Source organism: Pan paniscus, chromosome 6, assembly GCF_029289425.2.
Source record: "Pan paniscus chromosome 6, NHGRI_mPanPan1-v2.0_pri, whole genome shotgun sequence".
Classification (NCBI taxonomy): domain Eukaryota; kingdom Metazoa; phylum Chordata; class Mammalia; order Primates; family Hominidae; genus Pan; species Pan paniscus.
Genome location: NC_073255.2, coordinates 121,001,023 through 121,073,111, shown reverse-complemented (window position 1 = coordinate 121,073,111; position 72,089 = coordinate 121,001,023).

Below are 72,089 nucleotides of genomic sequence, written 5' to 3'. Positions count from 1 at the left end.
AGCCATGCAGATATTTCCATGTTTATACAGATAGCGGTGTAGACATTTCCATGTTTATGGAGATAGCGTTGTAGATATTTCCATGTTTATACAGATAGCGGTGTAGATATTTCCATGTTTGTACAGGTAGATGTGTAGATATTTCCATGTTTATACAGATTGTCGTGTAGATATGTCCATCTTTGCACAGATGGCAGTGTAGATATTCCTATGTTTATACAGATGATGGTGTAGATATTTCGATGTTTATACTGATGGTGGTGTAGATATTTCCATGTTTATGTAGATGGCGGTGTAGATATTTCCATGTTTATAGAGATGGTGGTGTGGATATTTCTATGTTTATAGAGATAGCGGTGTAGTTAATTACAAGTTTATAGAGATGGCGGTGTAGGTATTTTCAAGTTTATAGAGATAGTGGTGTAGATATTTCTATGTATATAAAGATAGCGGGGTAGATATTTCAATGTTTTTAGTGATGGCGGTGTAGATACTGTGTGTTTATTTAGATAGCGGTGTAGATATTTCCATGTGTATAGACATGCTGGTGTAGGTATTTGCATGTTTATGGAGATAGTGGTGAGGATATTTTCATGTTTATACAGATGAATGTGTAGATATTTCCATGTTTATACAGGTAGCGGTGTAGATGTTTCCATGTTTACACAGATAGGGGTGGAGATGTTTCCATGTTTATACAGATAGCGGAGTAGATAATTCCATGTTTATACAGATAGCGGTGTAGATATTTCCATCTGTATACAGATGGCGCTGTAGATATTTCCATGTTTATACAGATAGTGGTGTAGGTATTTCTATCTTTATACAGATGGCACTGTAGATATTTCCATGTTTATACAGATAGCGGTGTAGATATTTACATTTTTACACAGATGGTGGTGTACATAGTTCCATGTTTATGGAGATGGCAGTGTAGATATTTCCCTGTTTACACAGGTAGAGGTGTAGGTATTTCCATGTGTATAGAGATAGTGGTGCAGATGTTTCCATATTTATACTGATGGCTGTGTAGTTATTTCCATGTGTATAGAGATAGTGGTGCAGATGTTTCCATATTTATACTGATGGCTGTGTAGTTATTTCCATGTGTATACAGATGGCAGTGTAGGTATTTCAATGTTTATAGAGATGGTGGTGTAGTTATTTCCATCTTTATATATATGACTGTGTAGATATTCCCATGTTTATGGAGATAGCGATGTAGATCTATCCATATTTACACAGATAGCGGTGTGGTAATTTCCATGTTTACCCAGAGAGCTGTGTAGATATTTCCATGTTTACACAGAAAACATTGTAGATATTTCCATCTTTATACAGATAGCGGTGTAGAGATTTCCATGTTTATTCAGATGGCAGTGTAGATATTTCCATGTTTATACAGATAGCGGTGTAGATATTTCCATGTTTATACAGAGAGTGGTGTTTATATTTCCATGTTGGTAGAGATAGCGGTGTAGATATTTCCATGTTTATGCAGATGGCGGTGTAGATATTTCCATATTTATACAGATAGCGGTGTAGATATTTTCATGTTTATACAGATGGCGGTGTAGATATTTCCATGTGTATACAGATGGCAGTATATATATTGCCATGTTTATAGAGATGGTGGTGTAGATATTTCCATGATTATACAGACGAATGTGTAGATATTTGCATGTTTACAGATGGCGGTGTAGATATTTCCATGTTTATATAGATAGGGGTGGAGATATTTCCATGTTTATATAGATGTCGGTGTAGATATTTGCAAATTTGTACAGATAGCGGTGTAGATATTTCCATCTTTATACAGATAGCGTTGTAGGTATTTACATGTTTATAGAGATAGCGGTGGAGATATTTCCATGTTTATACAGATAGCGATGTAGATATTTCCATGTTTATATATACAGCAGTGTAGATATTTCCATGTTGATACAGATAGTGGTGTAGATATTTCCATCTTTATACAGATGACTGTGTAAATATTTCCACATTTATACAGATGTCAGTGTAGATATTTTCAGGTTTATAGAGATAGCGGTGTAGATATTTCCATGTTTATACAGATAGCAGTGTAGACATTTCCATGTTTACAGAGATAGCGGTGTAGATATTTCCATATTTATACAGATACCGGTGTAGATATTTCCATGTTTATACAAATAGAGGTGTAGATATTTCCATGTTTATACAGATGGCGGTGTAGGTATTTCCACATTTCCACAGATGGCAGTGTAGATATTTCCATGTTTATACAGATGGCGGTGTAGATATTTCCATGTTTATACAGATAGCGGTGTAGATATTTCCATGTTCATGCAGATGGCGGTGAAGATATTTCCATGTTTGTAGAGATGGCGGTGTAGGTTTTTCTATATTTATACAGAAAGCGCTGTAGATATTTCCAAGTGTATAGAGATGGTGGTGTAGGTATTTCCACCTTTATAGCGATAGTGGTGAAGATATCTCCATGTTTATACAGACAGCGGTGTAAATATTTCCATGTTTATACAGATCACAGTGTAGATATTTCCTTGTTTATACAAATAGCGCTGTAGTTATTTCCATGTTTATACAGATAGCGTTGTAGATATTTCTTTGTATATACAGATGGCTGCGTAGATATTTCCATGTTTATACAGATGGCGGTGTAGATATTTCCATGTTTATACAGATGACTTTGTAGGTATTTCCATGTTTATACGGATGGCGGTGTAGATATTTCCATGTTTATAGAGATAGCTGTGTTGATATTTCCATGTTTATACACATCGCGGTGAAGATATTTCCATGTTTATACAGATGGCGGTGTAGATACTTCCATCTTTCTACAGATGGCATTGTAGATATTTCCATGTTTATACAGATGGTGGTGTAGATATTTCCATGTTTACACAGATGACTGTATAGGTATTTCCATGTTTATACAGATGGCGATGTAGATATTTCCATGTTTGTAGAGATAGCTGTGTAGATATTTCCATGTTTATACAGATCGCGGTGTAGATATTTCCATGTTTATACAGATAGCGGTGTAGATATTTCCATGTTTTTACAGCTATCAGTGTAGATATTTCCATGTTTACACAGATTGCGGTGTAAGTATTTCCATGTTTATACAGATCACAGTGTAGATATTTCCTTGTTTATACAAATAGCGCAGTAGATATTTCCATGTTTATACCGATAGCGTTGTAGATATTTCCATGTATATACAGATGGCTGTGTAGATATTTCCATGTTTATACAGATGACTTTGTAGGTATTTCCATGCTTATACAGATGGCGGTGTAGATATTTCCATGTTTATAGAGATATCTGTGTAGATATTTCCATGTTTATGCAGATCGCGGTGTAGATATTTCCATGTTTATACAGATAGCGGTGTAGATATTTCCATGTTTTTACAGCTATCGGTGTAGATATTTCCATGTTTACACAGATTGCGATGTAGATATTTCCATCTTTCTACAGATGGCATTGTAGATATTTCCATGTTTATACAGATGGCAGTGTAGATATTTCCATGTTTATATAGATGGCGGTGTAGATATTTCCATGTTTATACAGATAGCGGTGTAGATATTTCCATGTTTATACAGATCGCGGTGAAGATATTTCCATGTTTATACAGATCGCGGTGTAGATATTTCCATGTTTATACAGATCGCCGTGTAGATATTTCCATGGTTATACAGATCGCGGTGTAGATATTTCCATGTTTATACAGATCGCGGTGTAGATATTTCCATGTTTATACAGATAGCGGTGTAGATATTTCCATGTTTATACAGATAGCGGTGTAGATATTTCCATGTTTATAGAGATAGCGGTGTAGGTATTTCCATGTTTATAGACATAGCGGTGTAGATATTTCCATGTTTATATAGATGGCGTTGTAGATATTTCCATGTTTTTACCGATAGCGGTGTTGGTATTTCCACGATTATACAGCAAGCGATGTAGATATTTCCATGTTTATACAGCTCACGGTGCAGATATTTATATCTTTATACAGATGGCATTGTAGATATTTCCTTATTCACACTGATGGCGGTGTAGATGTTTCCATGTTTATACAGATGGCGGAGTAGTTACTTCCATGTTTATGGAGATGGCAGTGTAGATATTTTCATGTTTATAGAGATGGCGGTGTAGATATTTCCATGTTTATACAGATAGCAGTGTAGATATTTACATGTTTATACAGATGGCTGTGTAGATATTTCCATGTGTGTACAGATGGCATTGTAGATATTTCCATGTTAATACAGATGGTTGTGAAGATATTTCCATGTTTACACAAATGACTGTATAGGTATTTCCATGTTTATACAGATGGCGGTGTAGATATTTCCATGTTTATAGAGATAGCGGTGTAGATATTTCCATATTTATACAGATAACGGTGTAGAAATTTCCATGTTTATACAGGTAGCGGTGTAAATATTTCCATGTTTATACAGATCACAGTGTAGATATTTCCTTGTTTATACAAATAGCGCTGTAGTTATTTCCATGTTTATACAGATAGCGTTGTAGATATCTCCATGTATATATAGATGGCTGTGTAGATATTTCCGTGTTTATACAGATGGCGGTGTAGATATTTCCATGTTTATACAGATGACTTGTAGGTATTTCCATGTTTATACAGATGGCAGTGTAGATATTTCCATGTTTATAGAGATAGCTGTGTAGATATTTCCATGTTTATACACATCGCGGTGTAGATATTTCCATGTTTATACAGATAGCGGTGTAGATATTTCCATGTTTTTACAGCTATCGGTGTAGATATTTCCATGTTTACACAGAATGCGGTGTAGATATTTCCATCTTTCTACAGATGGCGGTGTAGATATTTCCAAGTTTAAATAGATGGTGGTGTAGATATTACCATGTTTATACTGATCGCGGTATAGATATTTCCATATTTATACTGATCGTGGTGAAGATATTTCCATGTTTATACAGATCGCGGTGTAGATATTTCCATGTTTATACAGATCGCGGTGTAGATATTTCCATGTTTATACAGATAGCGGTGTAGATATTTCCATGTTTATACAGATAGCGGTGTAGATATTTCCATGTTTATAGAGATAGCGGTGTAGGTATTTCCATGTTTATAGATATAGCGGTGTAGATATTTCCATGTTTATATAGATGGCGTTGTAGATATTTCCATGTTTATACCGATAGCGGTGTTGGTATTTCCACGTTTATACAGCAAGCGATGTAGATATTTCCATGTTTATACAGATAGCGGTGTAGATATTTCCATGTTTATAGAGATAGCGGTGTAGGTATTTCCATGTTTATAGACATAGCGGTGTAGATATTTCCATGTTACATTGATGGCGTTGTAGATATTTCCATGTTTATACCGATAGCGGTGTTGCTATTTCCACGTTTATACTTCAAGCGATGTAGATATTTCCATGTTTGTACAGCTCGCGGTGCAGATATTTATATTTTTATACAGATGGCATTGTAGATATTTCCTTATTCACACTGATGGCGGTGTAGATGTTTCCATGTTTATACAGATGGCGGAGTAGTTAGTTCCATGTTTATGGAGATGGCAGTGTAGGTATTTTCATGTTTATAGAGATGGCGGTGTAGATATGTCCATGTTTATAGAGATAGCAGTGTAGATATTTACATGTTTATACAGAGGGCTCTGTAGATATTTCCATGTGTATACAGATGGCATTGTAGATATTTCCATGTTTATACAGATGACTGTATAGGTATTTCCATGTTTTTACAGATGGCAGTGCAGATATTTCCCTGTTTATAGAGATAGCGGTGTAGATATTTCTATGTTTGTACAGATGGCGGTGTTGATATTTCCATCTATACACAGATGGCCGTGTAGATATTTCCATGTTTATACAGATGGCGGCGAAGCTATTTCCATGGACATGCAGATGGCGGTGTAGATATTTCCTTGTTTATACAGATAGCGTTGTAGATATTTCCATGTTTTCACAGATGGTGGTGTAGATATTTCCGTGTTTATACACATGGTGGAGTAGATACTTCCATCTTTATGGAGATGGCAGTGTAGATATTTTCATGTTTATAGAGATGGCGGTGTAGATATTTCCATATTTATAGAGATAGCGGTGTAGTTATTTCCATCTTTCTACAGATGGCAGTGTAGATATTTCCATGTTTATAAAGATGGAGGTGTAGATATTTCCATATTTATACAGATGTCTGTGTAGATATTTCCAGGTGTAAACAAATGATATTGTAGGTATTTCCATGTTTATACAGATGGTGGTGTATTTATTTCCATGTTTATACAGATAGCAGTGTAGATATTTCCAAGTTGGTACAGATGGCGGTGTTGATGTTTCCATCTATACACAAATTGCCGTGTAGATATTTCCATGTGTATACAGATGGCATTGGAGATATTTCCATGTTTATACAGATGGCCGTGTAGATATTTCCATATTTATACAGATGTCTGTGTAGATATTTCCATGTGTATTCAGATGGTATTGTAGGTATTTCCATGTTTATACAGATAGTGGTGTAGATATTTCCATGTTTATTCAGATGACTGTGTAGATATTTCCATGTTTTTACAGATGGCAGTGTAGATATTTCAATGTTTATAGAGATGGCGCTGTAGATATTTCCATGTTTATACAGATAACATTGGAGATATTTCCATGTTTATACAGAGAGCAGTGGAGATATTTCCATGTTTATACACATAGCGGTTTACATACTTCCATGTTTAAAGAGACAGCTGTGTAGGTATTTCCATGTTTATACAGATAGCAGTGTAGATATTTCCATGTTTATACAGATGCCTATGGAGATATTTCCATAATTATACAGAGGGTTGTGTAGATATTTCTATGTTTATACAGATGGCAGTGTAGATATTTCCATGTTCCTACACATGACTGTGTAGGTATTTCCATGTTTATACAGATGGCTTTGTAGATATATCCATGTTTACAGAGATAGCGGTGCAGATATTTCCATGTTTATACAGATAGCGGTGTATATATTTTCATGTTTATACAGATCGTGGTGTAGATATTTCCATGTTTATACAGACACCGGTGTAGATATTTCCATGTTTATACATACCGCAATGTAGATATTTCCATGTTTATAGAGATAGCAGTGTAGATACTTCCATGTTTGTACAGATGGCGGTGTAGATATTTCCATGTTCATACAGATAGCGGTGTAGATATTTCCATGTTTATACCGACCGCGGTGTAGATATTTCCATGTGTATACAGATAGCGGTGCAGATATTTCCATGTTTGTACAGATGGCGGTGTTGATATTTCCATCTATACACAGATGACCGTGTAGACATTTCCATGTTTATACAGATGGCGGCGCAGATATTTCCATGGATATGTAGATGGCGATGTAGATATTTCCATGTTTAGACAGATAGCGGTGTATTTATTTCCATCTTTATATAAATAGCGGTGTAGATATTTCCATGTATGTACACATGGCTTTGTAGATATTTCCATGTTTCTACAGATGGCGGTGTAGATATTTCCATGTTTATACAGATAACATTGTAAGTATTTCCATGTTTATACAGATGGCGGTTTAGATATTTCGATGTTTATAGAGATAGCAGTGGAGATATTTCCATGTTTATACAGAAAACGGTGTAGAAATTTCCATGTTTATACAGATAGCGGTGTAAATATTTTCATGTTCATACAGATCACAGTGTAGATATTTCCTTGTTTATACAAATAGCGCTGTAGTTATTTCCATGTTTATACTGATAGCGTTGTAGATATTTCCATATATATACAGATGACTGTGTTGATATTTCGTTGTTTATACAGATCACGGTGTACATATTTCCATGTTTATACAGATAGCGGTGTGGATATTTCCATGTTTTTACAGCTATCGGTGTAGATATTTCCATGTTTACACCGATTGCGGTGTAGATATTTCCATCTTTCTACAGATGGCATTGTAGATATTTCCATGTTTATACAGATGGCGGTGTAGATATTTCCATGTTTATATAGATGGTGGTGTAGATATTACCATGTTTATACAGATAGCGGTGCAGATATTACCATGTTTATACAGATAGCGGTGTAGATATTTCCATGTTTATACAGATAGCGGTGTAGATATTTCCATGTTTATAAAGATAGCGGTGTACGTATTTCCATGTTTATAGACATAGCGGTTTAGATATTTCCATGTTTATATAGATGACGTTGTAGATATTTCCATGTTTATACCGATAGCAGTGTTGGTTTTTCCACGTTTATACAGATTGCGATGTAGATATTTCCATGTTTATACAGCTCACGGTGCAGATATTTATATCTTTATACTTATGGCATTGTATATATTTCCTTATTCTGACTGATGGCGGTGTAGATGTTTCCATGTTTATACAGAAGGCAGAGTAGTTAGTTCCATGTTTATGGAGATGGATGTGTAGATATTTTCATGTTTATAGAGATGGCGGTGTAGATATTTCCGTGTTTATAGAGATAGCAGTGTAGATATTTACATGTTTGTACAGATGGCGGTGTTTATATTTCCATCTATACACACATGGCCGTGTAGATATTTCCATGTTTATACAGATGGCGGCGTAGATATTTCCATGTTTTCACTGATGGTGGTGTAGATATTTCCGTGTTTATTCACATGGAGGCGTAGATACTTCCATCTTTATGGAGATGGCAGTGTAGATATTTTCATGTTTATAGAGATGGCGGTGTAGATATTTCCATATTTATAGAGATAGCGGTGTAGATATTTCCATCTTTCTACAGATGGCAGTGTGGATATTTCCATGTTTATACAGCTGGCGGTGTAGATATTTCCATATTTATACAGATGTCTGTGTAGATATTTCCATGTGTATACAGATGGTATTGTAGGTATTTCCATGTTTATACAGATGGTGGTGTAGATATTTCCATGTTTATTCAGATGACTGTGTAGATATTTCCATGTTTTTACAGATGGCAGTGTAGATATTTCAATGTTTATAGAGATGGCGCTGTAGATATTTCCATGTTTATACACATACCGGTGTAGATATTTCCATGTTTATACAGACCGCAGTGTAGATATTTCCATGTTTATAGAGATAGCAGTGCAGATATTTCCAAGTTTGTACAGATGGCGGTGTTTATGTTTCCATCAATACACAGATTGCCGTGTAGGTATTTCCATGTGTATACAGATGGCATTGTAGATATTTCCATGTTTATACAGATGGTGGTGTAGATATTTCCATGTTTACACAGATGACTGTATAGGTATTTCCATGTTTATACAGATGGCGGTGTAGATATTTCCAGGTTTATAGAGATAGCGGTATAGATATTTCCATATTTATACAGATAACGGTGTAGAAATTTCCATGTTTAAACAGATAGCGGTGTAAATATTTCCATGTTTATACAGATCACGGTGTATACATTTCCTATTTTATAGAAATAGCGGTGTAGGTATTTCCATGTTTATACAGATAGCGGTGTAGATATTTCCATGTATATACAGATGGATGTGTAGATATTTCCATGTTTATACAGATGGCTTTGTAGATATTTCCATGTTTATACAGATGACTGTATAGGTATTTCCATGTTTTTACAGATGGCAGTGCTGATATTTCCATGTTTATAGAGATAGCGGTGTAGGTATTTCCATGTTTGTACAGATGGCGGTGTTGATATTTCCATCTATACACAGATGGCCGTGCAGATATTTCCATGTTTATACAGATGGTGGCGTAGATATTTCCATGGACATGCAGATGGCCGTGTAGATGTTTCCATGTTTATACAGATAGCGGTGTAGATATTTCCATGTTTACACAGTTGGTGGTGTAGATATTTCCGTGTTTTTACACATGGCGGAGTAGATACTTCCATCTTTATGGAGATGGCAGTGTAGTTATTTTCATGTTTATAGAGATGGCGGTGTAGAAATTTCCATTTTTATAGAGATTGCGGTGTAGATATTTCCATCTTTCTACAGATGGCAGTGTAGATATTTCCATGTTTATACAGATGGCGGTGTAGATATTTCCATATATATACAGATGTCTGCGTAGATATTTCCATGTGTATACAGATGGTATTGTAGGTATTTCCATGTTTATACAGATGGTGGTGTAGATATTTCCATGTTTATTCAGATGACTGTGTAGATATTTCCATGTATTTACAGATGGCAGTGTAGATATTTCAATGTTTATAGAGATGGCGCTGTAGATATTTCCATGTTTATACAGATAACGGTGGAGAGATTTCCATGTTTATACAGAGAGCAGTGGAGATATTTCCATGTTTATACACATAGCGGTGTACATATTTCCATGTTTATAGAGACACGGGTGTAGGTATTTCCATGTTTATACAGATAGCGGTGCAGGTATTTCCATGTTTATACAGATGCCTATGCAGATATTTCCATTTTTATACAGAGGGCTGTGTAGATATTTCTATGTTTATACAGATGGCAGTGTAGATATTTCCATGTTCCTACACATGACTGTGTAGGTATTTCCGTGTTTATACAGATGGCTTTGTAGATATTTCCATGTCTATAGAGATAGCGGTGCAGATATTTCCAAGTTTATACAGATAGCCGTGTATATATTTCCATGTTTATACAGATCATGGTGTAGATATTTCCATGTTTATACAGATACCGGTGTAGATATTTCCATATTTATACAGACCGCATTGTAGTTATTTCCATGTTTATAGAGATAGCAGTGCAGATATTTCCAAGTTTGTACAGATGGTGGTGTTGATGTTTCCATCTATACCCAGATTGCCGTGTAGGTATTTCAATGTGTATACAGATGGCATTGTAAATATTTCCATGTTTATACAGATGGTGGTGTAGATATTTCCATGTTTACACAGATGACTGTATCAGTATTTCCATGATTATACAGATGGCAGTGTAGATATTTCCATGTTTATAGAGATAGCGGTGTAGAGATTTTCATATTTATACAGATAACGATGTATAAATTTCCATGTTTATACAGAGAGCGGTGTAAATATTTCCATGTTTATACAGATCACGGTGTAGATAATTCCATGTTTATAGAGATAGCGGTGTAGATATTTCTATGTTTATACAGATAGCGTTTTAGATATTTCCATGTTTCTAGAGATGGCGGTGTAGATATTTCCATGTTTATACGGATCACGGTGTAGATATTTCCATGTTTATACAGATCGTGGTGTAGATATTTCCATGTTTATACAGATCATGGTGTAGATATTTCCATGTTTATACAGATCCCGGTGTTGATATTACCATGTTTATAGGGATAGCGGTGCAAATATTTCCACATTTATACAGATAGCGGTGTAGTTATTAGCATGTTTATACAGATAGCGGTGTAGATATTTCCATGTTTAAACAGATGTCTGTGTATATATTTCCATGTTTAAACAGATGGCGGTGTAGATATTTCCTTGTTTATACAAATAGCGGTGTAGTTATTTCCATGTTTATACAGATCACGGTGTAGATATTTCCTTGTTAATACAAACAGCGGTGTAGTTATTTCCATGCTTATACGGATAGCGGTGTAGATATTTCCTTGTTTATACAAATAGCGGTGTAGATATTTCCATGTTTATGCAGATAGCGATGTAGTTATTTCCATGTATATACAGATGGCTGTGTAGATATTTCCATGTTTATACAGATGGCGGTGTAGATATTTCCATGTTTATAGAGATAGCGGTGTAGATATTTCCATGTTTATACAGATAGCGGGTTAGATATTTCCATGTTTATACAGACCGCGGTGTAGATATTTCCATGTTTATACAGATAGCGGTGCAGATATTTCCATGTTTGTACAGATGGCGGTGTTGATATTTCCATCTATACACAAATGTCCGTGTAGATATTTCCATGTTTATACAAATGGCGGCGCAGATATTTCCATGGATACGTAGATGGCGTTGTAGATATTTCCATGTTTACACAGATAGCGGTGTAGTGGTTTCCATGTTTATATAGATAGCGGTGTACATATTTCCATGTATATACACATGGCTGTGTAGATATTTCCATGTTTATACAGATGGCGGTGTATATATTTCCATGTTTATACCGATAACTTTGTAAGTATTTCTATGTTTATACAGATGGCGGTGTAGATATTTCCAGGTTTATAGAGATAGCAGTGGAGATATTTCCATGTTTATACAGATAGCGGTGTAGATATTTCCACGTTTATACTGATCGCGGTGTAGATATTTCCGTGTTTATAGAGATGGCAGTGTAGATATTTCCATGTTCATAGAGATAGCGGTGTTGATTTTTCCATGTTTATAGAGATAGCGGTGTGGTATTTCCATGTTTATACAGATAGGGGTGTAGATATTTCCATTTTTCTAGAGATGGCGGTGTAGATATTTCCATGTTTATATGAATCACGGTGTAGATATTTCCATGTTTATAGAGATAGCGGTGTAGATATTTCCATGTTAATACAGATGGTAACGTAGATATTTCCATGTTTATACAGATAGTTCTGTAGATATTTCCATGTTTGTAAAGATGACTTTGTACGTATTTCTATGTTTACACAGATGGCGGTTTAGATATTTCCATGTTTATAGAGATGGTATTGTAGATATTTCCATGTTTATACAGGTAGCGGTGTAGACATTTCCATGTTCATAGAGATAGCGCTGTAGATATTTCCATATTTATACAGACAAATGTATAGATATTTCCATGTTTATACAGGTAGAGGTGTAGATATTTCCATGTTTATGCAGATCTCGATGTAGATATTTCCATCTTTTAAAGATGGCAGTGTAGACTTTTCTATGTTTATAGAGATGGCGGTGTAGATAATTCCATGTTTATACACATGGCGGTGTAGTTTTTTCCAGGTTTATGCTGATGGCGGTGTATATATTTCCATGTTTATAGGGATGGCGGTGTAGTTAATTCTATGTTTAGAGATAGCGGTGTAGATAATTCCATGTTTATAGAGATAGGTATTTCCATATTTATAGAGATAGTGGTGTAGATATTTTCATGTTTATACAGATAGTGGTGCTGGTATTTCCATGTTCACAGATAGCGGTGTGATATTTCCATGTTTATTCAGCTCGCGGTGTAGATATTTCCATGTTTATACTGACGGCAGTGTAGATATTTCCATGTTTATACAGATAGCGGTGTAGATATTTCCATGTTTACACAGATGGCGGTGTAGATAGATGTATGTTTATGGAGACGGCAGTGTAGATATTTTCATGTTTATAGAGATGGCGGTGTAGATAATTCCATGTTTATAGAGATTGCGGTGTAGATATTTAAATGTTTAAAGAGACTGCAGTGTAGGTGTTTCCATGTGTATAGAGATAGCGGCGCAGATGTTTCCATGTTTATACTGATGGCTGTGTAGATATTTCCATGTATATACAGATGGCAGTGCAGATATTTCCATGTTTATAGAGATGGTGGCGAAGATATTTCCATGTATATACAGTTGACTGTGTAGATATTTACATGTTTATACAGATGGCGGTGTAGATATTTACATGTTTATATTAATAGCGGTGTAGATATTTCCATGTTTATTCAGATAGCGGTGCAGATATTTCCATGTTAATAGAGATATCGTTGTAGATATTTCCATCTTTGCACAGATTGCAGTGAAGATATTTCCATCTTTACACAGATAGCGCTGTATATATTTCCATGTTTACACAGATAGCTGTTTAGTTATTTCTATGTTTACACAGATAGCATTGTGGATATTTTCATGTTTATAGAGACAGCAGTGTAGATATTTAAGTGTTTATACTGATAGCGGTGTAGATATTTCCATCTTTATACAGATAGCGGTGTAGATATTTCCATGTTTATACAGATAGCGGTGTAGATATTTCCATGTTTACAGAGATAACGGTGTAGATATTCCCATATTTGCACAGATTGCTGTGTAGATATTTCCATATTTACCCAGAATGTGGTGTACATATTTACATGTTTACACATATAGCTGTGTATATATTTCCATGTTTACACAGATAGTGTTGTAGTTATTTCCATGTTTATACAGATATTGGTGTAGATATTTCCATGTTTATAAAGATAGCTGTGTAGATATTTCCATGTTGATTGAGATTACGGTGGAGATATTTCCATGTTTATACAGATAGCGATGTAGATATTTCCATGTTTATACAGATAGCAGTGTAGATATTTTCGTTTTTCTGCAGATAGCAGTGGAGATATTTTCATGTTTATACAGATAGCGGTGTAGATATTACCTTGTTTATAGAGATAGTGGTGTAGATAATTCCATGTTTCTACAGATTGCGGTGTAGTTATTTCCATGTTTATAGAGATAGCGCTGTAGATATTTCCATGTTTATGCAGATCTCTGTGTCGATATTTCCATCTCTCTACAGATTGCAGTGTATATATTTCTATGTTAATAGAGACGGCGGTGTAGATAATTCCATGTTTATACAGATGGTCGTGTAGTTATTTCCTTGTTTATGCTGATGGCGGTGCAGATATTTCCATGTTTATAGAGATAGTGGTGTAGATATTTACATGTTTACAGAGATAGCATTGTATATATTTTCAAATTTGCACAGATTGCGGTCTAGATATTTCCATCTTTACACAGATAGTGATGTACGTATTTCCATGTTTACACAGATATCTGTGTAGATATTTCCATGTTTACACAGATAGTGTTGTAGATATTTCCATGTTTATACAGATAGCGGTGTAGATATTTCCAAGTTTATAGAGATGGCAGTGTAGATATTTCCATGTTTATACAGATAGCGGTGTAGATATTTCCAAGTTTATACTGATAGCGGTGTTGGTATTTCCATGTTTATAGAGATAGCGGTGTAGATATTTCCATGTTTACACAGATGACAGTGTACACATTTCCATGTGTATACAGATGGCAGTTTAGATATTTCCATGTTCATACAGATGGGGATGTAGATATTTCCATATTTATACGGATGACAGTGTAGATATTTCCATGTTTTTACATAGGGCGGTGTAGGTATTTCCTTGTTTATACAGAAGGCAGTTTAGATATTTCCATGTTTATAGAGATGGCCATGTAGATATTTCCGTGTTTATACCGATAGCGGTGTAGACATTTCCACGTTTATAGAGATAGCGGTGTAGATATTTCCATATTTATACAGATAGCAGTGTAGATATTTCCATGTTAATACACATATCAGTGTAGATATTTCCATGTTTATACAGATAGCGGTGTAGATATTTCCATGTTTATAGAGATTGTTGTGTAGATATTTCCAAATTTATACCGATAGCGGTGTAGATACTTCCATGTTTATACAGATAGCGGTGTAGGTATTTCCATGTTTACAGAGATCGCAGTGTAGATATTTCCATATTTGCACAGATTGCGGTGCAGATATTTCCATCTTTACACAGATAGCGGTGTACATATTTCCATGTTTATACAGATGGCGGCATACATATTTCCATGTTTAGACGTATAGCGTTGTGGATATTTCCATATTAACACAGATAGTGTTGTAGATATTTCCATGTTTATGCAGATTGCGGTGTAGATAGTTCCATGTTTATACAGACAGCGGTGTAGATATTTCCATGTTTACAGAGATAGCGGTGTAGATATTTCCATATTAGCACAGATAGTGTTGTAGATATTTCCATGTTTATAAAGATAGCGGTGCAGATATTTCCATGTTTATACAGATGGCAGTGTAGATATTTCCATGTTTATACAGATGGCAGTGTACATATTTCCATGTTTATACAGATAGTGGTGTAGATATTTCCATGTATATGCAGATAACTGTGTATATATTTCCATGTTTATACAGATGGCAGTTTAGATACTTCCATCTGTATACAGATGGCTGTGTAGATATTTCCATGTTTATACAGATGGCAGTGTAGATATTTCCATGTTTATACAGATAGTGGTGTAGATATTTCCATGTTTGTACAGATGTCTTTGTATGTATTTCTATGTTTACACAGATGGCAGTTTAGATATTTCCATGTTTATAGAGAAGGCCATGTAGATATTTCCAGGTTTATACTGAGAGGGGTGTAGGTGTTTCCATGTTTATACAGATAGCGGTGTAGATATTTCCATGTTTATATAGACAGCGGTGAAGGTATTTCCATGTTTACAGAGATAACAGTGTAGATATTCCCATATTTTCACAGATTGCTGTGTAGATATTTCCATCTTTAACCACATAGCCGTTTACATATTTCCATGTTGACACAGATAGCTGTGTAGATATTTCCAAGCTTACAAAAATAGTGTTGTAGATATTTCCATGTTTATACAGATAGTGGTGTAGATATTTCCATGTTTATTATGATAGCGGTGTAGATATTTCCATGTTGATAGAGATTGCGATAGAGATATTTCCATGTTTATACAGATTGCCTTGTAGGTATTTCAGTGTTTATACAGACAGCGGTGTAGATATTTTCGTGTTTATGCAGATAGTGGTGGAGGTATTTCCATGTGTATACAGATGGTGGTGTAGATATATCCAAGTTTATACAGATAGCGGTGTAGATATTTCCTTGTTTATACAGATAGCAGTGTAGATATTTCCATGTTTATACAGATTACGGTGTAGGTATTTCCATATTTATAGAGATAGTGATGTAGATATTTCCATATTCATGCAGATCTCGGTGTAGATATTTCCATCTTTCTGCAGATGGTAGTGTATATATTTCTATGTTTATAGAGATGGCGGTGTAGATAATTCCATGTTCATACAGATGGCGGGGTAGTTATTTCCATGTTTATGTTGACGGCGGTGTAGATATTTCCATGTTTATACAGATAGCGGTGTAGATATTTCCATGTTTATGCACATAGTGGTGTAGATATTTCCATGTTTACACAGATAGCAGTGTAGATGTCTTCATATTTGCACAGATTGCAATCTAGATATTTCCATCTTTACTCAGATAGCGATGTACATATTTTCATGTTTACTCAGATATCTGTGTAGATATTTCCATGTTTACACAGATATTGTTGCAGATATTTCCATGTTTAGACGGCGGTGTAGATATTTCCAAGTTCATAGAGACGGCAGTGTAGATATTTCCATGTTTATACAGATAGCGGTGTAGATATTTCCATGTTTATACTGATAGCATTGTAGGTATTTCCATGTTTATAGAGATAGCGGTGTAGATATTTCCATGTTTATACAGGTAGCGTTGTAGAAATTTCCATGTTTATAGAGATAGCTGTGTAGATATTTACATGCTCATACTGATGGCAGTGTAGATATTTCCATGTTTATGCAGATGGCGGTGTAGTTATTTCTATGTTTATGCAGATGACTGTGTAGCTATTTCCATGTATATACAGATGGCAGTGTAGATATTTCCATTTTTATAGAGACGGCTGTGTAGATATTTCCCTGTTTATACAGATAGCACTGTAGACATTTCCATGAATATAGAGATGGCGGTGTAGATATTTCTATTTTTATAGAGAGGGCGTGTAGTTATTTCCACGTGTATAGAGATGGCAGTGTAGTTATTTCCATGTTTATAGAGATAGCGGTGGAGATATTTCCATGTTTATACAGATAGCGGTGTAGATATTTCCACGTTTATACTGATAGCATTGTAGGTATTTCCATGTTTATAGAGATAGCGGTGTAGATATTTCCATGTTTATGCAGATGGCAGTGTACATATTTCCATGTGTATACAAATGGCAGTTTAGATATTTCCATGTTCTTACAGATGGAGGTGTATATATTTCCATGTTTATACAGATGACAGTTTAGATATTTCCATGTTTTTACAGAGGGCGGTGTAGATATTTCCATGTTTATACAGATAGCGGTGTATGTATTTCCATGTTTATAGAGATACGGGTGTAGTTATTTCCATGTTTATACAGATGGCAGTGTAGATATTTCCACGTTGATAGAGAAGGCGGTGTAGATACTTCCATGCTAATAGAGATAGGGGTGTAGATATTTCCATATTTATACAAATAGCGGTGTACATATTTACACTTTTATAGAGATAGTGGTGTAAATATTTCCATCTTTCTGCAGATGGCATTGTAGATATTTCGATGCTTATACAGATGGCAGTGTTGATATTTCCATGTTTATACAGATGGCGGTGTACACATTTCCATATTTATACATATAGCGGTGTAGATATTTCCATGTTTACAGAGATAGCGTTGTAGATATTTCCATCTTTGCACAGATAGCGGTGTAGATATTTCCAACTTTACACAGATAGCTGTGTGGATATTTCTATGTTTACACAGATAGCGGTGTAGATATTTCCATGTTTATACAGATAGTGGTGTAGATATTTCCAACTTTGTACAGATAGCGGTGTAGATATTTCCACGTTTATACAGATAGCGGTGTAGGTATTTCCAAGTTTATGCAGATGGCGATGTAGATATTTCCATGTGTATACAGATAGCGGTGTAGATATTTCCATGTATATACAGATAGCGGTGTAGATATTTCCACGTTTATACAGATAGCGATCTAGAGCTTTCCACGTTTATACAAATAGCGTTGTAGATATTTCTACGTTTATACAGCTAGCGGTGTAGATATTTCCACGTTTATACAGATAGCGTTGTAGATATTTCCATGTTTATACAGATGGCGATGAACATATTTCCATGTTTATGCAGGTAGCGGTGTAGACATTTTCATGTTTATACAGATAGCGGTGTAAATATTTCCATGTTTATACAGATGGCGTGAAGATATTTCCATGTGTATACATATGATAATGTAGATATTTCCATGTTTATAGAGATGGTGGTGTAGATATTTCCATGTTTATACAGATGGTGGTGTAGATATTCCCATGTTTATACAGATGACTGTATAGATATTTGAATGTTCATACAGATTGCAGAGTAGATATTTCCATGTTTATAGAGATAGTGGTGTAGATATTTCCATGTATATACAGATGGCGGTGTAGTTACTTCCATGTTTATTGAGATAACAGTGTAGATTTTTCCATGTTTATACCGATAACGGTGTAGATATTTCCATGTTTACGCAGTTCGCGGTGTAGATATTTCCATGTTTATACAGATGGCGGTGTTGGTATTTCCATGTTTATACAGATTGAGGTGTAGATATTTCCATTTTTATACACATAGCAGTGTAGATAATTCCATGTTTACAGAGATAGCGGTGTAGATATTTCCATCTTTGCACAGATTGCGGTGTTGATATTTCCATCTTTACACATATAGCGGTGTAGATATTTCTTAGTTTACACAGATACCTGTGTAGATATTTCCATGTTTACACAGATCGGGTTGTAGATATTTCCGTGTTTATCCAGATAGCGGTGCAGATATTTCCATGTTTACACAGATAGCGGTGGAGATATTTCCTTGTTTATACAGATCGTGGTGGAGATATTTCCATGTTTATACAGATTGCGGTGTAGATATTTCCATGTATCTACAGGTAGCGGTGTAGATATTTCCATTTTATACAGATCGCGATGTAGATATTTCCCTCTTTCCACAGATGGCAGTGTAGAGATTTCCATGTTTATAGAGATCGCGGTGTAAATATTTCCATGTTTGTACAGATGGCGGTGTAGATATTTCCATGTTTATAGAGATAGCGGTGTAGATATTAACATGATTATACATATAGTTGTGTAGATATTTCCATGTTTATACAGATAGCGGTGTAGATATTTCCATATTTACATAGATAGTTTTGTACATATTTACATCTTTGCACTGATAGCGGTGTAGATATTTCCATGTTTACAGAGATAGCTGTGTAGATATTTCCATGGGTATACATATAGCGTTGTAGATATTTCCATGATTATGGAGACAGCCGTGTAGACATTACCATGTTTATAGAGGTAGCGGTGTAGACATTTCCATGTTTATACAGATAGCGGTGTAGATATTTCCATGTTTATACAGATAACGGTGTAGATATTTCCATGTTTATAGAGAGAGCGGTGTAGATATTTCCATGTTTATACAGGTAGCGTTGTAGAAATTTCCATGTTTATAGAGATAGCTGTGTAGATATTTACATGCTCATACTGATGGCAGTGTAGATATTTCCATGTTTATGCAGATGGCGGTGTAGTTATTTCTATGTTTATGCAGATGACTGTGTAGCTATTTCCATGAATATACAGATGGCGGTGTAGATATTTCCATTTTTATAGAGACGGCTGTGTAGATATTTCCCTGTTTATACAGATAGCACTGTAGACATTTCCATGAATATAGAGATGGCGGTGTAGATATTTCTATTATTATAGAGAGGGCGTGTAGTTATTTCCACGTGTATAGAGATGGCAGTGTAGTTATTTCCATGTTTATAGAGATAGCGGTGGAGATATTTCCATGTTTATACAGATAGCGGTATAGATATTTCCATGTTTATACAGATAGCGGTGTAGATATTTCCATGTTTAAAAAGATGGCGGTGTAAATAGTTCCATGTTTATGGAGATGGCGGTGTAGATATTTTCATGTTTATAGAGATGGCGGTGTAGATATTTCTATGTTCATAGAGATTGCGGTTTAGATATTGGCATGTTTATAGAGTTAGAGGTGTATGTATTTCTTTGTTTATAGAGATACGGGTGTAGTTATTTCCATGTTTATATAGATGGCAGTGTAGATAATTCATCGTTTATGCAGATGGCGGTGTAGATATTTCCATGTTTATAGAGATAGGGTTGTAAATATTTCCATGTTTATACAGATGGCCGTGTAGATATTTCCATGTGTATACATATGTCAGTGTATATATTTCCATGTTTATAGAAATGGCGGTGTAGATATTTCCATGGTTATAGAGATAGCGGTGTACAAATTTCCACGTTTATACAGATGGCGGTGTAGATATTTCCTTGTTTATACAGATAGTGGTGTAGATATTTCCATGTTTATATAGATAGCGGTGTAGATATTTCCATGTTTATAGAGATAACGGTGTAGATATTTCCCTCTTTGCACAGATTGCGGTGCAGATATTTCCATCTTTACACAGATAGCCCGGTAGATATTTCCAAGTTTAGACAGATAGCGGTGTATATATTTCCATGTTTAGAGAGATAGCGTTGTAGATATTTCCATGTTTATACAGACAGTGGTGTAGATATTTCCATGTTTATACAGATAGCGGTGTAAATATTTCCATGTTTATACAGATAGCGGTGCAGATATTTCCATGTTTATAGAGATCGTTGTGTAGATATTTCCATGTTTATACAGATAGCAGTGGAGATATTTCCATGTTTATAGAGACAGCGTTGTAGATATTTCCATGTTTATACAGATGGCTGTGTAGATATTTTCATGTGTATACACATGGTAGTGTATATATTTCCATGTTTATAGAGATGGTGGTGTAGATATTTCCATGTTTATACAGACAACTGTGTAGATATTTGCATGTTTATATAGATGGCGGTGTAGATATTCCCATGTTTATAGAGATAGCGGTGTAGATATTTCCATGTTTATACAGATGGCGGTGTAGATATTTCCTTGTTTATTCAGATGGCGGTGTAGATATTTTCTTGTGTATTCAGATAGTGGTGTAGGTATTTCCATGTTTATACAGATAGCGGTGTAAATATCTGCATGTTTATAGAGATAGCGGTGTAGATATTTCCATGTTTACACAGATGTCGGTGTAGATATTTCCATGATTATACAGATAGCGGTGGATATATTTCCATGTTTATACAGATCGTGGTGTGGATATTTCCATGTTTATACAGATAGCGGTGTTTGTATTTACATGTTTATTCAGATAACGGTGCAGATATTTCCATGATATAGAGATAGCGGTGTAGATATTTCCATGTTCATACAAATAGCGGTGTAGGTATTTCCATGTTTATACAGATAGCGGTGTAGTTATTTGCATGTTTATTGAGATAAAGGTGTAGATATTTCCATTTTTATACAGATAGCGGTGTAGATATTTCTATGTTTTTACAGATGGTGGTGTAGATATTTCCATGTTTATACAGATAGCGGTGTAGATATTTCCATGTTCATGCAGATGGCGATGTAGATATTTCCATGTTTATGGAGATGGCGGTGTAGATATTTCCATGTTTATACAGATAGTGGTGTAGATATTTCCATGTTTATACAGATAGTGGCGTACATATTTTTCTTCTTTACAGAGATAGCACTGTAGGTATTTTCATATTTGCACAGATTGCGTTCTAGATATTTCCATCTTTACACAGATCGTGATGTTCATATATTCATGTTTACACAGATATCTGTGTAGATATTTCCATGTTTACACAGATATTGTTGCAGATATTTTCATGTTTATAGAGATGACTGTGTAGATATTTCCATGTTTATACAGATGGCAGTGTAGATATTTCCATGTTTATACTGATAGTTTTGTAGAGATTTCCATGTTTATACAGATGACTGTGTAGCTATTTCCGTGTTTATACAGATGGCAGTGTAGATATTTCCATGTTTATACATATAGAAATGTAGATATTTCCATGTTTATAATGATAGCGGTGTAGATATTTCCTTGTTTATACAGCTAGCGGTGTACATATTTCTATGTTTATACAGATCGTGGTGTAGATATTTCCATGTTTATACATATCGTGGTGTAGATATTTCCATGTTTATTCAGATACCGGTGTAGATATTTCCATGTTTACAGAAATAGCGGTGTAGATATTTGCATATTTGCACAGATTGCGGTGTAAATATTTCCATCTTTATACAGATAGCGGTGTATATATTTCCATGTTTACACAGATAGCTGTGTAGATATTTCCATGTTTACACAGATAGTGTTGTAGTTATTTCCATGTTTATACAGGTAGCGTTGTAGATATTTCCATGTTTATAGAGATAGCGCTGGAGATATTTCCATGTTTATACAGATAGCGATGTAGATATTTGCATGCATACGCAGATAGCGGTGTAGATATTTCCATGTTCATACAAATAGCGGTGTAGGTATTTCCATGTTTATACAGATAGCGGTGTAGTTATTTGCATGTTTATAGAGATAAAGGTGTAGATATTTCCATATTTATACAGATAGCGGTGTAGATATTTCCATGTTTTTACAGATGGTGGTGTAGATATTTCCATGTTTATACAGATAGCGGTGTAGATATTACCTTGTTCATGCAGATGGCGATGTAGTTATTTCCATGTTTATAGAGATGGCGGTGTAGGTATTTCCATGTTTATAAAGATAGTGGTTAAGATATTTCAATGTTTATACATACAGCGGTGTAGATATTTCCATGTTTATAAAGATAGCTTTGTAGATATTTCCATGTTTGTACTGATGGCTGTGTAGATATTGTCCATGTGTATACAGATGGCAGTTTAGCTATTTCCATATTTATAAAGATAGTGGTGTAGATATTTCCAAGATTATACAGATGAATGTGAAGATATTTGCATGTTTATACAGATGGCGGTGTATATATTTCCATGTTTATAGAGATAGCGGTGTAGATATTTCCATGTTTATTAGAGATAGCATTGTATATATTTCCATATGTATACAGATAGCGGTGTAGATATTTCCATGTTTATACAAATGGCGGTGTAGATATTTCCTTGTTTATACAGATGGCGGTGTAGATATTTCCATGTTTATACAAATGGCGGTGTACACAGTTCCATGTTTATACATATAGCGGTGTTGATATTTCCGTGTTTACTGAGACACCGTTGTAGATATTTCAAACTTTGCACAGATAGCGGTGTAGATATTTCCAACATTACACAGATAGCTGTGTGGATATTTCTTTGTTTACACAGAGAGCGATGTAGATATTTCCATGTTTACACAGATAGCGGTGTAGATATTTCCATGTTTATACACATAGCCGTGTAGATATTTCCACCTATGTACAGATAGCGGTGTAGATATTTCCACGTCTATACAGATCGCGGTGTAGATATTTCCAAGTTTATACACATGGCGATGTAGATATTTCCATGTGTACACAGATAGCGGTGTAGATATTTCCATGTTTATACAGATAGCGGGGTAGATATTTCCACGTTTATACAGATAGCGATGTAGAGCTTTCCACTATTATACAAATAGCTTTGTAGATATTTCTACGTTTATACAGCTAGCGGTGTAGATGTTTCCACGTTTCTACAGATAGCGTTGTAGATATTTCCATGTTTATACAGATGGCGATGTAGATATTTCCATGTTTATGCAGGTAGCGGTGTAGATATTTCCATGTTTATACAGATAGCGGTGTAAATATTTCCATGTTTATACAGATGGCGTGAGGTTATTTCCATGTGTATACATATGGTAATGTAGATATTTCCATGTTTATAGAGACGGTGGTGTAGATAATTCCAAGTTTATACAGATGGTGGTGTAGATATTTCCATGTTTATACAGATGGTGGTGTAGATATTTTCATGTTTATACAGATGACTGTGTAGATATTTGAATGTTCATACAGATTGCAGTGTAGATATTTCCATGTTTATAGAGATAGTGGTGTAGATATTTCCATGTATATACAGATGGCGGTGTAGTTATTTCCATGTTTATTGAGATAAGAGTGTAGATTTTTCCATATTTATACCGATAGTGGTGTAGATATTTCCATGTTTATACAGCTGGTGGTGTAGATATTTCCATGTTTATTGAGATAACAGTGTAGATTTTTCCATATTTATACCGATATTGGTGTAGATATTTCCATGTTTATACAGCTGGCGGTGTAGATATTTCCATGTTTATACAGATGGCGGTGTAGGTATTTACATGTTTATACAGATGGAGCTGTGGATATTTCCATGTTTATACACATAGCGGTGTAGATATTTCCATGTTTACAGAGATAGCTGTGTAGATATTTCCATCTTTGCACAGATTGCGGTGTAGATATTTCCATCTTTACACAGATAGCTGTGTAGATATTTCGTAGTTTACACAGATACCTGTGTAGATATTTCCATGTTTACACAGATAGGGTTGTACATATTTCCGTATTTATACAGATAGCGGTGTAGATATTTCCATGTTTACACAGATAACGGTGGAGATATTTCCTTGTATATACAGATCATGGTGGAGATATTTCCATGTTTATAGAGATAGCGGTGTAGATATTTCCATGTTTCTACAGGTAGCGGTGTAGATATTTCCATTTTATACAGATCGCGATGTAGATATTTCCATCTTTCCACAGATGGCAGTGTAGAGATTTCCATGTTTATAGAGATCGCGGTGTAAATATTTCCATGTTTATTCAGATGGCTGTGTAGATATTTCCATGTGTATACATATGGCAGTGTAGATATTTCCATGTTTATAGAGATGTTGGTGTAGATATTTCCATGTTTATAGAGATGACTGTGTAGATATTTCCATGTGTATACAGATGGCGGTGTAGATATTTCCATGTTCATAGAGATAACGGTGTAGATATTTCCATGTTTATACAGAGAGTGGTGAAGATATGTCCATGTTTATAGAGAGAATGGTGTAGATATTTCCATATTTATACAGATAGCGGTGTAGATATTTCCATGTTTATGGAGATGGCGGTGTAGATATTTCCATGTTTACAGAGATGGCGGTTTAGTTATTTCCATGTTTATAAAGATTGCGGTGTAGATATTTCCATGTTTATAAAGACGGTGGTGTAGATATTTCCATGTTTATACAGATAGCGGTGGAGATATCTCCTTGTTTATACAAATCGTGGTGTAGATAATTCCATGTTTATACAGGTAGCGGTGTTAATATTTCTATGTTTATACAGGTAGCTGTGTAGATATATCCATGTTTATAGAGATCGCGGTGTTGATATTTCTCTCTTTCCACAGATGGTCGTGTAGATATTTCCATGTTTCTTCAGATGGCGGTGTAGGTATTTCCATGTATATAGAGATGGCGGTATAGATATTTCTATGTTTATACAGATAGCCCCGTAGATATTTCCATGTTTATAGACATGGCGGTGGAGGTATTTCCATGTTTATAGAGATAGTGGTGAAGGTATTTCCATGTTTATACAGATAGCGGTGTAGATATCTCCATGTTTACAGGGATAGCGGTGTGGAGATTTCCATCTTTGCACAGATTGCGGTGCAGATATTTCCATCTTTACACAGATAGCCGTGCAGATATTTCCAAGTTTATACAGATAGCTGTGTACATATTTACAAGTTTACACAGATAGCGTTGTAGATATTTCCATTTTTATACAATTAGCGGTGTAGGTATTTCCATGTTTATAGAGATAGCGGTGTGGATATTTCCATGTTTATACAGAGAGCGATGTAGATATTTCCATGTTTATCGAGAGAGCGGTGTAAATATTTCCATGTTTATACAGATGGCTGTGTACATATTTCCATGTGTATACATATGGCAGTGTAGATATTTCCATGTTTATAGAGATGGCGGTGTAGATATTTCCATAGTTATAGAGACAGCGGTGTAGATATTTCCATGTTTATTCTGATGGCGGTGTAGATATTTCCTTGTTTATGCAGATAGAGGTGTAGGTATTTCCATGTTTATACAGATAGCGGTGTAGATATTTCCATGTTTATAGAGATAGAGGTGTAGATATTTCCATTTAGCACAGATTGAGGTGCACATATTGCCATCGTTACACAGATAACTCTGTAGATATTTACAAGTACACAGATAGCTGTGTTGATATTTCCATGTTTACACAGAAAGCGTTGTAGATATTTCCATGTTTACACTGATAGCGGTGTAGATATTTCCATGTTTATACAGATAGCGGTGTAGATATTTCCATGTTCACAAATAGCAGTGGAGTTATTTCCATGTTTATACAGATAGCGATGTAGATATTTCCATGTTTATACAGATAGCGGTGTAGATATTAACATGTTTATAGAGATAGCGGTGTAGATATTTCCATGTTTATACAGATGGTTGTGTTGACATTTCCATGTGTATACAGAGAGCGGCGTAGTTATGTCCATGTTTATAGAGAGAATGGCGTATATATTTCCATATTTATACAGATAGCGGTGTAGATATTTCCATGTTTATGCAGATGGCGGTGTAGATATTTCCATGTTTATAGAGATGGCGGTGTAGTTATTTCCATCTTTATAAAGATTGCTGTGTAGACATTTCCATGTTTATAAAGACGGCGGTGTAGATATTTCCATGTTTATACAGATAGTGGTGGAGATATCTCCTTGTTTATACAAATCGTGGTGTAGATAATTCCATGTTTATACAGGTAGCGGTGTTAATATTTCTATGTTTATACAGGTAGCTGTGTAGATATATCCATGTTTATAGAGATCGCGGCGTTGTTATTTCTCTCTTTCGACAGATGGTCGTGTAGATATTTCCATGTTTATTCAGATGGCGGTGTAGGTGTTTCCATGTATATAGAGATGGCGGTATAGATATTTCTATGTTTATACAGATAGCCCCGTAGATATTTCCATGTGTATAGAAATGGTGGTGTAGGTATTTCCATATTTATAGAGATAGTGGTGAAGATATTTCCATGTTTATACAGATAGCGGTTTAGATATTTCCATGTTTACAGGGATAGCGGTGTGGTTATTTCCATCTTTGCACAGATTGCGGTGCAGATATTTCCATCTTTACACAGATAGCCGTGCAGATATTTCCAAGTTTACACAGATAGCTGTGTACATATTTCTAAGTTTACACAGATAGCGTTGTAGATATTTCCATTTTTATACAGATAGCGGTGTAGATATTTCCATGTTTATAGAGATAGCGGTGTGGATATTTCCATGTTTATACAGAGAGCGATGTAGATATTTCCATGTTTATCGAGAGAGCGGTGTAAATATTTCCATGTTTATACAGATGGCTGTGTACATATTTCCATGTGTATACATATGGCAGTGTAGATATTTCCATGTTTATAGAGATGGCGGTGTAGATATTTCCATAGTTATAGAGACAGCGGTGTAGATATATCCATGTTGATTCTGATGGCGGTGTAGATATTTCCTTGTTTATGCAGATAGTGGTGTAGGTATTTCCATGTTTATACAGATAGCGGTGTAGATATTTCCATGTTTATAGAGATAGCGGTGTAGATATTTCCATTTTGCACAGATTGAGGTGCAGATATTGCCTTCGTTACACAGATAACTCTGTAGATATTTACAAGTACACAGTTAGCTGTGTTGATATTTCCATGTTTACACAGAAAGCGTTGTAGATATTTCCATGTTTACACTGATAGCGGTGTAGATATTTCCATGTTTATACAGATAGCGGTGTAGATATTTCCATGTTCACAAATAGCGGTGGAGTTATTTCCATGTTTATACAGATAGCGATGTAGATATTTCCATGTTTATACAGATAGCCGTGTAGATATTAACATGTTTACAGAGATAGCGGTGTAGATATTTCCATGTTTATACAGATGGCTGTGTTGATATTTCCATGTGTGTACAGATGGCAGTGTAGCTATTTCCATGTTTATAAAGATAGTGGTATAGATATTTCCATGATTATACAGATGAAAGTGAAGATATTTGCATGTTTATACAGATGGCGGTGTAGATATTTTCATGTTTACAGAGATAGTCGTGTAGATATTTCCATGTTTATTAGAGATAGTTCTGTATATATTTCCATATTTATACAGATAGCGGTGTATATATTTACATGTTTATACAGATGGAGGTGTAGATATTTCCATGTTTATATAGATGGCGGTGTACACATTTCCATGTTTATACTGATGGCGGTGTACATATTTCCATGTTTATACAGATAGCGGTGCAGATATTTCCATGTTTACAGAGATAGCGTTGTAGATATTTCCATCTTTGCATAGATTGCGGGGTAGATATTTCCATCTTTACACATATAGCGGTGAAGATATTTCCAAGTTTACACAGACAGCTGTGTGGATATTTCTATGTTTACACAGATAGCGTTGTAGATACTTCCATGTTTCCACAGATAGCGGTGTAGATATTTCCATGTTTATACAGAGAGCGGTGTAGATATTTCCATCTTTGTACAGATAGCGTTGTAGATATATCCATGTTGATACAGATGGCGATGTAGATATTTCCATATGTATACAGTTAGCATTGTAGATATTTCCATGTTTACATAGATAGCGGTGTAGATATTTCCATGTTTACAGAGATAGCGGTGTAGATATTTCCATCATTCCACAGATTGCGGTGTAGATATTTCCATCTTTTCACAGATAGCGTTGTAGCTATTTCCATGTTTACACAGATAGCTGTGACGATATGTCCATGTTTTCACAGATAGCGTTGTAGATATTTCCATGTTTATAAAGATAGCGGTGTAGATATTTCCAAGTTTATACAGATAGTGGTGTAAATATTTCCATGTTTATTCAAATGGCGTTAAGCTATTTCCATGTGTATATATATGGCAATGTAGATATTTGCAAGTTTATAAAGATGGTGGTGTAGATATTTCCATGTTTATACAGATAGCGTTGTAGATATATCCATGTTGATACAGATGGCGATGTAGATATTTCCATATGTATACAGTTAGCAGTGTAGATATTTCCATGTTTACATAGATAGCGGTGTAGATATTTCCATGTTTACAGAGATAGCGGTGTAGATATTTCCATCATTCCACAGATTGCGGTGTAGATATTTCCATCTTTTCACAGATAGCGTTGTAGCTATTTCCATGTTTACACAGATAGCTGTGACGATATGTCCATGTTTTCACAGATAGCGTTGTAGATATTTCCATGTTTATAAAGATAGCGGTGTAGATATTTCCAAGTTTATACAGATAGTGGTGTAAATATTTCCATGTTTATTCAAATGGCGTTAAGCTATTTCCATGTGTATACATATGGCAATGTAGATATTTGCAAGTTTATAAAGATGGTGGTGTAGATATTTCCATGTTTATACAGATGGTGGTGAAGATGTTTCCATGTTTATACAGATGAGTGTGTAGATATTTCAATGTTTATACAGATTGCAGTGTAGATATTTCCATGTTTACAGAGATAGTGGTGTAGATATTTCCATGTATATACAGATGGCGGTGTAGATATTTCTATTTTCATAGAGATAACAGTGTAGATATTTCCATATTTATACAGATAGCGATGTAGATATTTCCATGTTTATACAGATGGCGATGTAGATATTTCATGTTTATACAGATGGCGGTGTAGGTATTTCCAGGTTTATACAGATGGAGGTGTAGATATTTCCATGTGTATACAGATAGCGGTGTATATATTTCCATGTTTACAGAGATAGCGGTGTAGATATTTCCATATTTGCACAGATTTCGGTGTAGATATTTCCACCTTTACACAGATAGCAGTGTAGATATTTTCATGTTTACACAGATAGCGTTGTAGATATTTCCGTGTTTATACAGATATTGGTGTAGATATTTCCATGTTTATACAAATAGTGGTGTAGATATTTCCATGCTTATACAGATAGCGGTGGAGATATTTCCTTGTTTATACAGATCGTGGTGGAGATATTTCCATGTTTATACAGATAGCGGAGTTGATATTTCGATGTTTCTACAGATGGCGGAGTAGATATTTCCATCTTTCTACAGATGGCGGTATACATATTTCCATGTTTATAGACATAGCGGTGTAGATATTTCCATGTTTATACGGATGGCTGTGTAGATATTTCCATGTGTATACAGATGTTAGTGTAGATATTTCCATATTTATACAGATGGAAGTGTAGATATTTCTATGTTTATACAGATGACTGTGCAGAAATTTCCATGTTTTTACAGATGGCGGTGTACATATTTCCACGTTTATACAGCTGTCGGTGTAGATATTTCCTTGTTTGTACAGATAGTGTGGTAGATATTTCCATGTTTATACAGATAGCAGTGCAGATATTTCCATGTTTATAGAGATAGCGGTGTAGATATTTCCATCTTTGCACAGATTTTGGTGCAGATATTTCCATCTTTACACAGATAGCTCTGTAGATATTTCCAAGTTTACACAGATAGCTGTGTTTATATTTCCTTGTTTATACAGATCGTGGTGTAGATATTTCCATGTTTATACAGATACCCGTGTAGATATTTCCATGTTTATACAGGTCGCGGTGTAGATATTTCCTAGTTTATACAGATCACGGTGTAAATATTTCCATCTTTCCAAAGATGGCAGTGTAGATATCTCCACGTTTATACAGATAGCGGTGTAGATATTTCCATGTTTATGGAGATAGCACTGTAGATATTTCCATGTTTATACAGATGGCTGTGTAGTTATTTCCATGTTTATACTGATGGCGGTGTACATATTTCCATGTTTATACAGATAGCAGTGTAGATATTTCCATGATTATAGAGATTTCGTTGTAGGTATTTCCATGAGTATAGAGATAGCGTTGCAGATGTTTCCATGTTTATACTGATGGCTGTGTAGATACTTCTATGTGTATAGAGATGGCAATTTAGATATTTCCATGTTTACAGAGATGGTGGTGTAGATATTTCCATGTATGTACAGATGACTCTGTAGATATTTCCATGTTTATATATATAGCGGTGTAGATATTTCCAAATTTATGGAGATAGCGGTGCAGATATTTCCATGTTTATAGAGATAGCGGTGCAGATGTTTCCATTTTTATAGAGATTGCGGTGTAGATATTTCCATCTTTACACAGATAGCTGTGTACATATTTCCATGTTTACGCAGATAGCTGTGTAGATATTTCCATGTTTACACAGATAGTGCTATAGGTATTTCCATGTTTATACAGATATTGGTGTAGATATTTCTATATTTATACAGATAGTGATGGAGATATTTCCATGTTTATACAGGTAGAGGTGCAGATATTTCCATGTTTATGCATATCGCGGTGCAGATATTTAAATCTTTCTACTGACGGCAGTGTAGATATTTCTATGTTTATACAGAAGGTGGTGTAGATATTTCCATGTATATACAGATGACTGTGTAGATATTTTCATGTTTATACAGATGGCTGTGTAGATATTTCCATGTTTATACAGATGGCGGTGTAGACCTTTCCATGTTTTTGGAGATAGCGATGTAGATATTTCCATGTTTGTACATATAACGGTGCAGATATTTCCAAGTTTATAGAAATAGCGGTGTAGATATTTCCATCTTGGAACAGATTGCGGTGAAGATATTTCCATCTTTACACAGATAGCGGCGTATATGTTTCCATGTTTACACTGATAGCGTTGTAGATATTTCCATGTTTATACAGATGGTGGTGGAGATGTTTCCATGTTTATACAGACAGTGGTGGAGATATTTCCATGTTTATACAGATAGCGGTGTAGATATTTCTTGTTTATACAGATAGCGGTGTAGATATTTCCATGTTTATACAGATAGCATTGTAGATATTTCCATGTTAACAGAGACAGCGGTGTAGATATTTCCATATTTGCACGGATTGAGGAGTAGATATTTCCAACTTTACACAGATAGTGGTGTACATATTTCCATGTTTACACAGATAGCTGTGTAGATATTTCCATGTTTACACAGTTTTGTAGATATTTCCATGTTTATAGAGATAGCGGTGTAGATATTTCTATGTTTATAAAGATAGCGGTGTAGTTATTTCCATTTTTATAGAGATAGCGGTGGAGGTATTTACATGTTTATTCAGATAGCTATGAAGAGATTTCCATGTTTATACAGATACCAGTGTAGATATTTCCATGTTTATACCGATAGTGGTGAAGATGTTTCTATGTTTATAGTGATATCGGTGTAGATATTCCCAATTTTATACAGAGAGCGGTGGAGATATTCCTATGGTTATACAAATTGCAGTGTAGATGTTTCCAAGTTTATAGAGATAGCGGTGTATATATTTCCATTTTATAGAGATAGATTTGTAGATACTTCCATCTTTATACAGATTGTGGTGTAGGTATTCCCATGTTTATGGAGATAGCGGTGTAGATATTTCCATGTTTATACACATGGCTGTTTAGATATTTCCCTGTTTATACAGATGGAGTTGTAGATATTTCCATGTTTATACAGATGACTATGTAGATATTCTCATGTTTTTACAGATGGCGGTGTAGATATTTCCATATTTATGCAGATAGCGGTGTAGATATTTCCATGTTTATACCGATTGCGGTGTAGATATTTCCATGTTTATACAGATAGCGGCGTAGATATTTCCACGTTTATACAGATGGCCGTGTAGATATTTCCATCTTTCTACAAATGGCAGTGTAGATATTACCTTGTTTATAGAGATTGCGGTGCAGATATTTCCATGTTTATATAGATGGCAATGTAGATATTTTCTTGTTTATGTAGATGGCGTTGTAGATATCTCCATGTTTAAAGAGATGGCGGTGTATATATTTCCATGTTGATGGAGATAGCGGTGTAGATATTTCCATGTTTATAGAGATAGCGGTGTAGATATTTCCATATTTCTACAGATGACTGTGTATATATTTCCATGTTTGTAGAGATGGAAGTGTAGATATTTCCATGTTTATAGAGAGAGCGGTGTAGATATTTTCATGTTTATACAGATTGCGGTGGAGATATGTCCATGTTTACACAGATAGCAATGGAGATATTTCCACGTTAATACACATAGCGGTGTAGATATTTCCATGTTTATACAGATAGCGGTGTAGATATTTCCATGTTTATACAGATGGCTTTGCCGATATTTCCATGTTTATACACAGTTCTCTGTAGATATTTCCATGTTTATATAGATGACAGTGTAGATATTTCCAGGTTTATACAGATGACTGTGTAGATATTTCCATGTTAATACAGATGGCGTTGTAGACATTTCCATGTTTATAGAGATAGCGGTGTAGATATTTCCATGTTTATTGAGATAGCGGTGTAAATATTTCCATATTTATACAGATAGCGGTGTAGATATTTCCATGTTTTTACAGATCACTGTGTAGATATTTCCATGTTTATACAGATAACGTTGTAGATATTTCCAGCTTTATACAAACGGTGGTGTAGATATTTCCATGTTCCTACACATGACTGTGTAGTTATTTCCATGTTTATACTGATGGCGGTGTAGATATTTCCATATTCATAGAGATAGCAGTGTTGATATTTCCAGGTTTATACAGATAGCGGTGTAAATATTTCCATGTTTATACAGATCGTGGTGTAGATATTTCCATGTTTATACAGATACCGGTGTAGATATTTCCATGTTTATACAGACTGCAGTGTAGGTATTTCTATGTTTATACAGATAGCGGTGTAGATATTTCCATGTTTGTACAGATGGCGGTGTTGATATTTCCATCTGTACACAGATTGCCCTGTAGATATTTCCATCTTTATACAGATGGCGTTGTAGATATTTCTATGGATATGCAGATGGCGGTGTGGATATTTCCATGTTTATAGAGATAGCGGTGTAGGAATTACCATGTTTATAGACATAACGGTGTAGATATTTCCATGTTTATATAGATGGCGTTGTAGATATTTCAATGTTTATACCGATAGCGGTGTTGGTATTTCCACGTTTATACAGATAGCGATGTAGATATTTCCATGTTTATACAGCTCGCTGTGCAGATATTTATATCTTTATACCGATGGCATTGTAGATATTTCATTATTCACACAGATGGCGGTGTAGATGTTTCTATGTTTATACAGATGGCGGAGTAGTTAGTTCCATGTTTATGGAGATGGCAGTGTAGATATTTTCATGTTTATAGAGATGGCGGTGTAGATATTTTCATGTTTATAGAGATAGCAGTGTAGATATTTACATGTTTATTCAGATGGCTGTGTAGATATTTCCTTGTGTAAACAGATGGCATTGTAGATATTTCCATGTTTATACAGATGACTGTCTAGGTATTTCCATGTTTTTACAGATGGCAGTGCAGATATTTCCATATTTATAGAGATAGCGGTGTAGATATTTCCATATTTCTACAGATGGCGGTGTTGATATTTCCATCTATACACAGAAGGCCGTGTAGATATTTCCATGTTTATACAGATGGCGGCGTAGATATTTCCAAGGACATGCAGATGACGGTGTAGTTATTTCCATGTTTATACAGATAGCGGTGTAGATATTTCCATGTTTACACAGACGGTGGTGGAGATATTTCCGTGTTTATACACATGGCGGAGTAGATACTTCCATCTTTATGGAGATGTCAGTGTAGATATTTTCATGTTTATAGAGATGGCGGTGTAGATATTTCCATATTTATAGAGATAGCGGTGTAGATATTTCCATCTTTCTACAGATGTCAGTGTAGATATTTCCATGTTTTTACAGATGTCGGTGTAGATATTTCCATATTTATACAGATGTCTGTGTAGATATTTCAATGGGTATACAGATGGTATTGTAGCTATTTCCATGTTTATAGAGATGGTGGTGTAGATATTTCCATGTTTATTCAGATGACTGTGTAGATATTTCCATGTTTTATAGATGGCAGAGTAGATATTTCAATGTTTATAGAGATGGTGCTGTAGATATTTCCATGTTTACCAGATAACGGTGGAGATAGTTCCATGTTTATACACATAGCGGTGTACATATTTCCATGTTTATAGAGACAGCGGTGTAGGTATTTCCATGTTTATACAGAGAGCGGTGCAGATATTTCCATGTTTATACAGATGCCTATGCAGATATATCCATATTTATACAGAGGGCTGTGTAGATATTTCTATGTTTATACAGATGGCAGTGTGGATATTTCCATGTTCCTACACATGACTGTGTAGGCATTTCCATGTTTATACAGATGGCTTTGTAGATATTTCCATGTTTATAGAGATAGCGGTGCAGATATTTCCATGTTTATACTGATAGCGGTGTATATATTTCCATGTTTATACAGATCCTGGTGTAAATATTTCCATGTTTATACAGATACCGGTGTAGATATTTCCATGTTTATACAGACCGCAGTGTAGGTATTTCCATGTTTATAGAGATAGCAGTGTAGACATTTCCATGTTTATACAGATAGCGGTGTAGTAATTTCCATGTTTATATAGATAGCGGTGTAGATATTTCCATGTATATACACATGGATGTGTAGATGTTTCCATGTATATACAGATGGCTCTTTAGATATTTCCATGTTTACACAGATGACTGTATAGGTATTTCCATGTTTATACAGATGGCGGTGCAGATATTTCCATGTTTATAGAGATAGCGGTGTAGATATTTCCATATTTATACAGATAACGGTGTAGAAATTTCCATGTTTATACAGATATCGGTGTAAATATTTCCATGTTTATGCAGATCACGGTGTAAATATTTCCATGTTTATAGTGATAGCGCTGTAGGTATTTCCATGTTTATAGATGTAGCGGTGAAGATATTTTGATGTTTATACAGATGGCAGTGTAGATTTTCCATGTTTATACAGATAACTTTGAATTTCCATGTTTATACAGGTGGCGGTGTAGATATTTCAATGTTTATAGAGATAGCAGTGGAGATATTTCCATGTTTACACAAATAGCGGTGTAGTGATTTCCATGTTTATATAGATAGCGGTGTAGATATTTCCATGTATATACACAAGACTGTGTAGATATTTCCATGTTTATACAGATGGCGGTGTAGATATTTCCATGTTTATACAGATAACTTTGTAAGTATTTCCATTTTTATACAGATGGCGGTGTAGATATTTCGATGTTTATAGAGAGAGCAGTGGAGATATCTCCATGTTTATTCAGATAGCTGTGTAGATATTTCCATGTTTATACTGATCACGGTGTAGATATTTCCATGTTTATAGAGATGGCGGTGTAGATATTTCCACGTTCATAGAGATAGCGGTGTTGATTTTTCCATGTTTATAGAGATAGCTGTGTGGATATTTCCATGTTTATACAGATAGGGATGTAGATATTTCCAGGTTTATAGAGATGGCTGTGTAGATATTTCCATGTTTATACATATCGCGGTGTAGAAATTTCCATGTTTATACAGATCATGGTGTAGATATTTCCATGTTTATACAGATCGCGGTGTTGATATTACCATGTTTATAGGGATACAGGTGCAAATATTTCCACATTTATACAGATAGCAGTGTAGTTATTAGCATCTTTATACAGATAGCGGTGTAGATATTTCCATGTATAAACAGATGTCTGTGTATATATTTCCATGTTTAAACAGATGGCCGTGTAGATATTTCTTTGTTTATACAAATAGCGGTGTATTTATTTCCATGTTTATACAGATAGCGGTGTAGATATTTCCATGTATATACAGATGGCTGCGTAGATATTTCCATGTTTATACAGATGGCTGTGTAGATATTTCCATGTTTATACAGATGACTTTTTAGGTATTTCCATGTTTATACAGATGGCGGTGTAGATATTTCCATGTTTATAGAGATAGCTGTGTAGATATTTCCATGTTTATACCGATAGCGGTGTAGATATTTCCATGTTTATACAGACAGCAGTGGAGATATTTCCATGTTTATACACGTAGCGCTGTACTTATTTCCAGGATTATAGAGACAGCGGTGTAGGTATTTCCATGTTTATACAGATAGCGGTGCAGATATTTCCAAGTTTATACAGATGCCTATGCAGATATTTCCATATTTATACAGAGGGCTCTGTAGATGTTTCCATGTTTATACAGATGGCAGTTTAGGTATTTCCATGTTCCTACACATGACTGTGTAGGTATTTCCATGTTTATACAGATGGCTTTGTAGATATTTCCATTTTTATAGAGATAGCGGTGCAGATATTTCAATGTTTATTCAGATAGCGGTGTAAATATTTCGATGTTTATACAGATCGTGGTGTAGATATTTCCATGTTTATACAGATACTGGTGTAGACATTTCCATGTTTATACAGACCACAGTGTAGATATTTCCAAGTTTATAGAAATAGCGGTGTAGATATTTCCATGTTTGTACAGATGGCGGTGTTGATGTTTCCATCTATACACAGATTGCCGTGTAGGTATTTCCATGTGTATACAGATGGCATTGTAGATATTTCCATGTTTATACAGATGGTGGTGTAGAAATTTCCATGATTATGCAGATGACTGTATTGGTATTTCCATGTTTTTACAAATGGCATTGTAGATATTTCCATGTTTATAGACATAGCAGTGTAGATATTTCCATGTTTATACAGATGGCGGTGTAGAAATTTCCATGTTTGTAGAGATAGCGGTGTAGATATTTCCATATTTATACAGATAACGGTGTAGATATTTCCATGTTTATACAGATAGCGGTGTAAATATTTCCATGTTTACACAGATCACGGTGTAGTTTTTCCACGTTTATAGAGATAGCAGTGTAGATATTTCCATGTTTATACAGATAGCGGTTTAGATATTTCCATGTTTATACCGACCGCGGTGTAGATATTTCCATGTTTATACAGATAGCGGTGCAGATATTTCCATGTTTGCACAGATGGCGGTGTTGATATTTCCATCTATAACCAGATGACCGTGTAGATATTTCCATGTTTATACAGATGGCGGCGCAGATATCTCCATGGATATGTAGATGGCGGTGTAGATATTTCCATGTTTATACAGATAGCGGTGTAGATATTTCCATGTATATTCAGACGGCTGTGTAGATATTTCCATGTTTATACAGATGGCTGTGTAGATATTTTCATGTTTATACAGATGACTTTGTAGGTACTTCCATGTTTATACAGATTGCGGTGTAGATATTTCCATCTTTATACTGATACCTGTGTAGATATTTCCATGTTTATACAGATAGCTGTGTAGATATTTCCATGTTTATACAGATCACGGTGTAGATATTTCCATGTTTATACAAATCGCGCTGTTGATATTTCCATGTTCCTACACTTGTCTGTGTTGATATTTCCATGTTTATACAGATGGCTTTGTAGATATTTCCATGTTTATAGAGATAGCGGCACATATATTTCCATGGATATGCAGATGGCGGTGTAGATATTTCCATGTTTATACAGATAGCGGTGTAGTTATTTCCAAGTTTATATAGATAGCGGTGTAGGTATTTCCATGTATATACACATGGCTGTGTAGCTATTTCCATGTTTATACAGATGGCAGTGTAGATATTTCCATGTTTATACCGATATCTTTGTATTTCCATGTTTATATAGATGGCGGTGTAGATATTTTGATGTTTATAGAGAAAGCAGTGGAGATATTTCCATGTTTATAGAGATGGCCGTGTAGATATTTCCATGTTCATAGAGATAGCGGTGTTGATTTTTCCATGTTTATAGACATAGCGGTGTGGGCATTTCCATGTTTATACAGATAGGGGTGTAGATATTTCCATGTTTATAGAGATGGCGGTGTAGATATTTCCATGTTTATACAGATCACGGTGGAGATATTTCCATGTTTATACAGATCGCGGTGTAGATATTTCCATGTTATACAGATCATGGTGTAGATATTTCCATGTTTATACAGATCGCGGTGTTGATATTACCATGTTTATTGGGATAGCAGTGCACATATTTCCACATTCATACAGACAGCGGTGTAGTTATTAGCATGTTTATACAGATAGTGGTGTAGATATTTCCATGTATAAACAGATGTCTGTGTATATATTTCCATGTTTAAACAGATGACGGTGTAGATATTTCCTTGTTTATACATATAGCGGTGTAGTTATTTCAATGTTTATACAGATAGCGGTGTAGATATTTCCATGTATATACAGATGGCTGTGTAGATATTTCCATGTTTATACAGATGGCTGTGTAGATATTTCCATGTTTATACAGATGACTTTGTAGGTATTTCCATGTTTATACAGATGGCGGTGTAGTTATTTCCATGTTTATAGAGATAGCTGTGTAGATATTTACATGTTTATACAGATAGCGGTGTAGATATTTCCATGTTTATACAGATCGCGTTGTATATATTTCCATGTTTATACAGATCGCGGTGTAGATATTTCCATGTGTATACAGATCGCGGTGCAGATATTTCCATGTTTATACAGATAGTGCTGTAGGTATTTCCATGTTTATACAGCTGGCAGTGTAGATATTTCCACGTGTATAGAGATGGAGATGTAGGTATTTCCTTATTTATAGAGATAGTGGTGTATATATATCCATGTTCATAGAGATAGCAGTGATGATATTTTCATGTTTATACAGATAGCAGTGTAGATATTTCCATTTTTATAGAGATGGCGGTTTAGATAATTCATGTTTACACAGATAGCGGTGTAGATATTTCCATGTTTATACAGATTGCGGTGTAGATATTTCCATGTTCCTATACATGACTGTGAAGTTATTTCCATGTTTATACAGATGGCTTTGTAGATATTTCCATGTTTATAGAGATAGCGGTGCAGATATTTCCATGTTTATACAGATAGCGGTGTAAATATTTCCATGTTTATACAGATCGTGGTGTAGATATTTCCATGTTTATACAGATACCGGTGTACATATTCACATGTTTATACAGCCCGCAGTGTAGGTATTTCCATTTTTATAGAGATAGCGGTGTAGATATTTCCATGTTTGTACAGATGGCGGTGATGATTTTTCCATCTATACACAGATTGCCGTGTAGGTATTTCCATGTGTATACAGATGGCATTGTAGATATTTCCATGTTTATACAGATGGTGGTGTAGTTATTTCCAAGTTTATACAGATGACTGTATAGCTATTTCCATATTTTTACAGATGGCATTGTAGATTCTTCCATGTTTATAGAGATAGCAGTGTAGATATTTCCATGTTTATACAGATGGCGGTGTAGATATTTCCATGTTTATAGAGATAGCGGTGTAGATATTTCCATATTTATAGAGATAACTGTGAAGGTATTTCCATGTTTATACAGATACTGGTGTAAATATTTCCATGTTTATACAGATCATGGTGCAGATATTTCCATGTTTATATAGATATCGGTGTAGAAATTTCCATGTTTATACAGATAGCGGTGTAGATACTTCCATGTTTATACAGATAACTTTGTAAGTATTTCCATGTTTATACAGATGGCGGTGTAGATATTTTGATGTTTACAGAGATAGCACTGGAGGTATTTCCATGTTTATACAGATAGCAGTGTAGATATTTCCATGTTTATACTGATCACGGTGTAGATATTTCCATGTTCATAGAGATACCGGTGTTGATTTTTCCATGTTTATAGAGATAGCTGTGTGGATATTTCCAAGTTTATACAGTTAGGGGTGTAGATATTTCCATGTTTATAGAGATGGCGGTGTAGATATTTCCATGTTTATACAGATCACGGTGTAGATATTTCCATGTTTATACAGATCGTAGTGTAGATATTTCCATGTTTATACAGATCATGGTGTAGATATTTCCATGATTTTACAGATCGCGTTGTTGATATTACCATGTTTATAGGGATAGCGGTGCAAATATTACCACATTTATACAGATAGCGGTGTAGTTATTAGCATGTTTATACAGATAGCGGTGTAGATATTTCCATGTATAAACAGATGTCTTTGTGTATATTTCCATGTTTAAAGAGATGGCGGTGTAGATATTTCCTTGTTTATACAAATAGCGGTGTAGTTATTTCCATGTTTATACAGATATCGGTGTAGAGATTTCCATGTTTATACAGATGGCTGTGTAGATATTTCCAGGTTTATACAGATGGCTGTGTAGATATTTCCCTGTTCATACAGATGACTTTGTAGGTATTTCCATGTTTATACAGATGGCGGTGTAGTTATTTCCATGTTTATAGAGATAGCTGTGTAGATATTTCCATGTTTATACAGATAGCGTTGTAGATATTTCCATGTTTATACAGATCGCGGTGTAGATATTTCCATGTTTATACAGATCGCGGTGTAGATATTTCCATGTTTATACAGACAGCAGTGGAGATATTTCCATGTTTATACACATAGCGGTGTACATATTTCCATGTTTATAGAGACACCGGTGTAGGTATTTCCATGTTTATACAGATAGCAGTGCAGATATTTCCATGTTTATACAGATGCCTATGCAGATATTTCCATATTCATACAGAGGTCTGTGTAGATATTTCCATGTTTTTACAGATGGCAGTGTAAATATTTCCATGTTTATACAGATCACGGTGTAGATATTTCCATGTTTATAGAGATAGCGGTGTAGATATTTCCATGTTTATACAGATAGCGGTGTAGATATTTCCATGTTTATACAGACTGCGGTGTAAATATTTCCATGTTTATACAGATAGCGTTGCAGATATTTCCATGTTTGTACTGATGGCGGTGTTGATATTTCCATCTATACACAGATGACCGTGTAGATATTTCCATGTTTATACATATGGCGGCGCAGATATTTCTATGGATATGTAGACGGCGGTTTAAATATTTCCATGTTTATACAGAAAGCGGTGTAATTATTTCCATGTTAATATAGATAGCGGTGTAGATATTTCCATGTATATACACATGGCTTTGTAGATATTTCCATGTTTATTTAGATGGCGGTGTATATATTTCCATGTTTATACAGATAACTTTGTAAGTATTTCCATGTTTATACAGATGGCGGTGTAGATATTTCGATGTTTATAGAGATATCAGTGGAGATATTTCCATGTTTATACAGATAGCGGTGTAGATATTTCCATGTTTATACTGATCGCGGTGTAGATATTTCCATGTTTATAGAGATGGCGGTGTAGATATTTCCATGTTCATAGAGATAGCGGTGTTGTCTTTTCCATGTTAATAGAGATAGCGGTGTGGATATTTCCATGTTTATACAGATAGGGGTGTAGATATTTCCATGTTTATAGAGATGACGGTGTAGATATTTCCATGTTTATACAGATCACGGTGTAGATGTTTCCATGTTTATACAGATCATGGTGTAGGTATTTCCATGTTTATACAGATCGCGGTGTTGATATTACCAAGTTTATAGTGATAGCGGTGCAAATATTTCCATATTTATACAGATAGCGGTGTAGTTATTAGCATGTTTACACAGATAGCGGTGTAGATATTTCCATGTATAAACACATGTCTGTGTATATATTTCCATGTTTAAACAGAAGGCGGTGTAGTTATTTCCTTGTTTATACAAATAGCGGTGTAGTTATTTCAATGTTTATACAGATATCGGTGTAGATATTTCCATGTATATACCGATGGCTGTGTAGATATTTCCATGTTTATACAGATGGCTGTGTAGATATTTCCATGTTTACGCAGATGACTTTGTAGTTTTTTCCATGTTTATACAGATGGCAGTGTAGATATTTCCATGTTTATAGAGATAGCTGTGTAGTTATTTCCATGTTTTTACAGGTAGCGGTGCAGATATTTCCATGTTTATTCAAATGGCGGTGTAGATATTTCCATGTTTAGACAGATACCGGTGTAGATATATCCTTGTTCATAGAGATTGCAGTGAGGATATTTCCATGTTTATACAGATAGCAGTGTAGATATTTCCATTTTTATAGAGATAGCAGTTTAGATACTTCATTTTTATACAGATAGCGGTGTAGATATTTCCATATTTATACAGATTGCGATGTAGATATTTCCATGTTCCTGCACATGACTGTGTAGGTATTTCCATGTTTATACAGATGGCTTTGTAGATACTTCCATGTTTATAGAGATAGCGGTGCAGATATTTCCATGTTTATACAGATAGCGGTGTAAATATTTCCATGTTTATACAGACCGTGGTGTAGATATTTCCATGTTTATACAGATACCGGTGTAGATATTTACATGTTTATACAGACCGCAGTGTAGGTATATCCATGTTTATAGAGATAGCGGTGAAGATATTTCCATGTTTGTAAAGTTGGCGGTGTTGATGTTTCCATCTATACACAGATTGCCATGTAGGTATTTCCATGTGTATACAGATGGCATTGTAGATATTTCCATGTTTATACAGATGCTGGTGTAGGTATTTACAAGTTTATACAGATGACTGTATAGGTATTTCCATGTTTTTTTACAAATGGCATTGTAGATATTTCCATGTTTATAGAGATAGCAGTGTAGATAGTTCCATGTTTATACAGATGGCGGTGTAGATATTTCCATGTTTATAGAGATAGCGGTGTAGATATTTCCATATTTATAGAGATAACTGTGAAGATATTTCCATGTTTATACAGATAGCGGTGTAAATATTTCCATGTTTATACAGATCATGGTGCAGATATTTCCATGTTTATATAGATAGCAGTGTAGATATTTCCATGTATATACGCATGGCTGTGTAGTTATTTCCATGTTTATACAGATGGCGGTGTAGATATTTCCATGTTTATACAGATAACTTTGTAAGTATTTCCATGTTTATACAGATAGCGGTGTAGATATTTCCATGTTTATACAGATAACTTTGTAAGTATTTCCATGTTTATACAGATAGCGGTGTAGATATTTCCATGTATAAACAGATGTCTGTGTATATATTTCCATGTTTAAACAGATGGCGGTGTAGATATTTCCTTGTTTATACAAATAGCGGTGTAGTTATTTCCATGTTTATACAGATAGCGGTTTAGATATTTCCATGCATATACAGATGGCTGTGTAGATATTTCCATGTTTATACAGATGGCTGTGTATATATTTCCATGTTTAAACAGATGGCGGTGTAGATATTTCCTTGTTTATGAAAATAGTGGTGTAGATATTTCCATGTTAATACAGCTCGCGGTTTAGATATATCCATCTTTATACAGATGGCAGTGTAGATATTTCCATGTTTATACAGATAGCGGTGTAGATATTTCCATGTCTATAGAGAGAGCGGTGTAGTTATTTCCAAGTTTACACAGATAGCTATGTAGATATTTCCATGTTTACAGAGATAGCATTGTAGATATTTCCATGTTTATGCAGATTGCGGTGTAGTTATTTCCATATTGATACAGATAGCAGTGTAGATATTTCCATGTTTATACAAGTAGCGGTGTAGAAATTGACATGTTTATATAGATCGCTTTGTAGAGATTTCCATCTTTCTACAGATGTCAGTGTAGATATTTCCAAGTTTATACAGATGGCAGTGTAGATATTTCCATGTTTATACAGACGTCTTTGTAGATATTTCCATGTTTATGCAGATGGCACTGTAGATATTTCCATGTTTATAAAGATGGCGTTGTAGTTATTTCTATGTTTATAGAGATAGTGGTGTAAATATCTCCATGTTTATAGAGATGGTGGTGTAAGTATTTTCATGTTTATAGAGATAGCGCTGTAGATATTTCCATGTTTATACAGATAACGGTGTTGGTATTTCCATGTTTATACAGATAGCGGTGTAGATATTTCCATGTTTATACAGCTCGCGGTGTACATATTTCCATCTTTATACAGATGGCAGTGTAGATATTTCCATGTTTATACAGATAACAGTGTAGATATTTCCTTGTCTATAGATATAGCGGTTTAGTTATTTCCATCTTTATGCAGATTGCGGTGTAGATATTTCCATGTTTATACAGGTAGTGGTGTAGAAATTCCCATGTTTACACAGATCGCTTTGTAGATATTTCCATCCTTCTACAGATGTCAGTGTAGATATTTCCAAGTTTATACAGATGGCAGTGAAGATATTTCCATTTTATACAGATGTTTGTGTGGATATTTCTATGTTTATGCAGATGGCGGTGTAGATATTTCCATGTTTATACAGATGGCGGTGTAGATATTTCCATGTTTATACAGATGGCAGTGAAGATATTTCCATATTCATAGAGATAGTGGTGTAGATATGTCCATGATCATACAGATGGCGGTGTAGATATATCCATGCTTCTGAAGATTCCGGTGTAGATATTTTCATGTTTATAGAGATGGAGGTGTAGATATTTCCATGTATGTAGAGATAGCAGTGTAGATATTTTCATGTTTATAGAGAAAGCGGTGTAGGTATTTCCATGTTTATACAGATGGCAGTGTAGATATTTCCATGTTTATACAGATATCGGTGTAGATATTTCCATGTTTATAGAGATAGCGGTGTAAGTGTATCCATCTTTGCACAGATTGCGGTGTAGTTATTGCCAAAGTTACACAGATAGCGGTGTAGATATTTCCAAGATTACACAGATAGCTGTGTAGACATTTCCATGTTTACAGAGATAGCATTGTAGATATTTTCCTGTTTATACAGATTGCGGTGTAGTTATTTCCATGTTGATAGAGATAGCGGTGTAAATATTTCCATGCTTATAGAGATGGTGGTGGAAGTATTTTCATGTTTATAGAGATAGCAGTGTAGATATTTCCATGTTTATACAGATAACGGTGTTGGTATTTCCATGTTTATACAGATACCGGTGTAGATATTTCCATGTTTATAGAGCTTGCGGTGTAGATATTTCCATCTTTATACAGATGGCAGTGTAGATATTACCATGTTTATAGAGATAGCGGTGTAGATATTTACATGTCTATAGAGGTAGCGGTGTAGGTATTTCCATATTTATACAGCTTGGGGTGTAGATATTTCCATGTTTATACAGATGGCGGTGTAGATATTTCCATGTTTATAGAGATGGCAGTGAAGATATTTCCATGTTTATACAGATAGTGGTGTAGATATTTCCATGTTTATACAGATGGTGGTGTAGATACATCCATGTTTCTGAAGATGGCGGTGTAGATATTTTCATGTTTATAGAGATGGCGGTGTAGATATTTCCATGTATATAGAGATTGCAGTGTAGATATTTCCATGTTTATAGAGAAATCGGTGTATGTATTTCCATGTTTACAGAGATAGCGGTGTGGATATTTCCATATTTATACAGATAGCGGTGTAGTTACATCCATGTTTCTGAAGATGGCGGTGTAGATATTTTCATGTTTATAGAGATGGCGGTGTAGATATTTCCATGTATATAGAGATTTCAGTGTAGATATTTCCATATTTATAGAGAAATCGGTGTATGTATTTCCATGTTTATAGAGATAGCGGTGTGGATATTCCATATTTATACAGATAGCAATGTAGGTATTTCCATGTTTATATAGATGGTGGTGTAGGTATTTCCTTGTTTATGCAGATATCGGTGTAGATATTTCCAGGTTTATTCAGAGAGCGGTGTAGATATTTCCACGTTTTACAGAGAGTGGTGTAGATATTTCCGTCTTTATACAGATAGCGGTGCAGATATTTCCATGTTTACACAAATAGCCGTGTAGATATTTCTATGTTTACACAGATAGAGTTGCAGATATTTCCATGTTTATAAAGATAGCGGTGCAGACATTTCCATGTTTATACAGATAGCGGTGTGGCTATTTCCATCTTTATACAGATAGCGGTGTGGGTATTTCCATGTTTATACTGATAGCGGTATAGACATTTCCATGTTTATAGAGATGACTGTCTAGATATTTCCATGATTATACAGCTTTCCGTGTACATATTTCCATGTTTATACCGATGGTGGTGTAGATATTTCCATGTTTATACAGATGACTGTGAAGTTATTTCCATGTTTATACATATGTCAGTGTAGATATTTTCATGTTTATAGAGATAACCATGTAGATATTTCCATGTTTATACAGATAGCGTTGTAGACATTTCCATGTTTAGAGAGACAGCGTTGTAGATACTTCCATTTTTATAGAGATAGCTGTGTAGATCTTTCCAGGGTTATACAGAAAGCTGTGTAGATATTTCCATTTTTATACAGATAGCGGTGTAGATATTTCCATGTTTATAGAGATGGCGTTGTAGGTATTTCCATGTTTATAGAGATAGCGGTGTAGATATTTCCATGATTACACAACTCGCAGTGCAGATATTTCCATCTTTATACAGATGGCAGTGAAGATTTTTCCATGTTTATACAGATAGTGGTGTAGATATTTCCATGTTTATACAGATGGCGGTGTAGATACAGCCATGTTTCTGAGGATGGCGCTGTAGATATTTTCATGTTTTTAGAGATGGCGGTGTAGATATTTCCATGTTTATACAGATCACGGTGTAGATATTTCCTTGTTTATACAAATAGCGGTGTAGTTATTTCCATGTTTATACAGATAGCGGTGTAGATATTTCCATGTATATACAGATGGCTGTGTAGATATTTCCATGTTTATACAGATGGGAGTGTAGATATTTCCATGTTTATACAGATGACTTTGTAGGTATTTCCATATTTATACAGATGTCGGTGCAGATATTTCCATGTTTATACAGATAGCTCTGTAGATATTTCCATGTTTATACAGATAGCAGTGTAGATATTTCCATGTTTATACAGATCGCGGTGTAGATATTTCCATGTTTATACTGATAGCGGTGTAGACATTTCCATGTTTTTACAGATATCGGTGAAGATATTTCCATGTTTACACAGATTGCGGTGTAGATATTTCCATCTTTCTACAGATGTCATTGTAGATATTTCCATGTTTATACAGATGGCGGTGTAGATATTTCCATGTTTATATAGATGGTGGTGTAGATATTACCATGTTTATAGAGATAGCGGTGTAGATATTTCCATGTTTATACTGATCGTGGTGAAGTTATTTCCATGTTTATACAGATCGCGGTGTAGATATTTCCATGTTCATGCAGATCGCGGTGTAGATATTTCCATGTTTATACAGATAGCGGTGTAGATATTTCCATGTTTATATAGATAGCAGTGTAGATATTTCCATGTTTATAGAGATAGCGGTGAAGGTATTTCCATGTTTATAGACATAGCGGTGTAGATATTTCCATGTTTATAAAGATGGCGTTGTAGATATTTCCATGTTTATACCGATAGCGGTGTTGGTATTTCCACGTTTATACAGATAGCGATGTAGATATTTCCATGTTTATAGAGCTCGCAGTGCCGATATTTATATCTTTATACAGATGGCATTGTAGATATTTCCTTTTTCACACAGATGGCGGTGTAGAGGTTTCCATGTTTATACAGATGGCGGAGTAGTTAGTTCCATGTTTATGGAGATGGCAGTGTAGATATTTTCATGTTTATAGAGATGGCGGTGTAGATATTTCCATATTTATAGAGATAGCGGTGTAGATATTTCCATCTTTCTATGGATGGCAGTGTAGATATTTCCATGTTTATACAGATGGCGGTGCAGATATTTCCATATTTATACAGATAACTGTGTAGATATTTCCATGTGTATACAGATGGAATTGTAGGCATTTCCATGTTTATACAGATGGTGGTGTAGTTATTTCCATGTTTATTCAGATGACTGTGTAGATATTTCCATGTTTTCTCAGATGGCAGTGTAGATATTTCAATGTTTATACAGATGGCGCTGTAGATACTTCCATGTTTATACAGATCGCGGTGTAGATATTTCCATGTTTATACTGATAGCGGTTTTGGCATTTCCACGTTTATACAGATAGCGATGTAGATATTTCCATGTTTGTTCAGTTGGCGGTGTTGATGTTTCCATCTATTCACAGATTGCCATGTAGGTATTTCCATGTGTATACAGATGGCATTGTAGATATTTCCATGTTTCTACAGATAGCGGTGTAGATATTTCCACGTGTATACAGATGGCTGTGTAGATATTTCCATGTTTATACAGATGGCTGTGTAGATATTTCCATCTTTATACAGATGACTTTGTAGGTATTTCCATGTTTATACAGATGGCGTTGTAGATATTTCCATGTTTATGGAGATAGCCGTGTAGACATTTCCATGTTTATACAGATAGCGGTGTAGATATTTCCATGTTTATACAGATATCGGTGTAGATATTTCCATGTTTACTCAGATTGTGGTGGAGATATTTCCATCTTTCTACAGATGGCATTGTAGATATTTCCATGTTTATACAGATGGCGGTGTAGATATTTCCATGTTTATATAGATGGTGGTGTAGATATTACAATGTTTATAAAGATATCGGTGTAGATACTTCCATGTTTATACAGATCGTGGTGAAGATATTTCCATGTTTATACAGATCGCGGTGTAGATATTTCCATGTTTATACAGATTGCGGTGTAGATATTTCCATGTTTATACAGATAGCGGTGTAGTTATTTCCATGTTTATACAGATAGCGGTGTAGATATTTCCATGTTTATAGAGATAGCGGTGTAGGTATTTCCATGTTTATAGACATAGCGTTGTAGATATTTCCATGTTTATATAGATGGCGTTGTAGATAGTTCCATGTTTATACCGATAGCGGTGTTGGTATTTCCATGTTTATACAGATAGCGATGTAGATATTTCCATGTTTATACAGCTCGCGGTGCATATATTTATATCTTTATACAGATGGCATTGTAGATATTTCCTTATTCACACAGATGGCGGTGTAGATGTTTCCATGTTTATACAGATGGCTGGGTAGTTAGCTCCATGTTTATGGAGATGGCAGTGTAGATATTTTCATGTTTATTGAGATGGCGGTGTAGATATTTCCATGTTTATAGAGATAGCAGTGTAGGTATTTACATATTTATACGGATAGCTGTGTAGATATTTCCATGTGTATACAGATGGCATTGTAGATATTTCCATGTTTTTACAGATGACTGTATAGGTATTTCCATGTTTTTACAGATGGCAGTGCAGATATTTCCATGTTTATAGAGATGGCGATGTAGATATTTCCATGTTTGTACAGATGGCGGTGTTGATATTTCCATCTATACACAGATGGCCGTGTAGATATTTCAATGTTTATATAGATGGCGGTGTTGATATTTCCATGGACATGCAGATGGCGGTGTATATATTTCCATGTTTATACAGATAGCGGTGTAGATATTTCCATGTTTACACAGATGGTGGTGTAGATATTTCCGTGTTTATACACATGGCGGAGTAGATACTTCCATCTTTATGGAGATGGCAGTTTAGATATTTTCATGTTTATAGAGATGGCGGTGTAGATATTTCCATATTTATAGAGATAGCGGTGTACATATTTCCATCTATCTGCAGATGGCAGTGTAGATAATTCCATGTTTATACAGATGGCCGTGTAGATATTTCCATATTTATACAGATGTCTGTGAAGATATTTCCATGTGTATACAGATTGTATTGTAGGTATTTCCATGTTTATACAGATGGTGGTGTAGATATTTCCATTTTTATTCAGATGTCTGTGTAGATATTTCCCTGTGTTTACAGATGGCAGTGTAGATATTTCAATGTTTATAGAGATGGCGCTGTAGATATTTCCATGTTTAAACAGATAACGGTGGAGATATCTCCATGTTTATACACATAGCGGTGTACATATTTCCATGTTTATACAGACAGTGGTGTAGGTATTTCCATGTTTATACAGATAGCGGTGCAGATATTTCCATGTTTACACAGATGCCTATGCAGACATTTCCATATTTATACAGAGGGCTGTGTAGATATTTCTATGTTTATACAGATTGCAGTGTAGATATTTCCATGTTCCTACAGAAGACTGTGTAGGTATTTCCATGTTAATACAGATGGCTTTGTAGATATTTCCATGTTTATAGAGATAGCGGTGCAGATATTTCCATGTTTATACATATAGCGCTGTATATATTTCCATGTTTATACAGATCGTGGTGTAGATATTTCCATGTTTATACAGACCGCAGTGTAGATAATTCCATGTTTATAGAGATAGCAGTGTAGATATTTTCATGTTTGTACAGATGGCGGTGTTGTTGTTTCGATCTATACACAGATTGCCGTGTAGGTATTTCCATGTGTATACAGATGGCATTGTAGATATTTCCATGTTTATACAGACGGCGGAGAAGATATTTCCATGGATATGTAGAAGGCGGTGTAGATATTTCCATGTTTATACAGATAGTGGTGTAGTTATTTCCATGTTTACATAGATTGCGGTGTAGATATTTCCATGTATATACACATGGCTGTGTAGATATTTCCATGTTTATAGAGATAGCGGTGTAGATATTTCCATGTTTATACAGATAACTTTGTAATTATTTCCATGTTTATACAGATGGCGGTGTAGATATTTCGATGTTTATAGAGATAGCAGTGGACATATTTCCATGTTTATACAGATAGCGGTGTAGATATTTGCATGTTTATTCTGATCGTGGTGCAGATATTTCCATGTTTACAGAGATGGCGCTGTAGATATTTCCATGTTTATGCAGATCACGGTGTAGACATTTGCTTGTTTATAAAAATAGTGGTGTAGATAATTCCATGTTCATACAGATAGCGGTGTAGATATTTCCATGTATATACAGTTGGCTGTGTAGATATTTCCATGTTTATACAGATGGCTGTGTAGATATTTCCATGTTTATACAGATGACTTTGTAGGTATTTCCATGTTTTTTCAGATGGCGGTGTAGATATTTCCATGTTTACAGAGATAGCTGTGTAGATATTTCCGTGTTTATACAGATCTCGGTGTAGATATTTCCATGTTTATACAGATCGCAGTGTAGATATTTCCATGTTTATACAGATTGCGGTGTAGATATTTCCATGTTTTTACAGATATCGGTGTAAATATTTCCAGGCTTACACAGATTGCGGTGTAGATATTTCCATCTTTCTACAGATGGCATTGTAGATATTTCCATGTTTATATAGATGGCGGTGTAGATATTTCCATGTTTGTACAGATGGCGGTGTTGATGTTTCCATCTATACACAGATTGCCGTGTAGGTATTTCCATGTGTATACAGATGGCATTGAAGATATTTCCATGTTTATACAGATGGTGGTGTAGATATTTCCATGTTTACACAGATGACTGTTTAGGTATTTCCATGTTTATACAGATGGCGGTGTAGATATTTCCATGTTTATAGAGATAGCGGTGTAGATATTTCCATATTTATACAGATAACGGTGTAGAAATTTCCATGTTTATACAGACGGCTGTGTAGATATTTCCATGTTTATACAGATTACTTTGTAGGTATTTCCATGTTTATACAGATGGCGTTGTAGATATTTCCATGTTTATGGAGATAGCTTTGTAGATATTTCCATGTTTATACGGATTGCGGTGTAGATATTTCCAGGTTTATACAGATGGTGGTGTAGATATTTCCATGTTTACACAGATGACTGTTTAGGTATTTCCATGTTTATACAGATGGCGGTGTAGATATTTCCATGTTTATAGAGATAGCGGTGTAGATAATTCCATATTTATACAGATAACGGTGTAGAAATTTCCATGTTTATACAGATAGCGGTGTAAATATTTCCATGTATATACAGATCACGGTGTAGATATTTCCATGTTTATAGAGATAGCGGTGTAGATATTTCCATATTTATACAGATAGCGGTGTAGATATTTCCATGTTTATACAGACCGCGGTGTAGATATTTCCATGTTTATACAGATAGCGGTGCAGATATTTCCATGTTTGTACAGATGGCGGTGTTGATATTTCCATCTATACAGAGATGACCGTGTAGATATTTCCATGTTTATACAGAGGGCGGCGCAGATATTTCCATGGATATGTAGATGGTGGTGTAGATATTTCCATGTTTATACAGATAGCGGTGTAGTTATTTCCATGTTTATATAGATAGCGGTGTAGTAATTTCCATGTATATACACATGGCTGTGTAGATATTTCCATGTATATACAGATGGCGGTGTAGATATTTCCATGTTTATACAGATAACTTTGTAAGTATTTCCATGTTTATACAGATGGCGGTGTAGATATTTCCATGTTTATACAGATAGCAGTGGAGATATTTCCATGTTTATACAGATAGCGTTGTAGATATTTCCATGTTTATAGAGATGGCAGTGTAGATATTTCCATGTTCCTAGAGATAGCGGTGTTGATTTTTCCATGTTTATAGAGATAGCGGTGTGGATATTTCCATGTTTATACAGATAGGGGTGTAGATATTTCCATGTTTATAGAGATGGCGGTGTAGATATTTCCATTTTTGTACAGATGGCGGTGTTGATGTTCCCATCTATACACAGATTGCCGTGTAGGTATTTCCATGTGTATACAGATGGCATTGAAGATATTTCCATGTTTATACAGATGGTGGTGTAGATATTTCCATGTTTCCACAGATGACTGTATAGGTATTTCGATGTTTATACAGATGGCTGTGTAGATATTTCCATGTTTATAGAGAGACGGTGTAGTTATTTCCATATTTATACAGATAACGGTGTAGAAATTTCCATGTTTATACATATAGCGGTGTAAACATTTCCATGTTTACACACATCACGGTGTAGATATTTCCATGTTTATAGAGATAGCAGTGTCGATATTTCCATGTTTATACAGATAGCAGTGTAGATATTTCCATGTTTATACAGACCGCGGTGTAGATATTTCCATGTTTATACAGATAGCTGTGTAGACATTTCCATGTTTATACAGATAGCGGTGTAGATATTTCCATGTTTATACAGACCGCGGTGTAGATATTTCCATGTTTATACAGATAGGAGTGCAGATATTTCCATGTTTGTGCAAATGGCGGTGTTGATATTTCCATCTATACACAGATGACCGTGTAGATATTTCCATGTTTATACAGATGGTGGCGCAGATATTTCCATGGATATGTAGATGGCGGTGTAGATATTTCCATGTTTATACAGACCGCGGTGTAGATATTTCCATGTTTATACAGATAGCGGTGCAGATATTTCCATGTTTGTACAGATGGCGGTGTTGATATTTCCATCTATACAGAGATGACCGTGTAGATATTTCCATGTTTATACAGATGGCGGCGCAGAAATTTCCATGGATATGTAGATGGTGGTGTAGATATTTCCATGTTTATACAGATAGCGGTGTAGTTATTTCCATGTTTATATAGATAGCGGTGTAGTTATTTCCATGTATATACACATGGCTGTTTAGATATTTCCATGTTTATACAGATGGCGGTGTAGATATTTCCATGTTTATACAGATAACTTTGTAAGTATTTCCATGTTTATACAGATGGCGGTGTAGATATTTCCATGTGTATACAGATGGTATTGTAGTTATTTCCATGTTTATGCAGATGGTGGTGTAGATATTTCCATGTTTATACAGTTGGCGGTGTAGATATTTCCATGTTTTTACAGATGGCAGTGTAGATATTTCAATGTTTATAAAGATGGCGCTGTAGATATTTTCATGTTTATACAGATAACGGTGGAGATATTTCCAGGTTTATATAGAGAGCAGTGGAGATATTTCCATGTTTATACACATAGCGGTGTACATATTTACATGTTTATAGAGATAGCGGTGTAGGTATTTCCATGTTTATACAGATAGCGGTGCAGATATTTCCATGTTTAAACAGATGCGTATGCACATATTTCCATATTTATACAGAGGGCTTTTTAGATATTTCTATGTTTATACAGATGGCAGTTTAGATATTTAAATGTTCCTACACATGACTCTGTTGGTATTTCCATGTTTATACAGATGTCTTTGTAGATATTTCCATGTTTATAGAGATAGCGGTGCAGATATTTCCATGTTTATACAGATAGCGATGTAGATATTTCCATGTTTATACAGCTCGCGGTGCGTATATTTATATCTTTATATAGATGGCATTGTAGATATTTCCTTATTCACACAGATGGCGGTGTAGATGTTTCCATGTTTATACAGATGGCGGAGTAGTTAGCTCCATGTTTATGGAGATGGCAGTGTAGATATTTTCATGTTTATTGAGATGGCGGTGTAGATATTTCCATGTTTATAGAGATAGCATTGTAGGTATTTACATGTTTATACTGATAGCTGTGTAGATATTTCCATGTGTATACAGATGGCATTGTAGATATTTCCATGTTTATACAGATGACTGTATAGGTATTTCCATGTTTTTACAGATGGCAGTGCAGATATTTCCATGTTTATACAGATGGCGGAGTAGTTAGTTCCATGTTTATGGAGATGGCAGTGTAGATATTTTCATGTTTATAGAGATGGCGGTGTAGATATTTCCATATTTATAGAGATAGCGGTGTAGATATTTCCATCTTTCTATGGATGGCAGTGTAGATATTTCCATGTTTATACTGATGGCGGTGCAGATATTTCCATATTTATACAGATAACTGTGTAGATATTTCCTTGTGTATACAGATGGTATTGTAGGCATTTCCATGTTTATACAGATGGTGGTGTAGTTATTTCCATGTTTATTCAGATGACTGTGTAGATATTTCCATGTTTTCTCAGATGGCAGTGTAGATATTTCAATGTTTATAGAGATGGCGCTGTAGATACTTCCATCTTTATACAGATCGCGGTGTAGATATTTCCATGTTTATACTGATAGCGGTTTTGGCATTTCCACGTTTATACAGATAGCGATGTAGATATTTCCATGTTTGTACAGTTGGCGGTGTTGATGTTTCCATCTATTCACAGATTGCCATGTAGGTATCTCCATGTGTATACAGATGGCATTGTAGATATTTCCATGTTTCTACAGATAGCGGTGTAGATATTTCCACGTGTATACAGATGGCTGTGTAGATATTTCCATGTTTATACAGATGGCTGTGTAGATATTTCCATCTTTATACAGATGACTTTGTAGGTATTTCCATGTTTATACAGATGGCGTTGTAGATATTTCCATGTTTATGGAGATAGCCGTGTAGACATTTCCATGTTTATACAGATAGCGGTGTAGATATTTCCATGTTTATACAGATATCGGTGTAGATATTTCCATGTTTACTCAGATTGTGGTGGAGATATTTCCATCTTTCTACAGATGGCATTGTAGATATTTCCATGTTTATACAGATGGCGGTGTAGATATTTCCATGTTTATATAGATGGTGGTGTAGATATTACAATGTTTATAAAGATATCGGTGTAGATACTTCCATGTTTATACAGATCGTGGTGAAGATATTTCCATGTTTATACAGATCGCGGTGTAGATATTTCCATGTTTATACAGATTGCGGTGTAGATATTTCCATGTTTATACAGATAGCGGTGTAGTTATTTCCATGTTTATACAGATAGCGGTGTAGATATTTCCATGTTTATAGAGATAGCGGTGTAGGTATTTCCATGTTTATAGACATAGCGTTGTAGATATTTCCATGTTTATATAGATGGCGTTGTAGATATTTCCATGTTTATACCGATAGCGGTGTTGGTATTTCCATGTTTATACAGATAGCGATGTAGGTATTTCCATGTTTATACAGCTCGCGGTGCATATATTTATATCTTTATACAGATGGCATTGTAGATATTTCCTTATTCACACAGATGGCGGTGTAGATGTTTCCATGTTTATAAAGATGGCGGAGTAGTTAGCTCCATGTTTATGAAGATGGCAGTGTAGATATTTTCATGTTTATTGAGATGGCGGTGTAGATATTTCCATGTTTATAGAGATAGCAGTGTAGGTATTTACATGTTTATACTGATAGCTGTGTAGATATTTCCATGTGTATACAGATGGCATTGTAGATATTTCCATGTTTATACAGATGACTGTATAGGTATTTCCATGTTTTTACAGATGGCAGTGCAGATATTTCCATGTTTATAGAGATGGCGATGTAGATATTTCCATGTTTGTACAGATGGCGGTGTTGATATTTCCATCTATACACAGATGGCCGTGTAGATATTTCAATGTTTATATAGATGGCGGTGTTGATATTTCCATGGACATGCAGATGGCGGTGTATATATTTCCATGTTTATACAGATAGCGGTGTAGATATTTCCATGTTTACACAGATGGTGTAGATATTTCCGTGTTTATACACATGGCGGAGTAGATACTTCCATCTTTATGGAGATGGCAGTTTAGATATTTTCATGTTTATAGAGATGGCGGTGTAGATATTTCCATATTTATAGAGATAGCGGTGTACATATTTCCATCTATCTGCAGATGGCAGTGTAGATAATTCCATGTTTATACAGATGGCCGTGTAGATATTTCCATATTTATACAGATGTCTGTGTAGATATTTCCATGTGTATACAGATTGTATTGTAGGTATTTCCATGTTTATACAGATGGTGGTGTAGATATTTCCATTTTTATTCAGATGACTGTGTAGATATTTCCCTGTGTTTACAGATGGCAGTGTAGATATTTCAATGTTTATAGAGATGGCGCTGTAGATATTTCCATGTTTAAACAGATAACGGCGGAGATATCTCCATGTTTATACACATAGCGGTGTACATATTTCCATGTTTATACAGACAGTGGTGTAGGTATTTCCATGTTTATACAGATAGCGGTGCAGATATTTCCATGTTTACACAGATGCCTATGCAGACATTTCCATATTTATACAGAGGGCTGTGTAGATATTTCTATGTTTATACAGATTGCAGTGTAGATATTTCCATGTTCCTACAGAAGACTGTGTAGGTATTTCCATGTTAATACAGATGGCTTTGTAGATATTTCCATGTTTATAGAGATAGCGGTGCAGATATTTCCATGTTTATACATATAGCGCTGTATATATTTCCATGTTTATACAGATCGTGGTGTAGATATTTCCATGTTTATACAGACCGCAGTGTAGATAATTCCATGTTTATAGAGATAGCAGTGTAGATATTTTCATGTTTGTACAGATGGCGGTGTTGTTTCGATCTATACACAGATTGCCGTGTAGGTATTTCCATGTGCATACAGATGGCATTGTAGATATTTCCATGTTTATACAGACGGCGGAGAAGATATTTCCATGGATATGTAGATGGCGGTGTAGATATTTCCATGTTTATACAGATAGTGGTGTAGTTATTTCCATGTTTACATAGATTGCGGTGTAGATATTTCCATGTATATACACATGGCTGTGTAGATATTTCCATGTTTATAGAGATAGCGGTGTAGATATTTCCATGTTTATACAGATAACTTTGTAAGTATTTCCATGTTTATACAGATGGCGGTGTAGATATTTCGATGTTTATAGAGATAGCAGTGGACATATTTCCATGTTTATACAGATAGCGGTGTAGATATTTGCATGTTTATTCTGATCGTAGTGCAGATATTTCCATGTTTATAGAGATGGCGGTGCAGATATTTCCATGTTCATAGAGATAGCGGTGTTGATTTTTCCATGTTTATAGAGACAGCGGTGTGGATATTTCCATGTTTATACAGATAGGGGTGTAGATATTTCCATGTTTACAGCGATGGCGCTGTAGATATTTCCATGTTTATGCAGATCACGGTGTAGACATTTGCTTGTTTATAAAAATAGCGGTGTAGATAATTCCATGTTCATACAGATAGCGGTGTAGATATTTCCATGTATATACAGTTGGCTGTGTAGATATTTCCATGTTTATACAGATGGCTGTGTAGATATTTCCATGTTTATACAGATGACTTTGTAGGTATTTCCATGTTTTTTCAGATGGCGGTGTAGATATTTCCATGTTTACAGAGATAGCTGTGTAGATATTTCCGTGTTTATACAGATCGCGGTGTAGATATTTCCATGTTTATACAGATTGCGGTGTAGATATTTCCATGTTTATACAGATAGCTCTGTAGATATTTCCATGTTTTTACAGATATCGGTGTAAATATTTCCATGCTTACACAGATTGCGGTGTAGATATTTCCATCTTTCTACAGATGGCATTGTAGATATTTCCATGTTTATATAGATGGCGGTGTAGATATTTCCATGTTTGTACAGATGGCGGTGTTGATGTTTCCATCTATACACAGATTGCCGTGTAGGTATTTCCATGTGTATACAGATGGCATTGAAGATATTTCCATGTTTATACAGATGTTGGTGTAGATATTTCCATGTTTACACAGATGACTGTTTAGGTATTTCCATGTTTATACAGATGGCGGTGTAGATATTTCCATGTTTATAGAGATAGCGGTGTAGATATTTCCATATTTATACAGATAACGGTGTAGAAATTTCCATGTTTATACAGATGGCTGTGTAGATATTTCCATGTTTATACAGATTACTTTGTAGGTATTTCCATGTTTATACAGATGGCGGTGTAGATATTTCCATGTTTATGGAGATAGCTTTGTAGATATTTCCATGTTTATACAGATTGCGGTGTAGATATTTCCAGGTTTATACAGATGGTGGTGTAGATATTTCCATGTTTACACAGATGACTGTTTAGGTATTTCCATGTTTATACAGATGGCGGTGTAGATATTTCCACGTTTATAGAGATAGCGGTGTAGATAATTCCATATTTATACAGATAACGGTGTAGAAATTTCCATGTTTATACAGATAGCGGTGTAAATATTTCCATGTTTATACAGATCACGGTGTAGATATTTCCAAGTTTATAGAGATAGCGGTGTAGATATTTCCATATTTATACAGATAGCGGTGTAGATATTTCCATGTTTATACAGACCGCGGTGTAGATATTTCCATGTTTATACAGATAGCGGTGCAGATATTTCCATGTTTGTACAGATGGCGGTGTTGATATTTCCATCTATACAGAGATGACCGTGTAGATATTTCCATGTTTATACAGATGGCGGCGCAGATATTTCCATGGATATGTAGATGGTGGTGTAGATATTTCCATGTTTATACAGATAGCGGTGTAGTTATTTCCATGTTTATATAGATAGCGGTGTAGTAATTTCCATGTATATACACATGGCTGTGTAGATATTTCCATGTTTATACAGATGGCGGTGTAGATATTTCCATGTTTATACAGATAAATTTGTAAGTATTTCCATGTTTATACAGATGGCGGTGTAGATATTTCCATGTTTATAGAGATAGCAGTGGAGATATTTCCATGTTTATACAGATAGCGTTGTAGATATTTCCATGTTTATAGAGATGGCAGTGTAGGTATTTCCATGTTCCTAGAGATAGCGGTGTTGATTTTTCCATGTTTATAGAGATAGCGGTGTGGATATTTCCATGTTTATACAGATAGGGGTGTAGATATTTCCAGGTTAATAGAGATGGCGGTGTAGATATTTCCATTTTTGTACAGATGGCGGTGTTGATGTTCCCATCTATACACAGATTGCCGTGTAGGTATTTCCATGTGTATACAGATGGCATTGAAGATATTTCCATGTTTATACAGATGGTGGTGTAGATATTTCCATGTTTCCACAGATGACTGTATAGGTATTTCGATGTTTATACAGATGGCGGTGTAGATATTTCCATGTTTATAGAGAGACGGTGTAGTTATTTCCATATTTATACAGATAACGGTGTAGAAATTTCCATGTTTATACATATAGCGGTGTAAATATTTCCATGTTTACACACATCACGGTGTAGATATTTCCATGTTTATAGAGATAGCAGTGTCGATATTTCCATGTTTATACAGATAGCAGTGTAGATATTTCCATGTTTATACAGACCGCGGTGTAGATATTTCCATGTTTATACAGATAGCTGTGTAGACATTTCCATGTTTATACAGATAGCGGTGTAGATATTTCCATGTTTATACAGACCGCGGTGTAGATATTTCCATGTTTATACAGATAGCAGTGCAGATATTTCCATGTTTGTGCAAATGGCGTTGTTGATATTTCCATCTATACACAGATGACCGTGTAGATATTTCCATGTTTATACAGATGGCGGCGCAGATATTTCCATGGATATGTAGATGGCGGTGTAGATATTTCCATGTTTATACAGACAGCGGTGTAGATATTTCCATGTTTATACAGATAGCGGTGCAGATATTTCCATGTTTGTACAGATGGCGGTGTTGATATTTCCATCTATACAGAGATGACCGTGTAGATATTTCCATGTTTATACAGATGGCGGCGCAGAAATTTCCATGGATATGTAGATGGTGGTGTAGATACTTCCATGTTTATACAGATAGCGGTGTAGTTATTTCCATGTTTATATAGATAGCAGTGTAGTTATTTCCATGTATATACACATGGCTGTGTAGATATTTCCATGTTTATACAGATGGCGGTGTAGATATTTCCATGTTTATACAGATAACTTTGTAAGTATTTCCATGTTTATACAGATGGCGGTGTAGATATTTCCATGTTTATAGAGATAGCAGTGGAGATATTTCCATGTTTATACAGATAGCGTTGTAGATATTTCCATGTTTATAGTGATGGCTGTGTAGATATTTCCATGTTCCTAGAGATAGCGGTGTTGATTTTTCCATGTTTATACAGATAGCGGTGTAGATATTTCCATGTTTATACAGATAGCGGTGTAGATATTTCCATGTTTGCACAGATGGTGGTGTAGATATTTCCGTGTTTATACACATGGCGGAGTAAATACTTCCATCTTTATGGAGATGGCAGTGTAGATATTTTCATGTTCATAGAGATGGCGGTGTAGATATTTCCATATTTATAGAGATAGCGGTGTTGATATTTCCATCTTTCTACAGATGGCAGTGTAGATATTTCCATGTTTATACAGACGGCCGTGTAGTTATTTCAATATTTATACAGATGTCTGTGTAGATATTTCCATGTGTATGCAGATGGTATTCTAGTTATTTCCATGTTTATACAGATGGTGGTGTAGATATTTCCATGATTATACAGTTGGCGGTGTAGATATTTCCATGTTTTTACAGATGGCAGTGTAGATATTTCAATGTTTATAGAGATGGCGCTGTAGATATTTCCAGGTTTATACAGATAACGGTGGAGATATTTCCAGGTTTATACAGAGTGCAGTGGAGATATTTCCATGTTTATACACATAGCGGTGTACATATTTCCATGTTTATAGAGACAGCGGTGTAGGTATTTCCATGTTTATACAGATAGCGGTGCAGATATTTCCATGTTTACACAGATCCGTATGCAGATATTTCCATTTTTATACAGAGGGCTTTGTAGTTATTTCTATGTTTATACAGATGGCAGTGTAGATATTTAAATGTTCCTACACATGACTGTGTATGTATTTCCATGTTTATACAGATGTCTTTGTAGATATTTCCATGTTTATAGAGATAGCGGTGCAGATATTTCGATGTTTATACAGACAGCGGTGTATATATTTCCATGTTTACACAGATCATGGTGTAGATATTTCCATGTTTATACAGATACCGGTGTAGATATTTCCATGTTTATACAGACCGCAGTGTAGATATTTCCACGTTTATAGAGATAGCAGTGTAGATATTTCCATGTTTGTACAGATGGCGGTGTTGATGTTTCCATCTATACACAGATTGCCGTGTAGGTATTTCCATGTGTTTTCAGATGGCATTGAAGATATTTCCATGTTTATACAGATGGTGGTGTAGATATGTCCATGTTTACACAGATGACTCTATAGGTATTTCCATGTTTATACAGATGGCGGTGTAGATATTTCCATGTTTATACAGATAACTTTGTAAGTATTTCCATGTTTATACAGATGGCGTTGTAGATATTTCGATGTTTATAGAGATAGCAGTGGAGATATTTCCATGTTTATACAGATGGCGGTGTAGATGTTTCCATGTTAGACTGATCGTGGTGTAGATATTTCCATGTTTATAGAGATGGCGGGGTAGATATTTCCATGTTCATAGAGACAGCGGTGTTGATTTTTCCATATTTATGGAGATAGCGGTGTGGATATTTCCATGTTTATACAAATAGGGGTGTAGATATTTCCATGTTTATAGAGATGGCGGTGTAGATATTTCCATGTTTATACAGATCACGGTGTAGATATCTGCCTGTTTATACAAATAGCAGTGTAGTTATTTCCATGTTTATACAGATAGCGGTGTAGATATTTCCATGTATATACAGATGGCTGAGTAGATATTTCCATGTTTATACTGATGGCTGTGTAGATATTTCCATGCTTATACAGATGACTTTGTAGGTATTTCCATGTTTATACAGATCGCGGTATAGATATTTCCATGTTTATACAGATCGCGGTGTAGATATTGCCATGTTTATACAGATAGCGGTGTAGATATTTCCATGTTTTTAGAGATATCGGTGTAGATATTTCCATGTTTACACAGATTGCGGGGTAGATATTTCCATGTTTATACAGATGGCATTGTAGATATTTCCATGTTTATACAGATCGCGGTGTAGATGTTTCCATGTTTATACAGATAACGGTGTAGATATTTCCATATTCTTACACATATCGGTTTAGATATTTCCATGTTTAAACAGATTGCGGGGTAGATATTTCCATGTTTCTACAGATAGCATTGTAGATATTTCCATGTTTATATAGATGGCGGTGTAGATATTTCCATGTTTATATAGATGGTGGTGTAGATATTACCATGTTTATACAGATAGCGGTGTAGATATTTCCATGTATATAGATATCGTGGTGAAGATATTTCCATGTTTATGCAGATCGCGGTGTAGATATTTCCATGTTTATACAGATCGCGGTGTAGATATTTCCATGATTATACAGATAGCGGTGTAGATATTTCCATGTTTATACAGATACCGGTGTAGATATTTCCATGTTTATAGAGATAGCGGTGTTGGTATTTCCACGTTTATACAGATAGCGATGTAGATATTTCCATGTTTATACAGCTCGCGGTGCAGATATTTATATCTTTATACAGATGGCATTGTGGATATTTCCTTGTTCACACAGATGGCGGTGTAGATGTTTCCATGTTTATACAGATGGCGGAGTAGTTAGTTCCATATTTATGGAGATGGCAGTGTAGATATTTTCATGTTTATAGAGATGGCGGTGTAGATATTTCCAAGTTTAAAGAGATAGCAGTGCAGATATTTACATGCTTATACAGATGGCTGTTTAGATATTTCCATTTGTATACAGATGGCATTGTAGATATTTCCATGTTTATACAGATAGCGGTGTAGATATTTCCATGTTTACACAGATGGTGGTGTAGATATTTCCGTGTTTATACACATGGCGGGGTAGATATTTCCATCTTTATTGATATGGCAGTGTAGATGTTTTCATGTTTATAGAGATGGCGGTGTAGATATTTCCATATTTATAGAGATAGCGGTGTAGATATTTCCATCCTTCTACAGATGGCAGTGTAGATATTTCCATGTCTATACAGATGGCCGTGTAGTTATTTCCATATTTATACAGATGTCTGTGGAGATATTTCCATGTTTATACAGATAGCGGTGTAGATGTTTCCATGTTTATACTGATCGTGGTGTAGATATTTCCATGTTTATAGAGATGGCAGTGTAGATATTTCCATGTTCATAGAGACAGCGGTGTTGATTTTTCCATGTTTATAGAGATAGCGGTGTGGATATTTCCATGTTTATACAGATAGGGGTGTATATATTTCCATGTTGATAGAGATGGCGGTGTAGATATTTCCATGTTTATACAGACCACGGTGTAGATATTTCCATGGTTATACAGATAGCGGTGCAGATATTTCCATGTTTGTACAGATGGCGGTGTTGATATTTCCATCTATACACAGATGACCATGTAGATATTTCCATGTTTATACAGATGGCGGCGCAGATATTTCCATGGATATGTAGATGGTGGTGTAGATATTTCCATGTTTATACAGATAGCGGTGTAGTGATTTCCATGTTTATATAGATAGCGGTGTAGATATTTACATGTATATACACATGGCTGTGTAGATGTTTCAATGTTTATACAGATGACTTTGTAAGTATTTCCATGTTTGTACAGATGGCGGTGTAGATATTTTGATGTTTATAGAGATAGCAGTGTAGATATTTACATGCTTATACAGATGGCTGTTTAGATATTTCCATGTGTATACAGATGGCAGTGTAGATATTTTCATGTTTATAGAGATGGCGGTGTAGATATTTCCATATTTATAGAGATAGCCGTGTAGATATTTCCATCTTTCTACAGATGGCAGTGTAGATATTTCCATGTTTATACAGATGGCCGTGTAGTTATTTCCATATTTATACGGATGTCTTTGTAGATATTTCCATGTGTATACGGATGGTATTGTAGCTATTTCCATGTTTATACAGATGGTGGTGTAGATATTTCCATGTTTATACAGTTGGCGGTGTAGATATTTCCATGTTTTTACAGATGGCATTGTAGATATTTCAATGTTTATAGAGATGGCACTGTAGATATTTCCATGTTTATACAGATAACGGTGGAGATATTTCCAGGTTTATACAGAGAGCAGTGGAGATATTTCCATGTTTATACACTTAGCGGTGTACATGTTTCCATGTTTATAGAGACAGCGGTGTAGGTATTTCCATGTTTCAACATATAGCGGTGCAGATTTTTCCATGTTTACACAGATGCGTATGCAGATATTTCCATATTTATACAGAGTGCTTTGTAGATATTTCCATGTTTATAGAGATAGCGGTGCAGATATTTCCATGTTTATACAGATACCGGTGTAGATATTTCCATGTTTATACAGACCGCAGTGTAGATATTTCCACGTTTATAGAGATAGCAGTGTAGATATTTCCATGTTTGTACAGATGGCGGTGTTGATGTTTCCATCTATACACAGATTATCTTGTATGTATTTCCATGTGTATTCAGATGGCATTGAAGATATTTCCATGTTTACACAGATGACTGTATAGGTATTTCCATGTTTATAGAGATGGCGGTGTAGATATTTCCATGTTTATACAGATCACGGTGTAGATATTTGCTTGTTTATACAAATAGCGGTGTAGTTATTTCCATGTTTATACAGATAGCGGTGTAGATATTTCCATGTATATACAGATGGCTGTGTATATATTTCCATGTTTATACCGATGGCTGTGTAGATATTTCCATGCTTATACAGATGACTTTGTAAGTTTTTCCATGTTTATACAGATGGCGGTGTAGATATTTCCATGTTTATACAGATAGCGGTGTAGATATTTCCATGTTTATAGAGATAGCGGTGTAGGTATTTCCATGTTTATAGACATAGCGGTGTAGATGTTTCCATGTTTATATAGATGGCGTTGTAGATATTTCCATGTTTATACTGATAGCTGTCTTGGTATTTCCACGTTTATACAGATAGCGATGTAGATATTTCCATGTTTATACAGCTCGCGGTGCAGATATTTATATCTTTATACAGATGGCATTGTAGATATTTCCTTGTTCACACAGATGGCGGTGTAGATGTTTCCATGTTTATACAGATGGCGTAGTAGTTAGTTCCATATTTATGGAGATGGCAGTGTAGATATTTTCATGTTTATAGAGATGGCTGTTTAGATATATCCATGTGTATACAGATGGCATTGTAGATATTTCCATGTTTATACAGATAGCGGTGTAGATATTTCCATGTTTACACAGATGGTGGTATAGATATTTCCGTGTATATACACATGGCGGAGTAGATACTTCCATCTTTATGGAGATGGCAGTGTAGATATTTTCATGTTTATAGAGATGGCGGTGTAGATATTTCCATATTTATAGAGATACCGGTGAAGATATTTCCATCTTTCTACAGATGGCAGTGTAGATATTTCCATGTTTATACAGATGGCCGTGTAGTTATTTCCATATTTATACAGATGTCTTTGTAGATATTTCCATGTGTATACAGATGGTATTGCAGTTATTTCCATGTTTATACACATGGTGGTGTAGATATTTCCATGTTTATGCAGTTGGCGGTGTAGATATTTCCATGTTTTTACAGATGGCAGTGTAGATATTTCAATGTTTATAGAGATGGCGCTGTAGATATTTCCATGTTTATACAGATAACGGTGGAGATATTTCCAGGTTTATACAGAGAGCAGTGGAGATATTTCCATGTTTATACACATAGCGGTGTACATATTTCCATGTTTATAGAGACAGCGGTGTAGGTATTTCCATGTTTATACAGATAGCGGTGCAGATATTTCCATGTTTACACAGATGCGTATGCAGATATTTCCATATTTATACAGAGGGCTTTGTAGATATTTCTTTGTTTATACAGATGGCAGTGTAGATATTTAAATGTTCCTACACATGACTGTGTATGTGTTTCCATGTTTATACAGATGTCTTTGTAGATATTTCCATGTTTATAGAGATAGAGGTGCAGATATTTCCATGTTTATACAGATAGCGGTGTATATATTTCCATGTTTACACAGATCATGGTGTAGATATTTCCATGTTTATACAGATACCGGTGTAGATATTTCCATGTTTATACAGACCGCAGTGTAGATATTTCCACGTTTATAGAGATAGCAGTGTAGATATTTCCATGTTTGTACAGATGGCGGTGTTGATGTTTCCATCTATACACAGATTGCCGTGTAGGTATTTCCATGAGTATTCAGATGGCATTGAAGATATTTCCATGTTTATACAGATGGTGGTGTAGATATGTCCATGTTTACACAGACGACTGTATAGGTATTTCCATGTTTATACAGATGGCGGTGTATATATTTCCATGTTTATACAGATAACTTTGTAAGTATTTCCATGTTTATACAGATGGCGGTGTATATATTTCCATGTTTATACAGATAACTTTGTAAGTATTTCCATGTTTATACAGATGGCAGTGTAGATATTTCGATGTTTATAGAGATAGCAGTGGAGATATTTCCATGTTTATACAGGTGGCGGTGTAGATGTTTCCATATTTATACTGATCGTGGTGTAGATATTTCCATGTTTATAGTGATGGCGGTGTAGATATTTCCATGTTCATAGAGACAGCGGTGTTGATTTTTCCATGTTTATGGAGATAGCGGTGTGGATATTTCCATGTTTATACAAATAGGGTTGTAGATATTTTCATGTTTATAGAGATGGCGGTGTAGATATTTCCATGTTTATACAGATCACGGTGTAGATATTTGCTTGTTTATACAAATAGCGGTGTAGTTATTTCCATGTTTATACAGATAGCGGTGTAGATATTTCCATGTATATACAGATGGCTGTGTAGATATTTCCATGTTTATACCGATGGCTGTGTAGATATTTCCATGTTTATACAGATGACTTTGTAGGTATTTCCATGTTTACACAGATGGCGGGGTAGATATTTCCATGTTTCTACAGATGGCATTGTAGATATTTCCATGTTTATATAGATGGCGGTGTAGATATTTCCATGTTTATATAGATGGTGGTGTAGATATTACCATGTTTATACAGATAGCGGTGTAGATATTTCCATGTTTATAGTGATAGCGGTGTAGGTATTTCCATGTTTATAGACATAGCGGTGTAGATATTTCCATGTTTATATAGATGGCGTTGTAGAGATTTCCATGTTTATACCGATATCGGTGTTGGTATTTCCACGTTTATACAGATAGCGATGTAGATATTTCCATGTTTATACAGCTCGCGGTGCAGATATTTATATCTTTATACAGATGGCATTGTAGATATTTCCTTGTTCACACAGATGGCGGTGTAGATGTTTACATGTTTATACAGATGGCGGAGTAGTTAGTTCCATATTTATGGAGATGGCAGTGTAGATATTTTCATGTTTATAGAGATGGCGGTGTAGATATTTACATGCTTATACAGATGGCTGTTTAGATATTTCCATGTGTATACAGATGGCATTGTAGATATTTCCATGTTTATACAGATAGCGGTGTAGATATTTCCATGTTTACACAGACGGTGGTGTACATATTTCCGTGTTTATACACATGGCGGGGTAGATACTTCCGTCTTTATGGAGATGGCATTGCAGATATTTTCATGTTTATAGAGATGGCGGTGTAGATATTTCCATATTTATAGAGATTGCGGTGTAGATATTTCCATCTTTCTACAGATGGCAGTGTAGATATTTCCATGTTTATACAGATGGCCGTGTAGTTATTTCCATATTTATACAGATGTCTGTGTAGATATTTCCATATGTATACAGATGGTATTGTAGTTATTTCCATGTTTATACAGATGGTGCTGTAGATATTTCCATGTTTATACAGTTGGCGGTGTAGATATTTCCATGTTTTTACAGATGGCAGTGTAGATATTTCAATGTTTATAAAGATGGCGCTGTAGATATTTCCATTTTTATACAGACCACGGTGTAGATATTTCCATGGTTATACAGATAGTGGTGCAGATATTTCCATGTTTGTACAGATGGTGGTGTTGATATTTCCATCTATACACAGATGACCGTGTAGATATTTCCATGTTTATACAGATGGCGGCGCAGATATTTCCATGGATATGTAGATGGTGGTGTAGATATTTCCATGTTTATACAGATAGCGGTGTAGTGATTTCCATGTTTATATAGATAGCGGTGTAGATATTTACATGTATATACACATGGCTGTGTAGATATTTCCATGTTTATACAGATGGCGGTGTAGATATTTCCATGTTTATACAGATGACTTTGTAAGTATTTCCATGTTTATACAGATGGCGGTGTAGATATTTTGATGTTTATAGAGATAGCATTGGAGATATTTCCATGTTTATACAGATAGCGGTGTAGATATTTCCATATTTATACTGATCGTGCTGTAGATATTTCCATGTTTATAGAGATGGCCGTGTAGATATTTCCAAGTTTATACAGATCACGGTGTAGATATTTGCTTGTTTATACAAATAGCGGTGTAGTTATTTCCATGTTTATGCAGATAGCGGTGTAGATATTTCCATGTATATACAGATGGCTTTGTAGATATTTCCATGTTTATACCGATGGCTGTGTAGATATTTCCATGTTTATACAGATGACTTTGTAGGTATTTCCATGTTTATACAGATGGCGGTGTAGATATTTCCATGTTTATAGAGATAGCTGTGTAGATATTTCCATGTTTATACAGATAGCGGTGTAGATATTTCCATGTTTATACAGATCTCGTTATAGATATTTCCATGTTTATACAGATCGCGGTGTAGATATTTCCATGTTTATACAGATAGCGGTGTAGATATTTCCATGTTTTTACAGAAATCGGTGTAGATATTTCCATGTTTACACAGATTGCGGTGTAGATATTTCCATCTTTCTACAGATGGCATTGTAGATATTTCCATGTTTATATAGATGGTGGTGTAGATATTTCCATGTTTATATAGATGGCGGTGTAGATATTACCACGTTTATACAGATAGCGGTGTAGATATTTCCATGTATCTACAGATCGTGGTGAAGATATTTCCATGTTTATACAGATCGCGGTGTAGATATTTCCATGTTTATACAGATCGCGGTATAGATATTTCCATGTTTATACAGATATCGGTGTAGATATTTCCATGTTTATACAGATAGCGGTGTAGATATTTCCATGTTTATAGAGATAGCGGTGTAGGTATTTCCATGTTTATAGACATAGCGGTGTAGATATTTCCATGTTTATATTGATGGCGTTGTAGATATTTCCATGTTTATACCAATAGTGGTGTTGGTATTTCCATGTTTATACAGATAGCGATGTAGATATTTCCATGTTTATACAGCTCGCGGTGCAGATATTTATATCTTTATAAACATGGCATTGTAGATATTTGCTTGTTCACACAGATGGCGGTGTAGATGTTTCCATGTTTATACAGATGGCAGAGTAGTTAGTTCCATATTTATGGAGATGGCAGTGTAGATATTTTCATGTTTATAGAGATGGCGGTGTAGATATTTTCATGTTTATAGAGATAACAGTGTAGATATTTACATGTTTATACAGATGGCTCTGTAGATATTTCCATGTGTATACAGATGGCATTGAAGATATTTCCATGTTTATACAGATGGTGGTGTAAATATTTCCATGTTTATACTGATCACGGTGTAGATATTTCCTTGTTTTTACTAATAGAGGTGTCGTTATTTCTATGTTTATTCAGATAGCGGTGTAGATATTTCCATGTATATACAGATGGCTGTGTAGATATTTCCATGTTTATACAGATGGCTGTGTAGATATTTCCATGTTTATACAGAT